The sequence below is a fragment of the Sander lucioperca genome, chromosome 13, assembly GCF_008315115.2.
Source record: "Sander lucioperca isolate FBNREF2018 chromosome 13, SLUC_FBN_1.2, whole genome shotgun sequence".
Classification (NCBI taxonomy): domain Eukaryota; kingdom Metazoa; phylum Chordata; class Actinopteri; order Perciformes; family Percidae; genus Sander; species Sander lucioperca.
The window spans coordinates 28,291,726-28,363,814 of record NC_050185.1 but is presented as its reverse complement, the minus strand read 5'-3'; the positions used below and the strand labels follow the sequence as shown (position 1 = coordinate 28,363,814).

The window sequence follows — 72,089 nt, the reverse complement described above, 5'->3', positions numbered from 1 at the left end:
AGGTTTATTCAGACTAAACGCAAAGTAGAAATTAGAAGCATAATGTATGTGTATAAAATGAGTGGATGCCATGAAAAGAATTATCTGCAAATGCACTCTGGGAAGAGAAACATTTTTCAGAAAACAGTATGCATAATTGTAGACTGCATAACAAAGAATGCAGGATGAGGAAGTAGAAAACGTTGGCACCACACAAACCATTGCACAACAAATATAAAGATTAATACTGTTAAAATGCCTACAGGGTACTTGATATATATTAAAATGCCATGAACTTTAAGGCCATGGATCATCTGGTGAAAAAAGATTGAAGTGCAATGTGTTCCATATTTGGACGTCTAAAGTGCAACATACACCGACCACAATGGGGATCATCACCTGAAGCATAGTTACCTGATGCATCATGTAGTCTCAGTGAGTAGGCAGGGCAAAGTAGCCGTGATGTGCCGATCCCAGGAGCGAAGATGATGAAACTGATGGTTTTCTGGAGAGTCGACAACCGTCAATGCTTAGAAATAGGACAGGGACGTATCCCATCAAGTTCACACGCATCAACCTGTGATGGTGTGTCTCAAGATGTTGCAGGTGTGCGCTTGCACAAAAAACAATGGGTGCAAGTGTATTAATCTGTGTTTTGCCCTTAAAGCTTAAAGTTTCTGTCTTCCCCGTGAGGAAGTAATGACAACAAAACTGTTGGCGCATCCACATGATACAAGCCTTCTGTGATCGTGCACCGCCCTCACCCCTCCTCCATGCAGTTGCTAGTAACCAAAGAGGTAGTCTATATCCTTCGCCTTCCACTTCCGGGATTGCTAGGATGCTGCAGAAAATTCCACCAGATGCATGCATTTTTCGTTTCCTTCTGCTTTCTTTGTGTTGGAATTTTAAATGTGGTGGATTTATGAGGACTAGTGTTGACTGCTCCTCAGATCTCTGTATGGTAAATTGAGACAGCTAGCTAGACTATCTGTCCAATCTAAGTTTTCGCTCGCACAACTATTTTGCAGTGGCTCTGTGTGGAGTTTAGCACCGCCCATGACGATTGTGATTGCTTTAAAGAAATGCCATTAAACCAGAGCACGTTTTCCTTCCATCCCCGAATACTATGTGGAGTAGCCAGACCCTCCTTCAGCGCGCTTTGGAGGAGGCTCTGGCAAAACAAGACTACCAAGGAGGACACAGATGATTTAAAAAACATGATGGACTTTTCAGAAGAAGTAATTATCTTCACTCGATTTTCTGCGTGGGAAAGTCACCGGACGACACCAGTTTTTGAACACAGCCATACTGAGAAATACAGAGAGTTGTGTGGAGCTGATGGTCTTAATTAGCTTTGTATCAACTAATTTGGCAATGGCTTGAATGTAACAGACGTTCATTAATATAAAAAAGTTACGCACTGTGTCAGAAACCTTCTGCAACTGGAAGATTTTGGTTTTGATGTTCATATTTAAGTTTGTGTCCCGTGTAAGACCAACAGTCACTTTTTTGAATGAATAGCCTTTTACGGACATAGTCAGTGACGTAGTAAAGTCCGTATTAGTAGTATTATACTGCACTTAAAATGGCGGCGGTGGGCGTGGCCGGAAGTGTGTGTGTCTGGAAACCGGAACCGAAAATCAGAAACCGAAAGCAGAAACCAAAATGTTTCGGCCTCCAACCGGAAACGAAACCAAAATTCCCCGCCCAGCCCTTCTATGATGTAATCCACAGGGTGGTGGGGTTAAACCAGTCTAGTGGGGTGGTATCTTGATTTGAATGGTATAAAAAACTAGTTAAACTTGGTGTTTTCAAGACAGTGGGTGGGTCACCCCTGAAGGCAGAAGGTTTCTGACACTTGGTGGAAAGAACATCAACAACGTTTATTATCTGGTGATAAAATTGCTATAGAACCACAATAGTTGGGGGTGAACAAAATACAACATTAAAACGCAATCAATCCTAATAAAAAAGGAGCTTTGACTTATTTTGGAATTAGAGTCACTCATTCTAGGTCTGTGGTTTTACAGCCTCAGTTTTTTAATGCAAAGACACGCCTTTAATTTAATTTGCCCCTCAGGCATGTAATTATGTTGTCATTCCCAGCGATGTAGATGCACACCATATATGACAGCTGATGTCAACGGTCATTACCATTAGATGTTCCTAATAAAGGCTTATGGAGCTGTCGACACACTTGCTGACCAACAGATGATAAAACTCATATGAAAATAAATCCAAACATTGGAATGTGGATTGTACAAGTTATTTGTACAATTACACGTTGGTTCATAAAATCTGTCACCACATTATTACCTCAGGCCTCCAAAGATATGTGTACAGTAGTCCGGCGTCTAAGCTTTCTCCTTCTCCTGTGCTTCTTCCTCCTAAAGAAGAAGCTAAAATGCATCATTGTTTTAGTTGTGTGTGCCCACTTAAGTGGTGTTTTAATTTAAAAATGTCACTCATCCACCCATAAAGCTCAGATAATATCATGCAGAAGGGGCATTAAGTTTCTGGAGTTGGTTCTCCAGAAACTTTTGTCAATCAAAATCAGTGGATCAGAACTATAAACAAAATATGGCAAGTCTTAAAATAATAATATATTATAATAATAATAAAATATTAAAATAAAATAAGCTCCTACAGTACTGTTTCTCCCCATTTTCAGTCAGAAACTAATAAATGATGGAGTACAGACCTTTTTTATGTATTTGGTCTAAAGTTGCATCAAACAACATTATTATCAGGCTATAATAACTCAATTGTTGAGGGTGTGGACAGACCTTTTTTAATGTATTTGGTCTAAAGTTACATCAAACTATTATCAGACTATATTGGAGAAAGTATTACGTGTCTGTGGCCCCACATAACATAATTTAGATAGGTGGGGCATTCTCCCAAGCTTTGTCTGAGGGGTGACCCACCCACTGTCTTGAAAACACCTAGTTTAACTAGTTTTTTATACCATTCAAATCAAGATACCACCCACTAGACTGGTTTAACCCCATCACCCTGTGGATTACATCATAGAAGGGATGGGCGGGGAATTTTGGTTTTGTTTCCGGTTGGAGGCCGAACAATTTCAGCTTCCGGTTTCATAGACACACCCACTTCCGGCCACGCCCATTTTAAGTGCAGTATAATACTACTCGTATTTTAGTAGTTTTACGTGACTCATTTCAAACCATCTCTGATGTTTTCCTAACCCTAACTAAGTATTTTATTGCCTGAACTTAACTAGTTCTGTTTCACAACGTTGAGAATTGTTTAAAAACTGCAGCCTTTACGTAAATAGAGAGTCACGTGTTTAAAATTGCAACCCTGCGGCCGTATCACTAGGACATTCATACGTTTTTTTGGGAGTCATTGGCAATCAACCTATTATGTTGTGTAGGTATGAGGACGCATTGACAATATGACTTGAATTTGGCATTATGAAGCTTAGTGACTTGCATCACCCAGATACCAAACTGCTCAGAGAACTGATGCACCTGAGGTCAGTCCTTCAGTGGAATTATCAGCAGGTGCAAAAGTCCAAGTAAGCTACACACCAGACTCAGAAGAGACAAGTAAAACCTCTTCGAGGCCTTTATTGACCCTTGCTTTGTTTCCTACAAAAGACATTCAATAAAGGCCTTACAGAGATTATGTTTTCTGCTTCCTCTCAGTCTTTAGGGCAGTAAGCAGTGTGCAGAGTCTCTGTTTTTCCTTTCTTTTCATGCTAGGACATTACCTACTGTGTCGAGGGCCATCACAAGTTAACCAACTCTACACAACACATCAATGGTTGCCATGAAAGCAAACAAAAATCCTTTTACACGCAGTCAAAAAAATCATATTTTCTTGTTGTCACTAAACAAAAATCCAAGCTGATTCCTTGCTGTTGATTTTTCACCAATCAAAAGGTTTCAACACTTCAGCTGTCAACAATATAATAAAATACTGTATGTGCACGAACCTCCAACAATGTTGGTCACAGGACAAACTTAGATACTCAAACATCTGGTCTGTTTCTCAACATGCAACAATTTCGACTAAATTCAATCAGAATTAAGCTGATTCAAATTGAGCAGCAAAAGTGACTGCAAAAGATTTGAAAACTTATTTTTTTTCTCTTTTCCCACTTTAATTATGAATGTGTCTACTCTCTTCTGATATTGCCTGCCACATGTCAAGCTTTTGTCCATGTATTTTTAGCTTTTACTGTGAAATCCTGGGTGATAAGGCATGCAGGTACTATAAGACCTTAGCCAGAAACTCCATGGCCAAAAAAAAGGAGCTGAGATGTCTTCTGCTTGGACAGTGAGTGCCTAAAGGCTCCTACACCAACCTGAAGAAACCTGAGCAGGAAAGGAATCAGTAATGCTTTTCCCTCCTTAGCGACAATCTTGGAGGTTCCTTAAACTGGCCATCAAAGTTTGATCAGCTTCCTGTGCTGGAACTCCAGGTGTGGCTCCATGTATTCCAATGAATGGATAACAGAAGTGTGCTTAAGAAAAGAGCTAAAATATGTGCAACAAAATCACAAGTTGTATTATCCACACGGGATAAAATGGGTGAAACTGTTTAGATTTGGGTTGCAAATTAGCTCGGAAGCTGCTTCAACAGCTCAGGGAGTCTCGAAAGAGTAGAGCAAGCAAGCTGTGTTTCTGTTTTATGCACTGTGAACCCACTGTGTGTGCGTTTGCATGTGTGCATGTGCCAGTTTTCTTTTTACAGAATTTGTTGATCTTTTTTTCACGGCCAACTCACACCCTGCCCTATAATTAATGGAGCACTGGCAGCTACTCCTCATATGCACCGACTGAGTGCTCGGCTTCTTCCGATGTCAAGAGCCAAGAATGGGATTCAAAAATAACAGGGGAGTGAAGTTTGAAAAAAGCAATAAATATGGTTGGGGGTGGATTCTAACTTCAGAAAAAAAAGACAGAAATAGGACACTTATGTACATTTCTGACACATGCACATTTACAGCACATATAAACTTAAAACTCAAACTTATACACGTTTGTTGTAGCTAATTAGTTTTTTGCACTTTAATCTCTGTGGGCGGAAACATTTAGTCATGCAAATAGCAAAGTCTTTATTTACGTTTACGTGTGTAGAATAAAAAACAGTTGGCTGTGAAGAACCCAGACTGTTGATCACTTGTTCGTGAAAGAAGTTTCGGTCCTCAGACCTTCACCTCACATTATGAATTTTACCTGAGTTAGTTCAGCGGACCAAAACCTTGTTTATTAAGTAAGTTCATGTGACATGACTCCAAGGTTGTCAGTATGAATTTTCCTGCTGTTCCTCGGAGCACCAGTGATTCATACAGTGGAACTATTCATCTATTCATTCATTGCTTTAATTTATATTTAATCACTTTTATTAGGGTTATTTTTCCTTGTGTCATTAATTATGCTGTTTGCAGGTCCTCGTGTGCGTTAATTTAATTATTCCTGTAGTTTTTTAATTTTTACAATCACCCATGTTCCTCTGTGCATTCCTCATGACTAGGGTTGGGTATCGTTTGGATTTTTTCCAATACCGGTGCTAAAACGATACTTTCAAAACAGTGCTGGTGTCTATACTTTATAAAAAATCAAAATCAAAAAAATAGTTAAATAAAGGCAATAAAAGCCCCAATTTCACCATTAAATTGCTGGTTAACGACAAAACAACCACTAGATGGGAAATGGGTATTTTACAATAACTTTGAATGCACCACGAGGCTTACCAGTTTCGAGTAAACACACTGTTTAGTCTGTGTTGTTTTTCTGACAACGGCAGGCAGTGGCCATAGCGCAGCTAGTTTGTGTCTTTAGCTGCAGACTGTTGTACAGCCCAGTGATGGAATCCTCTCTATCTGCGTTGCTATTCTGTCCAGTAGATATCGGTCGTTAAGGCACCGGTGCCGTATTATCACTGGGTCTCGGTACCCAACCTACTCATGGTACCCAACCCTTCTCATGACAATGATACTTGTTCATTCTTTGGAGCATAGGGTTACAGCATCAACTAATTAAAGCCAGTAAAATTTGACAGGTCACTGTAATTAGCTAACCAGTAGAATAATTATTATTTATTGTCTGTGCTCTTTGCTTTGATTTGCCTTCTCGTTCTTGTCTGTATCAGTTTGGAAACCCATAACAAATTATCTGGAGATGTGCATCAGTCCAGCCTGCCTCAGTTCAGTTTGTTTATTAGGAGCTGTTGGCAGTCAGATGTCAGCATTTGTCTCCTTTTACGGATAAATCCTTATGTTTTGGCATTGTTTCCTCATTATATTCTCGCTCCTAACAAACCCCACCAGTGTTTGGTTGTCAGAGGACTAAGACCTCCGTTTTCAGAAGTTTTCTTACTTTTTGAAGTTTTTTTCCTTATGTGGGTTAAGCCCAGGGGTTAACTTGGGCCGGCTCAGCCCCAGCACATATGGCCTACGCCATTTATTTTTATTTTTTAACAAAATACAAAACATAGAACTCGCAACATCCAAAATTCCTGGACCTAGTCACAGGACCATTGGACATGAATTAATTGGTCGTCCTCAGTCTTTCATTTCCAACTGGCCTACACTTTTCTATGTCATCAGAGCACGCTTAACTTTGCACATCTTCAAGAATATATATATTTTTTTATTTTACACTTTTCTCACTTAAATTATTCAAAAAACGACTAAAACACATTTTCTACGGAGCTGTAGAGAACATAGTCCTAAATGAGGTGATGTTAGAACTTACTAACATCGTTAACTTTCACTAGGTTTTCACTTTTTTCTGTTAATGGGTTTCCTTAAAAGCTTCAGAGCAGATCAGGGACCTCTGTCTCGCTGGCGGTAATAATGCTTGTTGCTAGCCGCCAGTCAGACAGACAGCAGAGATAGAAGAGCGTGATATGTGGATGGCAAGGTAGGGAGAAAAATAGGTCAGAAACTGACAAGTTAAATAACAGAATGCAGCCTAAGTTGCTCTGATATTCTGCTAAAACAATGTTTGGCTTTTACAAAATGATGCTATAACTTCAACGCAAGATATTTACAAACTACAGAGGGTCCCCCCTCATAAGAAATCCCAATTTGACCCCTGATTAGGCCCCCTGACACATTTGATGTTGGGCTATATGCTTCTGTCATGGTTGTCATCTTTCATCTGGGATAGCCTTAAATGTCATATATGTACTGTATGGGGGTGTTTGTTGGATCAAGGATCCTGTCGAAATAAAACTTTATCTCTGATACTTCCCATATGTTGAAATTAAAGCTAGAGTGCAGAACCTCTATGGATAAATTAATATTATATTCAAATCCTTTCTAAACGAGTTCACACAATGCTGATAAACCTATCACTGCCAGGGAAAGCTTTCTGCATTTCTCAGTAAACTGGAGATGTGGTGTCTATCACGCACACAGAGAATGGACCCATAAATGCACGACTCAGGTATGTAAAATACAATGGTTTATTAGCAAGCTAATAAAACACAAGCAACAGTGTCCAGTAAATGGCAGGCAAAGAGAAATCTGGGAAAACAGGCAATGGTCAAAATTCAAGGGAAAACAGGAACTCAGGAATACAGGACACAGGGAAAACCGCTCAAAGGCTAAACACATGGAAGCAGACGATTTTCGCACTGGGGTAAGGGGAAGGCTGAACTTAAATACACAAGACAGGGGAGACAATGAGACACAGGTGCAACACATAAGGGGGGGACAAGTAATCACACAGGCGGGAATGTAGAAGACAGGAAATAAATGCCACACATGGGATAACAGAGAGACTACCAAAATAAAACAGGAAATGGAAAACTAACAGAAAACACAAAACAAACTAAAAACAGAAATTTGACACAGGAACAAGACATGACAGTGTCTGGTTTCCAGAAGGATGCGGGAAACAGCTTATTAGTTCTTAGATCGGGTAGTTTATTAACTTCACAACACTGTCTTTACATGAGCAGTACACAAAGTGTCATCAACCAACCTTGCTTACTCACTTTCAGTTCTTTACTTAGCAAAGCTGCTTATTCTGGCTCTCTGACTGGTTATAGATGGTATGTCTTCCTGTATTACCCAAAACCTTGAAATGCAGGAAGGGGGGAGAGACCACAGCGATGCAATGTTATTATGAATCCCACAGCTTGTCTTAAGCACATCGACAGAGTTTACAATTACTCTCACAACTAGAGGAGGGAGACAAAATGTCCGCCCCCCCAGCTTTAATGCAAAAAAAAAACCTGCACACTCAAAACAAATCAAGTCTTCCATGTAAAATGTGTTCTGAACATTTTTTGTGCTGAAAAGTTGCCAATAAACATTTTATTTGTGCTTTGGTAGAGTTTAATTATAAAAGATCTAATAAAAGATTTTTGCAATGTGTAGGTTTAAGCTGTCCTATTTAACTCCTTTGAACGTGGCTTCCTGTTTACTCCACGTATGTCAGCCAATAACAGTGCCACCTTTGTGTTTTCCACTTTGTTTCAGGTCAGAAGCATTAACCACAGGTGGCCGGATCAATGTGAAACATTTAATTATTGTTGTGACAAATGGCAGAGGCGTTTAGCAGGGTTTCCTGAGCCAAATGATCTTAGTGATTGCAGTGGGGGAGTGTGCCATGCTTCACAATGACAAGTCATGAATTATTATGTTTCTCTTTGTAGACGGAAGCCCAGCAGGTGCAAACAAAGGGGACACACAAATGGGATTTCGAGCCACCCACAAAGCTGAGGCTGAGGGAAGTTTAGGTTGGTGAAAATACAAGAAATGCTAGTTAAAAAATATGCAATTAGGGAAGTCAATGCCTACATACCATCACAGGAATATAACATTTGATTTAAATATTGGTATTTAATGACATGACCCAATTTTACTCCATTCCATTTCATTTGAAGAGCTTGAATCTGATGAAAAGTATAACCGAATCACTGTGACATCATTTTTTCTATTTTCAGAGAATAGTTCGTCATTTTTTTTCAGATGAAATACATTTTGATATTAACTATTCTTTCAGAAACTCAGTGTCTTTATATTGCCATTTTCCTCTATCATACCAACCAATAAGAAACAGTATCTTCAAGAGAATTGTCATTTATGTAATTTATAAAGCAATTGTTTTGAGATCTTTTTCAAACCAAAATGGTTTATTTTGTTTTATGGTCCATGATTATTCATTGCAAACCAAAGCCTTAAATTAGATGAAAGTTTAGCTGGGCAGAAATCCCACAGAGCATCCAATATGAAAAAGGTTAATCCTCTGTGGAGCATAAACGCCAATCTTCACATTACATTTTGATATTTTATTGTGCACAAGTAGACATTTTGGGGAGGACTGTGATTGTCCTTCTCAAATTCCATGGCATTGTGACCAAAACTTGGCATGCCAGTGTGACAAAAACAACAAATACAGCAGAAAATAAATATCCCATAATGTGATTAAAAGAAAACAGGAAGTAAGACTGTTTTGGAGCCAGTGGGCAAACTATTTCACCTGCATATCATCTTTGAGCGATGGATGCTGCACAAAACCAGGGTTATTATGGAGAGTCAAAATCATCCATTTTTTCCCTCAAGAAAATGGCTTGCAACAGATACAAGTTATTATCAAGCATATTGTTAAATCATTGTTTCTGTTATGTTTATACAATTTAGTATTTACATATTTGCATACTGAATGTTTTCTGTAGGACTTTATGAATTATTATTATTATTATTTGGCTTCTGTAAGGAAAGTTTCCCTTGAAGGGAGGTGAGCAGAACTGCACTTGAGAAAGGAATGCAATCTGAATTACTCAGGCTTAATGTGGAGCTAGTGGGGCTATAGTAATGCCCACAGTGTTAAAAGTGCCCTGTATTATTCAAATAGATTCAACTTACAAAACTGTGAAGTCATTGTTATGATGCTAAAACCATCATAAAAAAAACCCCACCTAAAAACACTTTACATAGCAAAACATGCTAATTATATGCAGCACATTTGTAACCTGATGCTAATAAGGACTAAATAGGATTCTACTGAGAGAAAAGCCATAGTTAGGGACTCATACATTACTAATACATGCCAACTAATAACCGGCAAATATAATTTTCTTAATTGAAAGTGTTACCCACCAGGGTAATGGGGTTTTGTGTAGTCAAGTCATTTTAAAAATGGAGAGCTAAGTGCTGAAGAAGCCAGGAGGAGTGACAGATGTATTAGCTGCAGCCAACATTTATTTGGTTTAAGTAACATTTACAAGACAAAATCCTTACACATGATGAGCTCCGTCTTATTTCCTTGATACTTTTTTTGCAGCTCTGCCAATAATGAGTCATGGAGGGGAAATTTCCCCAGCAGGGTCGCTGAGGACTGTGATTCCCCCTCAGCACGCCACTGCCTCCTCCTGACCTAATTACCACAAATAATTTCTCATAATGCCCCCCAAGAAGAAACACTCAAAATGGCATAATCTGGGGAGTTTTGGGACCGATTGGTAACAGCAAATGAGGTTTAACCATGTATCCAGCTAATTTAATTAGCTCACGTTACTGTATTGTGTGAGCAGTTAACTTTATTTAATATTGTACTGTGTGGGAATTATGTCCAAAATAAGGCCCTAAAGCCAGTCTAATCTGACTCCAATTAATTAATTCCCGCGCCTTCTTTCTATCGGACTTAAGTTTATCAAAACACAAGGACCAATCTGAGACGAAGAATTCAGTTAAGCAAAGTTTACTGAGTCCAGCATAAGAGTTGCAACACAGCTGTGGGTTCACAAACAGAGACTAAGTTTCCCTAGTGACAGACATAAAGTCAGAGCTCGGTCCACCAAGGCTATGTTCAGACTGCAGGCAAAAGTGGCAATTTTTTTGGGGTCAAGTGACCAGGTCAGACTTCTTCAGAAGTAGTGTGAACACTCAAATCTAGCCCAGATCTGATTTTTTCAAATCAGATTCAGGCCACTTCCATATGTGGTCCTGAATCAGACCCAGATCAGATTTTTTTCAACGTGGCCGCAGTGTGAACAACCAAGGCGGATTTTATGCGACTCGCCCTCTCTCCCTGCTGGGAGGGGCGGGGCCCCCTGCTCCCAGTGCAGCTGTCAACCTGGGCGGACTGTCCTCATCATGTTGCCAGGGCGGGGATCAGCTCACGTAAAAAAGGCGATGTCGGCAACCCACCCGAGCCGTCTTGAAACACGGACCAAGGAGTTTAACGCGCGCGCGAGTCAGAGGGTCGCCCCGTGGCGCAATGAAAGTGAGGGCCGGCGCGCGCCGGCTGAGGTGGGATCCCGGTCCCTCGGGGTCAGGCGCACCACCGGCCCGTCTCGCCCGCACCGTCGGGGAGGTGGAGGGTGAGCACGTGCGACGGCGAAGCCAGAGGAAACTCTGGTGGTGGCCTGTAGCGGTCCTGACGTGCAAATCGGTCATCCGGTCACACAGACCTCTATAGTGAATTTGCAGCCATAACCCCACAAAAGGCCAAAATAGCCAATTTGGCTCTCTTTCTCTTCATTCTTCTCCTCTTCAGCACCTGCTCATTAATGTTATGGCTGCCATTACACAAACATTTTGAAATAAAAGCGAAAATGCTTACTTCCTCCATAACCTCCATAACCTCCCTAACTTTAGTGCAACAACGTGCTGCGTCTGATGTCATTGTTCTTTTGAATTAGGCATTAAGACTTGCGGTGTAAACGTAGCCCAAGTTGTCCTCCGAATTGAGCCCCGATCTATTCTCTCCCTTAAGCTTTTATCCTATCCTCACAGGGGGGGTGTCTTCTTGTTTCTAGACAGAAACTGTTACACACACACACACGCCAAGGTCGGGGCCTCTGTGGGGTGCAACTTCCTCTTCTGTTCTCGTAACTTTAAACAATGCACTTTTATTCCATATGAGGCCTAAACTATTTTTATGACTTAAGCTTAACATTCTGTGCATCAGAGGTTACCCGGAGTACTTTTAACCACTTCCTCAATGACTGCACACAGCTCTTTTGCAACAAGCACATACACACATTTTGTTAATAAAATATTTCTACAACGTGGCGTTTTCTTTTGCGGGGTGCAAATGTTTCACCAAAACAAATCCATCCCGAGTCGCAGAGTCTGGAGTTTAGCGCCGCCAAAGAAGATTCTGATTGGTTTAAAGAAATGCAAACAACCCAAAGTTTTTTTTTTCCATCCCAGATTGTATCTGTGGTGTAGCCAGACCGTACTCCACAGCGCTGTGGAGATAGAGCTGACAATGCAAGACTGCCCAATATATGACAGGGAGATTGGCACTGATGTCATCTCTGTGTGTTGTTCTGTACGGCGTGCATCCCACCCATCTGGCGCTCTGAGTAGGTCAATACAGATTAAAATACTTATATGCAAATTGCTCAATTGGCTCCTGGCAGTCTGGTTCTTATGATCATAGTCTCTGGGACTTGGTGCCGGATGAAAAGTGGTGGATGAGATTACTTTTAGGATGACTTTAACCACAGTTTTTACCCTCTGTCTCACACCAGAAACACACACACATACACACACACTCACACTCCGACACACGGATACTTGAGGTTTAATTGATTTTTCTGTTGCTCTAGATAAATCCATGTTCCGCATCTCATGTCACTGGCTGCAGCCCTTGTCTTATAGCCTTCAGTCATCACATGCAGCCTCCTCATTTCTGCATTGATGCTGCATACAATTTGTGGTTCAACATTATACAGTAGAATTCAATAGGGTACTTTTAAACTAAGCTCAAACAATAAACCTGTTCTCAGAACACTATTTGTAACTTTCAATATTTCTTTAAAGGCAGGTCTGTCTCGTAAACTTTGGACGTCGCCTCCAGAGGGACCACTTAATTATTTTTTGAACAAGACAAGGCCAAGTCTTGTGACTTTAGATTATTGCCCTCCTTGCTTGCTGACCTTTGGTTTGGTTTTGTTCTTATGATAGTTAGTGCACTTTATTGCTATTATTGTAAATAGATGAAGATCAAGCCATTTTCCCACAAAACTGTGTTTTCTGTTCTCTGCCCTGGCATATGAGCTGGTGTGAAACTTCAACTTTTTCTATAGTCTTCAGGCTTTCTTTGGGATGAAAAATTGTCGTTAACATTAAAACTTGCACAGGGCGGGGCTCCCCTTTCACATCTTTAGCTGTCCTATATAATAAGGGCCTAAAACGGCCAAAAAATAAAAATAAATACAGGGTGGGAGTCTTCCTACAGAAAGCAATGTATATGTAGCTTACCTCTTGTGTTGTCTTCATGGTCAAATTTGACCCATTTTTTAAAATTTCTATATCAGAAATATGAGTTTCTTTTTAACTACCTAATTTTGATTACCCAAAAATAACATGTATGATTCCGTACAATGTCTTCGCAAGTACAACAAAAGATCGGATCTCTACTTTCATTGACTTTTAGGGTGTTTTATTAAAAAAAAAAATTGCCATTGAATTTTTTTTTTAAATGTTTCGAATCAGTATCCTGACCGAACATTGACACATACCCTTCTGTGATTATCCTCCCTTTAATAACAATCTAAATAATTCATAATGTCTGCTTTTTTTAACTCAAGAATTAGCTAGATTTCCTATATATTATGTTTATTGACCATGAATACCAAAAATAAGTGTAAAACTAGTGGTAATAAGTTGGTGATAGTCGTGTTAATACATGGTAGTGAAAAGAAGCGATAAATGCCAAAGAATGTGCCAAAAACATTGAAAAAAGTGCCAAAAGTGTCGGAAAAAGAGACAAATGTCAGAAAAAGTGTTGATTTTCAGTTTGGTCCTGTGAGGACGACAAGTGCATGGTCGAATGGAAGACAACACAAGGGTTACATGCTGAATTAATTGATGTTTTTTTTTTATACTGAGAGCGCAAAGTCACAACAGGGTTATCTCTGTATAGTTTATTCATCTACCTGTGGAGGGTTCAGCACTTCCTGCTGAGGCTCTTGTGATAAATGACAGAGCTGTCATTTCGACTCACGCCGGGTGAGCAACACGTGCCACAATTCCTTTCCCTCCAGCTCTCAAAGTGCTGACTGCTGCACGGAGAAATGAGATGTGCCATCAAAGCTAACCTAAGCCTTTATTCCTGCGTGAACCCAGCTATGTTTAACCAGCCGAGGTCCTGCATGGCTGCCGGCTGGAGAGACAAATCAAGAGAAGCTTCGATCCACACACGGAGCGAAGGTCGGGCGTTCCATCGAGCGCTTAATTCAACATGAAAAAAATCCAAAACACTAGGCCGACCACGGCCCGCCGTTTGATTCCTGACACTTGAAAGTGTAGTTCTGAAATCCTTGTGAATCCAAAAACAGTCTCTCCTGTCTGGGGGGGTATGCAATTTGGCTAAAAAAAGGGAGAGTGAGCATGAAATCTGCATTTCCATGGAAAAATTATTGCAGGTATTTTCATTATTCCTTGTCAAATCATAGAGTATTTTCTCAATAACATTTCTTCAATGAATCATCTCATTACAGACATTTTTAACATTACCCACAAAGAGCAAGCTTATATGTTTGTTTTGGTGTACAATTAATTAAGTACTACTTTTGTTTTCTTAGTCATTTCTACACATAACATACATATTCAAATGTCTTTTCTTTTTTTTATTGAATTTAGTCCAACAGACCATTAAAAATATTATTGCTGCTCTGAGCAGAACAGAAAGCGATCGAAAGGGAAAGAAGGAGAAGTGTGCTGTCATATGAATCATCCTGCAGCCACTCTTCATCTCTTCCTTTAACCACACTTCATGTTAGGAGTGACTCCGGCCTTGTGTTACTTGCTCCTGACATGTCATTTTGTCAAACGAGGAGACTTCCCGGATACGATGCACGCCAAATTAAAAACCTTCGCTGACAGGAACTCAGAGACACATAGTTTGAGTTTCAGTGAGTCAAAGTCTTGCAGGTAGAGCTGTTCTCGAGGAAGAAATACTCTTATTAGCTGTGGTTAACTCAGAGGGAGGAGCCAAAGAAGCTGCCAAGGAAGAACATTGGCTCACTGACTGACATTTAGGAAATTATATATACACATGTGTGTGTAAAGTCTGAATATATGGAATGAAAGTCTGCATATATGGAATAAACCTTGAATATACTGAAGAAAGTCTGAATATATTGAATAAACCTTAATAAATGGAATGAAAGCTTTAATTCCATATATTCAGACTTTCATTCAATACATTCAAACTTCACATATATATATATAATAATTTCATAATCGGCATGCAATAATATATTATATATATATATGTATATAAGCCCACTGGCGTGCAATGCAAGCGGGACGATCCCTGCCGTGAAAGGCAACATAAGTGAAAACACCTCTTACAGTTTAGTATGGGTGTGTAGTGACTTTAACAGCAAGTGTATTTGTGGAAATATATGCATGTGGAACATCCTTGAGGTCCCTATTTGCAGTTAAAGTTTTACAGGTTAAACTTGGCCAGTGAGATAAATTTTTCCCAGCAGAGCTGCTGCTCTTCCTCTGAGAACCAATAGTACAGTCAGATTTTCAAGTTAGGCTGGCCTGTTTTTTTAAGCTGTTAAGATGAATCCAGGTAAAATCAGTTGGTCCTCATTGACTCCTCAAAAAAAAATAAAATGTTGAGGATGATAAAGGGGGGTCTTGACAGTTTTGCTCACATGGTGAATGACAAAACTAGAAGGGTCTTTTTTTATGGGAGAGTCTAGATACTATAAATAAAATTGAATTGAATGCAGGGCTTAAAGTATTCCGGCACCGTGCTGGATCTCTGGCGTGCGGCCTTGAGGAAAAAAGAACTTGCATGCGGTTTAATATTTTCAAGTCAATTGATTTCACCTACCAATCATATGAGAGGAACGCAGCTCTAACTAACGTTACAAGCCTGTCAGAAGCAGACCAGGGCGGGTTCTGGCGACACAGTGTGATTGAGATCCATACGTCACGTTAGCGTTGTCGGTGAAAGCATGGAGCACAAGTTCATGAAGCCTGGGGATGATGTCCTACCCATAGATAAAGGACTCAAAAATAAATGCCGCTGGGTGTGGATAGAAGAAGTAGGTAGAGACGGCGAGCCTTTTGGCAGTTGGTGCGAGAGAGCCTGGTGCTTGTTTCTGCACGTTTTGCTCGAGGAAGCTACTATATGCCAGCAGCGGTAAGAAAGTGCTTGCTCGTCATGAGTTAGACGCTGGTCGCGAAGTTACGAATCCCACTATGGCCACACCAAGACCCGACCGCACTCAAACTTACCACGACATTGCCGGGAGCAACTGTTGCAGCTGACACACCGTTGTCTATGACTGACCGTGTCTCACCCCTGCAACAATCAGAGGCTGTTTGTATGTGGTGATTCAGCACTGCCACTTTCAAAGAACTTTGTTTGCTCATACATCTGTTTCATTTTTGTAAAAATTGTGACAGTTGCTTACATTGATTCAGTGCGCGAAACTGAAGCGAGTGATTGCGCACTCTTAAAAGCCATCAGTTTTGTGATTTTTGTGTTCATGAAATATTGCCACGTTGACATAGAGAAACACTCAGTTAAGTCAAACTAATGATTTCCAACAGAAAAAGCAGTTAGGAATGAAAATGAACTCTCGCTGAGCCAAATGGGTTAAAATGAATGTCATAACTAAAGTTTTCCTTAGTTTTAATGTCAGCAGAGTCGTCACTGGATATAAAGATGAACCTTCCTTCGTCTAAAACCCCTGTACTGTACTGTAGGTAAGGATGTTGAATGATGCAGTTTGGGTAATGAGTTTGGTCCAAAATGGATGCACGGCGTGGTGCACAATATAAATCTCCATGTACTCCGTGGCAGCTCTCTTTCTGCTCTCGCTGTAATATATAACACAATTCGGAATTCATTTTTGGGTTGTGGAATTACTTACAGACAAACACATTTCCTCATAATGGTGACTGACATGAAAGAAATTCTGCCGCAGTAATGACTTGGAATTCTAATCTGCAGATTGGCTGTGATGGATCTGAGGCAGCTGCTCACAGTCGAACGATGCGCACACACACACACACACACACACACACACACACACACACACACACACACACACACACACACACACATTCATACATGTTCAGACATATGAACTGTAAATATGTGTGCCCACGTTATGTGTCCATAACCGAGGAAATTACACATCATGTTTTTTTCGCTTTAAACACAACCAGAACATCTTTCCTGGGGGTGGGGAGGTGTAACATAAAGGACAACTACACAGGGAGTGTGTTCAACCAGAGCAGGGGTGTCAAACTAGAAAATGAGAATCGCATCAAGGGCCAGACATGTACAGTTTATTGACATGCTTTTATTAATTGAAAAAGTCAAATATAATTTTGACTGTCTTATTGCATATTTCACACACATTTGGCTCATATAAAGCCCTAAAAAAGTCAGCAAAAATGTTCCTTAGCCGTCATAGAATTTAGCAAATCAAGCAAAACAAAGCATTCTGATTACATTTTTAAAAGTAGGCTACCCGACTCAAAACAACCTGTTTCCCAGGCCTGAATATGTTTGGGAATTTCTCAGAGAGCCTCAAAGTAGGCAAAATCTGTCGAATACTGCGTTGAGTGTGGCGGAACTGCGATTTGAAAAAAAGTTTTCCATGTTTTTGGTTTGGCGCCAAAATTGATCGTGAACCTAAGTTGTTAAGCAGGCTGGATCCAAAATTGCAAGTGGCCGGATTTGGCCCGAAGGCCTTGAGTTTGACACGCAAAGTTAAGTGATCATTAAAAAGGAGGGACATCAGAAATCAGGAATCACAATCACAAAGAAGTTTATTGCCACAGTAGTTACCCTAGGTGGAATTTGCCTTGGTGATTGGCGCAAACATACATACAATCAAACATCTTAAACCTTAATAGCAGAAACAGAGACAAATATATACAAAATAGCTGTTTAACATTTTGACATAATAATGATGGATGGTGAGTGCATGGATTAAGCATTATCTGGCGATGCCGCTAGAGCGGAGGTCGGCAGGGGTTACCATGGTTACGCGTCTTTAACGGCAAGGAGGCTCTCAGGAAGTGACATTGAAAATTACAGCTCAGTGCGTCCGAAAAGATACACAGTATATAGGCCTACATATTGAGTATGTAGTGCAGAGTATGCAATTTCGGATGCAACCCAATTCTACAGTTCAGGAAACCACGAATACTGTGGAGTTCTCACATTTCAGACTTAAACTTTAAAAGCCATAAAGCCTAAAGCCATTTCAAAAACGTTGCTATCTTTAGAGGTTTATAAAACATAGCTAAGGTTCTTGGTCTCTTTAGGAATAGATCAAGTTAAACTGAAATATGTAACTGGAAATATGTGTGCCCACGTTATGTGCCCACAACCTAGGAAATTGCACATCATGTCTGCTAATGACGTGTGTGGCTGAAGACCCTGGACGAGGCCTACATACATACAGTATATAACGGGAGTGTGAGGTGGTGAAAGCAGGAGAGCATGTGTGCTATCTCATAATGAAAAGGCGAGTAAGGGACTCGGAACTTGTTAAGTGGATTTTTTAATACCAAAGCAGATATGATAAGGAAGAGCCCTGTACGAGGAAATTCAAATTAATGTTAAGCACAGCAAAAGTGACATCAAATCTAATCTGGGGATGATCATCAGCTGCTGTGATGAAGACCTCTGCACAGAGGGAAATAACTTAAATAAGTGCTACATGACTCACTCTGACATCGGATACATTAACATGCATGAAGACACCCTACAGCTGGCTACTGGTTAGGGTCTTTTTCATACGGGCCTTTTAGGGTATGAAATTCAGCTGTTTATGTTGTCATAAATAAACCAGGAAAAGTTTCAGCTTCCAGATGAATGTTGAACAGGGGTGGAGTGAGGGTGTGGCTTGTGGGATAAAAAAAATAATGTGGGATGAGCAGCAGTGCTGAGTATATGGGTTGCGTCCATGAAACATTTGCCAAATCTTCTCTGCCAATGCCAAACAGCTTATTCTGCCATTGACTCGTTTGGTGTTTGGTGTTTCTGCTGCTGATGTCTGTGAACATTTGAATGCATTCACATTCACAGCCACCGAATGTTTGCATGGTTTCGCGTCGACTGTCCTCTACAGTCCATGTCCATTCTTCAATACTTGATGGCTCTTCGAAGTGACCGACATCAGGTGGCGGAGCCAGACATTGTAAACATTCGGCAGCTATATGTACTATTTTTCATGCCATTTGATTAAAAAGAATGCCATTAATCTGTACATCATTTGGGAAAAACATGATAGTTGCCAAGAAAAAGAATCATTCTGTAGAGGCTACATCCTGTTTTATATGTAAGTGTTCTCCAACTGTCTTCTTCATTCTGAAATCAGAACACAGCAGATGCTGAGGATGACTCATTTTCACTTCAGCCACCTAAAAAGAAGCAAAACTTTGTGTGATGTTACTATTTTTAAGTTACATAACATAGGTAAGGTAGTGATTTGGCACAAACAGCATTTAGTAGAGTTGACAGAATGAATGGTGATATTTCCCCAGTAATAGTGTAGTGATGGAAACAGGTAACATACCCAGAACAAACCAGGACGAGAGGCCAGTTACAAAATATAAATTAAGTTTATTCACAAAGTCTGCGTAAATTAAAAACACTAATAGAAAAAAGGCCAACAGCGCCAGCGTGGAAATACACAGTAGCGACTTTAGGGGGGAAAGTGCAATGGCACCGACACAATCACTTGATATAAATAGCAAAAATGCACAGGAATAATTTAGAGGCTATTAATACGCTTTAGGACCCAATACACACAATAAAAGAGCAATGAGCTCCAATAGAACAAAATACCACTGCACACTTTAAAACCCACACATGCATTGTTCACTACATGCAGGGAATGATAGAAGACTTAACACCTCAATCCACACTAGCAGGCAATAAGGGGTCTCTAAAGCTATAGCTGAGCCTGTAACCAGCCCTAGAATTGCACAGCGCCCGTCAGAGATATTGCACTTTACCCTTTAATAATAATATTTAAAATAAAAGAAGACAAACAAACCCAACTAAGAAAGAAAACAAATTGTACAAATAAATGCCTGTTACTCTAAATTAAGGTGGGAAAAAACAATGAAAATATTGCACTCGAAGACAGTCCTTTAAGTCATTTATGTTTCATTCAGACCAGCAGCATGTTTTAATGTCGTGATGACCGATAAATCATTATCTCTGCTCCAAGTTTGAGCTTATCTAAACAGCTGACTGGAATTGTTTTACAGCGCACCTATACGGCAATCTGTCTTCCTTTACTGCAGTCTTCTTCACTCGCAAGGCAAAATGTTTGGCCTACGCACACGTACACCCCGCTGCACTTCCTGATTCTGCGGACCGATAGAGAGAGAGAGAGGGAGCGCAAATTACCGGTGTCCCTAAATAACCTCCGCCCTTCAGAGGGCCATGACGTCACACCCATTACAACAGGACTTTTGCATGATTGTGGGAAAATGACACAAAGTTGAGATATATATATATATATATAAATAACTTAAACTTAGTACAAACAGTAAGAAAATTTGTGTTTGGTAGATTATTTCTAACAATGCTTTTTGGCAATAAATCTTATACCGTTGGAAAACCTGTTTAGTTCCCTCTCAAATGGTGCCCCATTTGTAAGGAACATGCATTGGTGGGATGAGCAGCAGTGCTGAGTATATGGGTTGCGCCCATGAAAAATTTGCCAAATCTTCTCTGCCAATGCCAAACAGCTTATTCTGCCATTGACTCGTTTGGTGTTTGGTGGATTGGATGATTGGAGTTTGAAGAAACAAGACATATTGGCAATTGAACAATTTATTCATTTCAGAAACAGGAGCCTCAGTAGCACGTGGAAGAACCATACACAGCCACAACAGCCTGGCACCTCCTCCTCATGCTGGTCACACACTGCTGTGGGATGGTATCCCATCCCAGCTATATGAAAAATAGTACATATAGCTGCTGAATGTTTACAATGTCTGGCTCCGCCCCTGATGTCAGTCACTTCGAAGAGCCATCAAGTATTGGAGAATGGACATGGACTGTAGAGGACAGTCCACACAAAACCATGCAAACATTGGTTGGCTGTGAATGTGAATGCATTCAAATGTTCACAGACATCAGCAGCTGAAAAATGTACATCACTTGGCCCAGTGGTGTAGTCTATCTTATTGTAGTGGGTATACTACAATAGTCTCTCTGCATGTTCTAAAACATTTGTTCAGTTTGCCGTAACATTACTCGACCCGTATTTGTGAAAAACAAATGGCTAAAGTGAAAGTTTTGTCCCAAAACAGTGTTGTTATTGTGTCATTGCACATTTTTAACTGGGTGAATGTAAATTCTGGAGCTCTCTTAGTGGGTATACGGCGTATATCTGTATATCACGTAGACTACACCACTAACGTGGCCCCTCATGGCTTTTGAAAGTGTCAACCCGTTCTCACTCCCATCTCGACAAATACTGACTAACCCTAACCTTAGGGGGTTATAAAACAGGCGAATTATCACCAGAACTGTTATAAACATCCATCACAGTTTACGGAGTTACTTCCTTCTTGTGTGCACTCAGTTTTCCAGTTCTCCAGATGAAGTGGTTTTGACGATTTGGATAAACTGTAGGCTTGTTTACTACCCAGATTCCGCAGGGTCTCAAAAAGTCTGTGCTGTTTTCTCAGATCTCAGCTAGAGATCGAAACATAAATTGAATTTTCCTTAAGGGGAAATTCTATCTTGCATACTGCTGCTGCTCATTACATACATTCAGCACATCATCCCAGAACTTCTGTTCAAATGTACCTCTAACATCCCGAAACAGTATGTGAGCTCCGTTCCTACTCTGATAATGAGAGACCTTCTTCACATGCTGTCAGATTAAATGTGTTCCTGATGCTTGGAAACTGCAAACTCAAGACACCCAAGGCATTAAAGGTGATTTTGATGTTGACTACAAAAAATAGAAATAGGGAGAGTCAGTCACAGGGTATCAAAGGTTCATGTAAAGGGCCTAACTTGACTTCAGTGGAGGTTTTACGTAAAGGGCAACTACACAGGGAATTAGAGTGATAATTAAAAAGGAGGGACATAATGATGATGGGGAAAATAACATGGCTGCCAGTGGATGAGAGGAAGAGATAAGAAGGATGAGAGAGCCTCTCTACAGTTCAGGAAACCACGACCACTGTGGAGTTCTCACATTTCAAACTAAAACTTAAGCCATTTTAAAAACTTTGCTATCTTTAGAGGTTTATAAAACATAGCTAAGGTCCCTGTTTTTTTTTTGTTTGTTTTTTTGCCACAACATAGCCAACACTGATTTTCTTTAGGAAAAGATTATGTTAAACTGATTTTCATCTGGATCGAATTCCTTACTCAGGCTGTTCTCATGAACCATTCGTACATATAGCTATGAAAAGTAATGCACTGTAAATCATATGAATTCCACGTATTTTTTACGGTATATGCACCACAATGACTGCTGCTGTATAAGAGCGCTGTGGGCCGCATAGGGAGGGGGTCGGGGTGGATGGGGCCGGGAATCGGAGTTCGCTTCCAAGGGAAAACAAAAGATTTTCACACAGGAAACGTGTGTTTGTTCTTCGGAAGAGTTTTAATCCAAACCACATCCATTTTCCTAAACTTAACTGGTGGTTTTGTTGCCTAAACATAACTATCGTCGCTGCGTGATGCTCACTTTTTGTGGGCTAAACTCAACTGTAATGTTCGCTGAAAGGACCGTCATCTGGCAGTGCTCTGTACCCAGCTCACAGTTACCTTTTGTCTGCTAAACTCAACTACCAACAGCCGCTGAAATGACTGACTGTAACCGGCTTAATGTGACCAACTGGCGGTCGCCTAATTTCGTAGAATATCATATCGTATCGTAGAATTGGTGTGCATTAATTTCCGTACGATATCGTTCAAACTTGTTCATGAGAATGCGTTGCCCTACCACATCCAAACATTGTTTCCCGCTGTAAGAAGACACTTTACAGTTAAAACATGTCCTCTACTGACATGCACCGCTCAAGTTTTTTCACCTGGCTAACTCATTTTTAAATATTCAAAATAAACACAGATTCACACACTTTATGTACAGTATAGGCCTTGCAATTGGACAATGGAACATTTTTGTGTGGATTCTGCACATGTCCACATGTTTCCAAAGGTCTGGACAAAGCTTTGGGAAACCAAACACTCAGCTACCAGCGGGTGACAGATTTAACTACAGAGGAAAAATGAGCGGTTGTTTCTATCTGGCCGCTGAGGTGTGGTTATTGTTTTTGGAGTGTTCTATTTCGAATTCCTCAGAAGGCAGAGTCTCTGTGTGGAACACGTAGCAGAAGCTATGAGAAGAATTGAACACTACCAATCCTCGACAACCACCGCTGGTTTTGTTTTCCTCTCTTGTGATTGATTGGACGGAGGTATTGATCGGCTGGAGAGAGTTGGTTGTGTGTGTGTGTGTGCAAGCAGTGCATGTATGCAAACATGTGCACTTGCTGTAAATTATCCCTCATTCATTAATTGTTTGTCCTGTTTCATTTGAAATCCTTAGCAGGAGAGGCATTTTCCTGTTTAATCCATCTCTGTGATGCCTGATCGCTTTTGCTTTCACATGGCTCATAATAATGACTCTCCCTGTAACGCTGACAATCTGGAAACTGTTTACTCTTCACTAAGGAGGTGATACGGCTCAGTGGGGCTTCTTTTACTTGATGCATTGCATACTGATGCAACACCTTCCTTAACAAATGTAATTAAATGTTTATGGATTGAGTGTTGTTGGGTACTCGTAGGTGTACAGATTCAATTATTGGCATATTATCAAAGATGTTTATCAATATTAATAAAGTTATGAATATGGTTATGAATAACTTTATCAAATCAACAAACAATCAAAACGGGGCACCACCCTGAAACTTCAGGGGCCAATATTGAACTGTGGAGTAGTCTCATTTGTCAGTGGAAGGGTGAAATCCGAGCACTGACCTGTGTTTAACCAGCAATTAATACAATAATACACAAATAATCACAAACAACTGCTAATTAAAGTATAGTAGAATTTATTAACTTCAAAATTATCAATGGCCAATCAATAATCCTTTGATCAATTAAAACCAATATACGTTTCTTTTAAGTACAATCCAACAAACCAAACTAGCATGTCTCTGTGAGACACTGTGTGTGTGTGTGTGTGTGTGTGTGTGAGTGAGTGAGTGAGTGAGTGTGAAAGAGGAGGGGGTGACGAGGTGTAGTCTAGCCAAAGACTACAAAAATGGCTACTCCTGTGAGCTGCACAAAACTGTTTCACCCCAAGAGGGCGATATTTATAGGCTAGGCCCAAGGTTAGCCGTTAGCTCATTCAGACTAAGCTATGTGCTACCAACAATAGGCTAGCTGCTAAGCTAACGTGTCTGCACACGTGTGGCTGACCAGAGGGACACCCACAGGAGCGCAGAACTGTGGAGCGCTCTGCAGTTTATGTGATTCGCTGTTTGGCCAGCTGTTCACCTTAGCGCGTGTGTGTAGCTATATGTTCATATATAGCCTACGTGTGTGAGAGGGAGATTAGAGAAAGAGGAAAGAAAGAGATATACACTTAGAAAAACCTGATTTTCTCACTCAGTACAATAACTAAAAACTCCGTGAAAGGGGAGTTAGCAATGTAGCATTACGGTTACCCTAGCTACATTAATCAACACAACATATCAACAATGCACCGTGATCAGAGTACATTCACAGAATAGATTTGACTCAGCGGTCACAATCATAGATTAATAAATCAAAACGTGCAGCAATAGCACTGTATTAATCAGATCACATTAATGGTAACACAAAATAGCAGCAATAGCTCATTACTCAGGCCACCAGACCTGGCTCCCTGCTGTTTTTAGGGTCCCTCTAAACGAATGGGAAGGCACCCAGTTCTTGGAGGTGAGAAAACCTTCCTGTAGCCCCTCCCTCTGGCCATTTTGTGATTTTCTTATCTCCTTTTCTTCATTTGGGAGTTTGGAGCAAGGGATGTGGACTTTACCGTAGGCCAAGATCGTTTGTCTGAAAGACCACATGGTCTCTGGGTCTTCTGTCTCTGAGTCACATGTTGGCTGAAAACCCTTTGCTTGAAAAAGATAATGTTTAACCTCCTCGATGGTCCCAACAGTGTGTTGTGTACAAGTAATGCTGACGTTACACTAAACGACTTTTCAAGCGATTCTGCTGTCTTGACTGTCTGTCTTGTATTGACTATTTTCCAATATTTAGTGAAATCATGAGTCTTGCTAGAGTTGTGGCGCTCCTGTTGTCTCAGTCATTTGGTGTAAGGTGGTCATAAAACTCAGTCCCAGTCAGTTTTTTTTTCCATCTTGATGTTCCAACTCACGAAACGGGTTTGATATTATTGTAAGTTTTAAGTATTGGTAGTGAAGTTAAATCATGTGAACATTGTCAACAACCAATGGGTGTGCTCCCTCCTGCACCAAACAGGAAGCTGCAACAGCTAGAGCCAGTGGTGTTTATAGTTGCTATGGCTAAGCTAATTGCTAAAGAGGAAAGTAGCAGATTTTCAACCCTTCTGAAGGGCGTCAGTCACTACCCGATGTGAGTCGATTGCAGATGTGAGTTGCGCATGGTCAGATTTAAACGGTTTACGGCATAACACCAAGGGATCCAGATCCGGCAAACGTTTTAGCTATCTATAATTGTTTGATTGCTAACGTTAACTCAAAACGCCATTCAAGTGACAGCCTTTGTTGTGTTTCATTGCTAACTTGTAGCCAGCAGTGAACAAACTTTGTTATGTAGGTCCATTTTTATTGTATTGACATTACAGAAGTCTCTCGTTAGCAGGTTTTTGTAGGCTACTTCAGCCTCTAATCTAGAACTGACATCAGGGATCATGCTGTGAAAATGTGATGCCTTACGCTAAATAATAAATGACTGCTATGTAATGTACCTATCTCATTATTCTGTGGCTAACAGCAAAACATATCTATGTGAAATCTGGTCTTTGTCGCAAAGTGACGCATGCACAACTCACATCTGCACTCGACTCACATCGGGTAGTGACAGCATCATCCAAAGGGAGTTTTACCGGCAGATAAACACAAACCTCCGGGTAGACATTCATCTGCATATACGGCAGAACAGGAAATCGGCAAACTTTCCCTTAAGTTACCAGCTAACGCTAGCGGTAGCTAGCTAGCTTGGTTACATTTTTCAAAACGAATCTAGTTGTAGTCTTGCCATTTGTGACCCTGCAGGATCCCCAGTCTTTACATATTATGTCTTTAACGTTAGATGTGAGATGATTGTCTTTAGATGTGAGATGGTGTCAGACTTTAATCTCAAAGTCTGTACTAAGTCTTCTAGTGTCTGGTAGGCATAAGTGATTTATCTGTTTGTGGATGTAAAGGTGTATCCAAGCACCAACATTTGTATTAATAGTTGGTGGCCAGATCCAGCATGAATAGACTTTCGGCGAATTTCTTTAATTTTCTGGTCTTTTATTTTTAGTTTTTCCATTCACCACACGTCATGATGGTATTACCGAGACTGTAACCCTAACCATAACCCTTCCCCGAAAAATACCCCCATAGCTCATTTGTTCAAGCAGGAATTTCGACTCATATTTACATTTCTAGTGGTAATTATGACGGGTCAAACAAACCGATTACAGGTTTGTGTCCCATTTAATAATGAAAGTGATTAATGTGTTCATTAAGTGTTAATAAAAAAACTGACTCTACTCAACTCTACGGAACTATGCCTCGTTCTGGGTCAGGACATTACGTTCTCTGGACAATCTACATGGAGATTATGTCTAAATACAGAGAATGTTGCTATAGGTGAAATGAAGATTATTTCCAAATCCCTGTTCAGTGCCAAAGCTTTTCAGTCTCTATGCTAGGCTAAGCTAATGACCCTCTGGCAGTAGCTTCATATTTGGTGTCTGGGAGTAGTATCGATCTTCTCATCTACCTCTCGAAGAGAATGATGTGTTTAAAAAATCATTTGAAAATAAATAAATGAATAAGCGTGCAGGCCATTGAGTATAGATGAACATCAAAAAGCATTGGTGTCCGTTCAAGCAGCCAGTCTTCTCTTTACTGTCCAACAGCATCTAGCAGCCTCATAATCATTTATACAAGCGTCTGTGAATACCAATCAGGGCCGGCTGATGTGTTCCTGCTGTCTGTTTGGCAGCGGAAATAAAGGGCAGAGCGGGAGCTGAATGTTCATCATTTGATATTAACACCAGACAAAGCAGGCCTCTTTGATCAAGGCTCGAAGGTCAACTGCAACAGCTGTGGCGATGCGCGGACAGGAGGCAAACCTTTTCTTCTTCACCCCGGGGGATAGCAGCCTCCCGCCAGGCAGGAGCTGTTCCACGTGTGTTTTTGGAAAACTCTTAACAGAGTGGAGTTTTGGAGTATTTCTGAATTCCCCTAGGGAGGAAAGAAACAAGAACAGTGCTTTGCAGTAGCATCCTGCACACACACACACACACACACACACACACACACACACACACACTTACCTTCACGAATCTTCAACAATGTATATTTGTACACCTTTTTCGGTTTTAATAACTCAAACAATCCCAATTTAACTGCCTGTGCAGGTTCTCAAACCTCAGAGTATGTTTTTATCTATTTTTTGAACGGTACTTGTTTGTTGTATGCAAGCAATCCAAAAATACAAGTTAGGTTTAGGGGATAGGGTTAGTCTTATGTCTTGCCTGTTGTCAGATATAGTCAGCTCTGCATGACCTGGGTATGTATAAAAGATTAACTTGTACTTTAACTATTTCACCATCGTATTAACCTGTACTGCGACTTATAATATTGTATCAAGATCTCCGTCCATGTATTTTATTTCATTTCTTTGTGTCATTTCTAGTGCTGTCAGTTAAACACGTTATTAACGACGTTAACGCAAAGCCATTTTAACGGCGTAAATTTTTTTATCGCGAGATTAACGTTCTTTTTGGCCTAGCAAACTTTGTAGTTTTCTTCACATGCTGTTGCAACAACTAGAAACGTTTGAAAAACTACAACACCACACCGGATCTAGCTAGAGTGGATGGCGAACACAGTTTTAGGACTGTGTTGTTTGTATAATTTTTGACTGTTTTTGTCATTTGGGACATTGTCCACCCCCTTTTCTGTCCAGGAGAATTGTTACATTCCTTATTATAAAAACGTCAAGGTTACAAATGTCCTGCTGTGGCATCTGGTTTTTGGATCATTTTGTTTGTACTGTATAAGCAAAGTGTTTAGTGTTACATCTCTGTTAGGTTAGGTACTTGTAGGAATTGTGCAATAATGACAGATTCACACATTTTTCTTTTGTTTACAGTAAATAAATAAACAATTACAAATCTTAAAGTCAAGTTCATAAAGTAACTTTCTTTGCATTCATTTGATTCCCAATTAAGATACACTGGTAAGAATGGCTTTCCATTGTTAATATGTACTTAAAAACTGTTCTGAAATGCAAAATAATAGAATTTTATTCATGTGATAAAACATGCGATTAATTAACTATAGAAATTTGCTTTTGCTGTTTCCTGTTGCTCTGGTCCCAAAACATCTGGCCAAAGGACTACAGTTGGAAATTAGCCGACTGGCTAACACATTTACAGAAATGTTAATTCATGTGCGCTGTCCTTTCATAAATAAAATAAATCAAAAATGAAATGTAATCCATTTATTCTTTTTCAGGCACATGCCGTCCACCAGTGGGCCACTTAAATCCACTGAAGCACCTGGCTGCTCAAAACCAATGCATGGAAGAGGAGGAGACAATTCTCATTCACTTTTTCTAAGATCAAAGGATTCTTTGAGGCCTCTTTTTTTTTTTTTTTTTTTTTTACCTCTTCTCGCCTTTGAGCCACTTTGATGTAGCCCATAGCCTACAGCGACATGCAGCAGTTATGAGATTGTTATATTGTTGAGAAGGCCCAGCTTTTAAGGGAAAACCTACCATGAAACATTGCAGCATTGTTAAAAGAAAGCTTTACAGTTTGGGGGTTTAGAAGAGGACATACACTGACTGAACGTTAGCTGCAGGGAAATCCTCTCACCCTTTCATTGTGGAAGCTTACCTTAGGAGAAAAGACAGCATTGGTTTTGTTCAAGAGGGTAAAAATGACCTTTGTTTTAGAAGCAGTATTTAGTGGACATACAAATAGGTAGGGGAAAATGCTGCGACACCATTTCTCATAACGACACTTCCCACACCTGACATTGGTTTGTTTTAACCATTAAGCCAATCTTTCTTGGGCCTTGTAGACCAAGTAGATTTAATCACCTAAACTCAACCAGACCTATTTCTTCACAAGGCATTTTGTTTCCTATTAGCATGCCATCATTTGCAAATTAACACTAAACACAAAGTGCAGCTGACGCTGATGGTAAATGTCATTAGTTCTGGTACAAGAATTGGATTTTAATTGTTGACCTGAAGATTTTGCTAGATAAAAAGTCAGGGTATTTTAGAGGTATTTAAATCCATCCACACAGGGACATTAATTTGAATGTGTGTACTGAATTTCAAATTAATAATCGAGACACTTCACTGGTAATTAAAAATGTCAACCTCATGGTGGCTCAGGAAAAGTTTGGGGACTACCAAAGTCACTAGCCTACAAGGTGCCAATTCATCTTGTAGATGTTGAGAAATTTCACAGGATTAGGCTGTGTGGCGTGAGCGTGTCAGCTGCGTGGCGTGTCCGTTTTTATTTTGGCTCCCATGTTAACAGGTTAGAGCTTGCACACTGCCTGCGTGACAACGCGTGCATGCTAGAAATAGGACCGATGCCTATTCTGTAGCCTATTTTGCCGTCAATACTGCTGATGTTTCTTTGCTGTAATCAAATCAGTATATATTTCTGTTTAACATGAAGTATACTACTGCTTGAGTGCAGTAATCAATGGGAAACATACATGTGTACAGACATGGCTAGCAGCAGCAGCGCCGCGTCAGACATGTTTCTGGTGTGCAAAGACAGAAAAATCCACGCAGCCGCCACGCAACTGACACGCAACAGAAACACCACGCCACGCAGCCAGTGTGTAACCAGCCTTACTGAAGATTTTGATCCACTAGTTCAGATCACCTAGGTTATTTGGATTCATCTTCTAGGCACCATGAATGGCTAAATCGGTGGACCGACCAACAGAAAAACTGACATTGCCATCCCTAAAGCCACTCCGCTGATTTTGTTTGGCCACTTGGGGGCATCGGAAACAAGTTGTGAACACAATATTACATTATTACATTACATTACATTACATGTCATTTAGCTGACACTTTTATCCAAAGCGACTTACAATTGCTATATATGTCAGATGTCACACACCTCTGGAGCAACTATGGGTCAAGTGCCTTGCTCAGGGACACATTGGTTGATGTATCGCAGTGGGATTCGAACCCAGGACTCCCACACCACAAGCATGTGTCATATGCACTGCACCATCACATATCATCACTTTTACAAATTGATATGCAAACTTGTTAGCAAACAGTTGCGTATTTCCACATCCAGCAGTTACGGAGCAACATGGTCATTCATTTGTAGTCATGTTTCTGTGTCTGTTTGCTGTTTTTTAAGAACTTTTTCAATAAAAACAGCTGCCCGCTCCGACCAAAACCAACGCTATGAGCGAGTCCAAAACAATAAAGTTGCAAGCTGGACAGCTAAATAATGAGCTAAAACTCACTATAAAGCTCTTTAAAGTCGAGGGGAGCTGCTGATCGGGTGATAATTCTCTGTATACATCACTATGAGCAACCCCTTTCACATAGCCATTTGGTACATCCTTTTTATGAAAATATTGATTGTAGTCGCTTTAATGTTTCAGTTCTGGGGGACCAACATTTTAAAGACATTTAAAGCATAGATAATCAGCTTTTGCTGCTGTACGGGATAAGATCAAGCCTGATTTGCTTAGCTCTTACATTCCCCCCTGTAGTCCCAATATAAAAGTAATCTTTATATAATTAGTTTCACTTTTTATTAATCTTTTTTTACTCAAGCAGTGTTGATGTCTTATGTTTGGGCACTGACTCATCAATGCTATCCATTTACTCTTATTTTCCCCTCTTTATATTTAATCTGTGCCCAGACTGTCAGAGTGGATCTGCTTTTAACTGCCGAGCCACAAGGTTGTTGCCTGCTGCTCTCGTACGTGTGACATTGATTTTCCTTTACATTCTGCCCTGTAACAGCGCGGTAACACAAGTTTACTTGTCACTGCAAATGTCAAGCAATCAGGTGCTCTTAAAAAGGTCAGCATTTCATGGGATGTTTAGCATGTCGAAGCAGCAGCATTTTCCCAGCGGAACGCAGCAAGGACTGCAGTGAAACTTAACACATTATCGAAATGGCTGTTTGACAACCGGACAACCTCAAGCTGTGTGACCTATGGAAGGTGAGAGAAACTCCTCTACCCGCCCCTAATCCATTTCATCCATGGATGTAGATGTCATATTTTTTAAATGGCAAGATATCGCTAATTTGAATAATTGCTTTTCATAACTATGAAGTTCCCATGCAGAATATGAAACACTGAATAGATATTCATGAGCGGTCACTCGAAGCGAGCATGACTGTCCTCTCTGTTGGGTCGTCTACTTTTTGGGGCTTCAGATGGCTGTAGAGGCCGATCCGCGATCCACATACATACGCTAAATGAATATGAATCACTCATGCACTCATGGTCAGGATCCTATCTGTCTTTACACCTTTTTTTTTTATCCCAATAAAAATTTGAATCAGTTTTAAATGCCAGCAGTAACAGCTGTATTCTTTTTTTCCTATGAACTCAAAGGTAGACTTTATACTGTTTTTACTGAAGTTGCCTCCCGAGCAGTTTATTTCAATCTATAGAGGTTAAATAGGGTGCACAGAGGTGAATAGAATGAGATTGTTAATCTTAGTCTGGTAATTGGTTGTGATGATACCCGGTCACCCACAGGAATAAATATGATTTTACGATAACAAGGCACATTTCTCACTCGTAAATTCCTCCAGACGCGTCTGCGCTGCATTCCGGCAGCCATTGTGGCACACAGCACATCTGCGCCTGAACACAGCGCATCTGTGCCAGATGTAATTACATTTATCGGTGTTTTAAGCCCCCAACGTCTCCTTCCAGGCAGCGCTGCCTGGAAGGCACTAGGATTAGGCAATGGTTATGGTTATGGTTAGGTTAGGGTTAGCGCTGCCTGGAAGGAGACGTTGGGGGCTTAAAATACCATTGAGCTGGAATTACCGAGGACAGAGTGTGCCAGAGTCTGCTCTGGAGCACGCCCATGGAGTCAGCAACACAGATAGTGCTGGTGACAATACATTTTACATTATGCCATCCGAAAGGAATGCAAACTAAGCTTTTTTTGCACAATGCTGCTTGTTTATTTAAGCACTAGAAAGTAAAGATCTCATGAGCTTCTAACAGTGTTGAACATGTAAACCTGCAGTGGTCTGGATGACAATGTTTTTCTGTTAAAACAGGATTTTTACTATGCTGGACTGCCAAGAGTAGCTTCTCTGTTTCGCCACACAGGGTACAAGAGCTTGGTATCTCCTTACCTGTTTGCTTATTTGATTTTCCAAGACACCTACAGGTTGTTCACAGTTAAATGGAGGAGACACTGGCACAAATTGACATACCAAGAGCTTTTTAAATATTTACTCACAATATGTTCCTGCGTGCAGTTGGCAGGCAGTATTAAATATGCTAGTCAATGCGGCTGTGATTAATAGATGAGATGTCTGACTTGGCCTAACTGTTGCCACAGATGGTGACCTCTTTCTTTGCTGTGATGAGGGAGGAGAAGGAGCAAGCAAAGCAAAGATAACAAGGAGGACGGAGAGGAGCCAGGAGAAAACGGGGGAGTCTTTTACTGAAATTAAGACTCACCGATCCTACACCAAACACAGAATCAACGGGGTCTGGCTGGGTTTTAAAAGGCTTGATATTTGGGTGTAAAAAGTTTGTTACTTGCCCTTTCTTGGGAGGACGGCAGCTGTCAGTTGATTCACAGATTGTAACAGTGAATACCAATGGAGACAACCATGTGCTCGTTAGGTTCCATTCTTCACTTTGCCAATAAATAGCTTAACACACTGCTTTCTGTGGAGCTTTGTAGCTACAAGGAGGTAATACATGAGTCTATTTCACTTCGTTTTCAAAATTATGAAATGAAAATTTTTTTTAAAGCGTTACCGAAGGACAGTTCCAGTAGAAGCAGTTCCAGTAGCTCTGTGAGCTGTTAAGCCTAGGCTGACAGCAGCTAGCAGTGGTCCATGTACCCATGGTGCGATTTGTGAAAAAAAGCAGAGAGAGGAATGTTTTTTGATAATGCACAACAAAACAAAACATGCAAGAATTAAAACCCCCCTTTCCAATACCATGGAAATAGTGCCACTCGGCCAGCCATGTTAGGTGAAGTGAGGAATAGTGGACCCAAAAGCAGGGAGAGGCAGGCAGGCAGGAGATGGCTTGAGTTCAGGGATTTATTGGATAACAAAAAACGGCAGCTCAGAGGCTGGAAAACCCACACGAAGAAACTCAGAGAAAAATACAAAAGCAACAGGAAAAACACAGGATGACGGCAACACGGGCAGGAAACAACAGGAGAAAACTTACAGGGACAGGACACAACGGAATACAAAACGATCTGACACCAGACAAAGGAAACACAGGGGCTAAATAAACTAGGTAACGAGAAGACGCAAGACAGGTGACACCAGGGCTGGGGAACAGTTGGAGCACATCAGACAATCACACAGGCGGGAAAACACAAAGTAAAGCTAGACAAGACAGAAAACAGACTATCAAAATAAAACAGGAAACAGGAACAACAGACAGAAAACATGAAATAAACTAAACAGAGACTTGACACAACAAGATACAACGACACAACAGGGAACAGAAATATACAGAATAAATATACAAAAAACAGAAAATGTACAAAACCATAACAAGCCATGCCAAAACACTTAGTTATCAACTTCAATATTCCATGGAAAATAATCTCAAAATGAAATAGCACAATGTGGTGTCAACATAAAACACAGCGCTTTCAAGCCGGAGAGCGGAGTTCACTTTGCGGCGAAAACTAAATATTTTCACTCAGGAAACGCTCATTCGTTCCTCTGGAGTGTTTCAATCCAAACCACGATCAATTTCCTACACATAACTACTTGTTTTGGTGCCTAAACTTAACTGTCATCGCCGCAATACGCTCACTTTTTCTGGCTAAACTCAACTACCATGGCTCCTGAAACGACCATCATCTGGAGGTGCCTGTAGCCGGGAAATCCCACGCATCCCCTCCGGCAAATCGCATCCTGCGTGTACCCCTCTGTCCAAAGCTGTGCTCAAATTGTTTGATAACAGGATAAATAGATAGATAGATAGATAGATAGATAGATAGCTCTGCTCAGGTTAAATGTTGGCCAAGTAAATTATGGTTTGTGAAGTGACAACACTGTGTCTGAAATCCTTATTCAATACTCAATACTCACTATATAGTCGACAATATTGTGATTACTGAATGGTTTCGGAAACAGCTAGTCGGGCTATCAGCAGACCAAGCTCAATCTTTTAAGATTGAACATTAGTCTGGGGAGTCTGCTCTGTATTTTCTACTGCACAAGAGGCGTGATCAACGGGCATAGTTTAAATGACTCTGTACGCAATTGGATAGTCCTTCAACCAATCAGACCAACGATCCGGGTGACGTAGCAGCGCTGTGCCCGCTATGTTGAATGTAAACAAGAAGCTGCTTGGTCGCTTCTCTATCGTCATCGTGTTATACCCGCTAATAGCGCGCCAGGTGGATAAGCCAGTTTGTGATTGGTCCCCGCAAAATTGTAACGGAAGCAGGATAGATAAATGTACAGGTTTCCTGCCTGAGCTGCAGGGAGAAATCAAATCGCCAGCAGATTGGGCTGGGTTTACCCAGTCTAGGAAACAGCCTTAATGTACTAAAAACAGTGATAAAGGTGGAGTTTGTCCCACCCAAACAGCTGCAACAAAGCTAAGAGGAAAGTCAGGGAGATATCAATCAAACGCAGTCTGTACACGTCCACACAGCTCTGAGAAGACTTCCTAATGAACTAAAACAATTAATTAAAAGCACCTGTGTGGGTTTACCATTGGCATGCAGACTATTGCTGCTTCCCAAGTCTCTTATTTGATATGTCCTCGCGCCTCACTTGAACCAGAAGTTGTTCTGGCCCTCCGCCTCAAAGCTCTTATTCCTGCCCCGAGGAGCTAGGATGGAGGATCGAGGAGGGCTCTCGGAGCTACGAGCGAGATACACGAGAGCAGCCTTCCCGAAAGTCATGCAGCTCAAAAGCTGTTGCTAACTCCGCCCATACAGCTGACCGATTCACGTGACGCTTCAGAGGTATAGAATGTCTGAAAACACATTTCCTTGTTCCCTTTCTCCTCGCGTCTCTCTCATGCTTCCTCAGTGGGACGGACTAAGACTTGAGGAAGGGAAGCAAGTGAAGGAAACGTGGATGCAATTTAGGGACCTGGGATGTACCCCATGTAGTTTGGGACATGAGTATTTTTGGAGCTTTAAACAGTATGCATTTACTCATTTCTAACATTCATACTTACTTACACAGTACACAACAATTTTGTGTTGGTTACTGTGCTCCAACATTCTCCGTCTACCTCTCCCAGTACTCGGTATGATGCTCTGAATAAATGAACAGGAGCTCTGGTAACCCTCTGAATTCATGAGGAGCCGGTTTTATTGTTGATGTGCTGATACTCCGAGTGCCAATTCATGAGCATGCACACACACACACTGGTGCCAGCAGTGTCAGAAAAACACAATGCATGTCATCTGTTCCACTGTGACTGCACCCTTGAGTGAAGAATATACAAAAGCTGGGAGTCAGGAAGAGACATAGAAGCAAAGAAATGGAGACAGGGAAATATGTGTTTGTGTATATGTTCATCTTTAAAAAAAAAAAAAAAAAACACACAATAGGGACGTAAGTAGATATACAAAGAAAGGGACAATATTTAATTTACTTCTTTGCTGTCAGACTTAGAGTGTACCACCTGCGTTTTCAGTTCAGTTTTTAGTGACACAGCTCCATTTTGTTGCTTTGACAAAAACCTTTGAAAAGATTACTGGAAATCATTTTGCAAGACACATTGAAAACATTTTTAATATATCAATACATTTGTTTTAGATGCGAAACTGCGAGGAGTGTCACAATTCTCATTCCTGTGGAGGAAGGCAGGCAGGTAGGTAGACACAGCATGAGCAATCCCAGGACAGAAATAATTGCTCCATCTGTTGTCTGGGAACTGACATGTTGAATCCTGCGCCCCTTGAAAAATAAATTATTTGCTGCAGCATGTTGGTAGTCTAGTAAGCTTATCATATAAGTAGTCCAATAACATATACTTACAGTGTGTACTGAAATTTGTCCAAGCATGCTTTATATAAGTAGGAAAGTGCATTATTGTATTGAGAGACCAGCTTCATTTCCAGGAACCTTCTTTCCTTTAGATGCACAACAGCTATCTAAATAAGCTTCAGTTGGAAGAAGGGTTTAGCTGTTATTTCCTTGCCCTTTCACGTCAAAGTCTGAAAGGCCGTTACAGATTTCAGGCTGGCTGCAAGTTAATGAACAAATAAAGATTCAACCAAAATGTGAGAGGCATTTCTTTCACTGTACCTGTACTGTGTGTTGTATTTTTTATGCCTCCACGGTGGCAACAGCCGTGGCCAGAGGCATTTTATTTTTTGGGTTGTCCGTCCCATTCCGTGACTGTGATATCTCTGGAACGCCTGGAAATTTCTTCAAATTTGGGACAAACGGATGAACTGATTAGATTTTGGTGGTCCCTGAGACTTCACAAAACCCATTTTGGCCATAATTCACGAATTCCTATGCTAATTATGACAAACTCTCACACAAATGTCTAATAGGATAAAATTATTAAGCAATGACATTTCACATCCAAAAGGTCAACTTCACTGTGACGTCAAAATGTTCTGCGAAAACTTTTCTGGCCATTATTCAGCGCCATCACTCAGGAACAGAAGGGGAGATTGTGACAATATTTCAAATATGGTCGGATACTGAATTGGTGACACTAATCTTGAAATTGTGGCGATTGTGTTTTTCTTCTGTGCTGCCGGGTTAAAGATGTGTGTGAAGCATCCACGTTTTAAATGGGAGATAAACCACAACATAATCAAAACAAGTCAAACAAATCGATTGGAGGAATCTGTAAAGTCAGTAGTGTAGGGAGTGGTTGAGTTCAATGTGATGCATGGGTGCTTTTGGTGGAAAAACAAGAGAAATTAACCAACCTGGCTTATACTTATGGGGCACAGCGGGCCCAGGTGTGTCCTATGCCGATGACTAACCTCCAAACAGGTCTGCAGTCATGAAGAAAAAAAGCACAGAAACAGCAAAGCGCACCAAGCAGAGTGGCAGCAGCAACATCCAAATTTAAAGCATTGTCTACTGTCATGGCTACAACTTCAGCTTTATAGACCTTTTTCACAGCAGACATGTTGACATGTCATAGTAGAAAAAGCACAGGTGTATTCCAAACCATTAATGATGGCTGCATTCCACTTAGGAGAGGCCCTGGTGTTGTGCATGCTGACTCACTGAAATAGCTTACTGGGACACTTAACCATCGTTAAGGTTATCAATTTCAGCTGTGCATTTCCTACTATGACAAGTCAAAATGTCTGCTGTGAAAAAGGTCCATTGGCCAAGCATGTGAACGCATTTGACCGTTTTTTGTTTCTCCAAATCAACGTACACACTAATAGACATTCAGCAGAACAAAGTCAAGTTGAATCAATTTTATTTATATATCCATTTATATATCCCTGTATCACAAAAACTTGCCTCAAAAGGCTTCACAATCTGTTTGCTTATTATAAAGCTTATTGAGACTGCTGACCACCAAGCCTTGATGCCACAACACATTCTCAGTCCCACATTGTCAAATACCGATACTTGGCCAGTGGCTCGCAGTGTCAGATACTGATGCCAAAATCACCCTTTAGTGTCTGTATGGTAGTGATGGCCAAAAGAAGCTTCGTGAACCATTTTCTGTTTTTTCTGAGCCCACTAGATGGGGCTCTCTCTTCAACAAAGGGCTAAAAACACACTGAAATGCCATTCCTTTAACCTTTCTTTGAACAGAGAGCGCCATCTAGTGAGCTCAGAAAATAAAGAAAATGGTTCATAAAGCTTCATTTGACCATCAGTACTGTATGGGACATGACAGGCATAGCAACAGCTCGATCGCGGCGCTTTAAGATGACGTAGTATTAAGAGCGATAATAGTAACGAGAAGTATGAAAGACTGAACCCCAACCTGCCCCCACGTTAGGGGGCAGGTTGGGGTTCAGTGGATGGTTGGGATGGTGGATGGGTCAAACAACACAGGACTTTTACCCAGGAGCCTGGGGTTTGTGTCCCGTTTGTCACTGAAACATACATTTTGTAACCCCACCCACCATCTTTTCCTAAACCTAATTGTCCCCTTCTTGTGCCACATGTCAGTTAAATGGATGTCCCGACCCAGAGCGTCATAAAAGTAATGCCAAGAGTCCCAACCAAGCAGGTGTAAATATGACGCCAAAGGGCTAGACGCTAAAGGAGAGTTTTTGCGTTGATAACAAACGCCAAAGGCACCTGACCATGCTTTTTGATGCGATGGGAGCAAGAATGTGTTGGGTGCCACCACCCGAGCACACCACCATGAAGAATAGTGCACTGGCTAGTACAGACTGATAGAAGATCTGCAGGAGCCTGAGCACACACTGAACGATCTGAGTCTCTTCAGAAAGAACTGTCTGATCGGTCCCTTCGTGCAGAAGGCGTCAGTGTTGTGAATCCACTTTCCTATGGTAGTCCACAACAAGCTTTTTGGTTTTGCTGATATTGAGTTTTAGGTGTTTGCCGTTGCACCATGTAACAAAGCTCTCTTAGTAAAGACAGCATGTTTTCACTAGAAATAATTCACTGGAATCATGCACGTTAATGTAGTAAGGGACTGTTAGTTTTTTGTTAAAGGGGCTACCGGAGGAGTTTTGGGATCTTCAGTCAAAATAGACCTGACCCTCCCTTCACCAGCTATACATTTTTCTATGACCCTCCAAAATGATTGGGAAAAAAGTCATGACCCTCCCCAATAATTTATTGATGCCTTCTGTACTGATTTGCGCTTGGCAAAGATGTACAGATAGCCACTGTTGTTTTTACAACCATGACATACACGTAGTAGATTTACTCACTAACATTGTTGTGGAAACACAATAAGCATGGAAACTAAATGCACACGTCCTGCATTACTTCAAATACTAAGTTACTCCTCTAGTAAACTAGTATTCACATGAAATAAAACAATAAAATATTGAGACCATTCAACAAAGCACACTGTTTTCCTCCGTGGGTGCTCACGGGCGCACACCCTTTAAAAAAAAAGTTTTCAAAAAATGTTTGCATTTCAGAACCTTAGGAAATGGACAGTGGCAGACACGAACACACAAACATATTAACTGGATAATAAAGCCGTAAAGTAGGCTATCTTTCAACTCAGGACAGCGCCACTTCTCACAGATACAGATAGGATTGGAGATGAGAAGTTTAACTGACACGTAACCGCAATCAGCGCTCACACGCTCCACTTAGCAACAAGTGCAATGTTTAATTTTGAATGAATGTAGCCTACTGGCAGTCTGGCACACGTGGATGCTCAGTATTTTCCATGGGTGCTCCAGCTCGAGGCAACGTGAAACCTTTCAGCTAGTCAGCTTCATTATATTCCATCTTCATGTCAGTGACGATACTTTGGCAACAGGTGGCGCAGTTAGCTATAGGTTGCATTCTCAAAGAAAGCAACTCCAAACTCATGTTGCTGTCATGTTGCGATTTGTGTTGGGTCAGACCCATCTGCTAGTGATGGGGGGCCGAGACTGAGATCTACATGGAAAAGTATGCACCTAACAAGCCACTTTGAAATTTTGCTGTTTTCATGAATATAAAAGTTGGGTGACCCTCCCCCCTAGACTAAAAAACGTTGGGTGACCATCCCCTATTTTCCTCCGGTGGTCCATTCCATAAATACTGAACGGCCCCTAATAACTTCCTTTTTTGCCATAAATCCACTTAATACATTTTATTAAATTCTTTCAAAGTCTTTGCACTACTCTCACCCCACCACGCACTAATACAACCTCTGTCCCTGTCGTCTCTCCTCGGCTTCTGCCGAGAACCAAGTCAGCTCTGCTGACCAGCTCCACTCCACACCAGCCTGAGCCATGGCGTATAAGCAAGCACCACAGCAGGCGGTCAGGACAACGCTCAGGCCCAGCCCAACCTATACGACTAGAAAATCGCTACACCATTCTGATGAACGATGAGGAGTTCCCTCTGCTCTGCGGAAACCCTTCTCTGCCACGTCCCCACGGCGCTCATCCTGGCCCATCCACACAGTCGGCGCGCCGCCCTTCAGACCCAACAACTTCCACGCTGGTCATCGGAAGCTCCATGGTCAGGGACCTCTACATTCCCCCTACACCTAGCGGTCCGTCCAAGGTCTACTGCTTCCCTGGTGCCAAGGTCCGTGACATCCAGCACAAACTTCCCAGCATCCTCGCCTGCCACGCTAAGGTCGACAACATCATCGTGCATGTGGGCACAAACGACATCAGAGAGAGACGGTCGACAGCACTTCGAAAAGACTTCACTACTCTCATCACCACCCTGATGGGCACAGGAAAACGGATCGTCATTTCTGGGCCTCTACCTACCTACAGAAAGGGTGCTGAAAGATGGTCCAGACTGTTCTGGCTCCACACCTGGCTGAAACCCCACTGCGCTTCCCTGGGCATTCCCTATGTCGACAACTTCAACTTGTTCTGGGAGAGGCCCAGCCTGCTGAAACATGATGGTCTCCACCCAAACCGACATGGAGCCAGGCTGCTATCTGACAACATAACGACCACACTGAAAGTTAAGTATTGACATTCTGTTGAAAATATCACAGATTCATGCCCCCCAGGTATTGATCCTAATGGCACTTTACAAGTGAATGAATCTGAAAATGTTTTCTGCAGGGTAACATGTAGTACTAGTACTATTCCAGTTATAATCAACAATAGACCATACAAAGTGTTGAATCCCCTAAGTAATAAGAAGTTGACTGCAAACATAGTCAATTTAGCATCCAGTTCACGTCAGCCACAACCTGCCCCAAAGAACGAGACAGTGTCTGTAACTCGACTCAGATCAGTTAAATCACAGGTAACCAAAAGAGGGGCAATACTTAACAACCTAATTGGAATTACAACTACCACTGCAATGATAGAACAGGATAGGAAAATTAGATGTGGTCTACTAAATATCAGATCTCTGTCTTCTAAAGCAATACTAGTAAACGAATTGATATCCGATAATCAAATTGATCTATTCTGTCTAACTGAAACATGGCTGGGCCATGAAGAGTATGTCAGTCTAAATGAAGCCACTCCTCCCACTCATATTAATACTCAAATTTCTAGAGGCTCAGGCCGAGGAGGGGGAGTTGCAGCCATATTTGACTCAAACCTGTTAATTAATCCTAAACCTAAACTAAATTATAACTCTTTTGAAAATCTCGTTCTTAATCTTCAGCATCCAACATGGAAAACAGTACAGCCTATTATATTTGTTGTTGTCTACCGAGCACCAGGTCCATATTCTGAATTTTTATCGGAATTCTCAGAGTTTTTATCATGTGTAGTCCTAAAATCAGACAAAGTACTTATTGTAGGTGATTTTAATATCCATGTGGACGTTGACAGCAACAGCCTTAGTACTGCTTTCAACTCACTACTAGATTCAATTGGTTTCAGTCAGAGTGTGCACGAGGCCACGCACTGTTTTAACCACACCCTTGACCTTGTGCTGGCATATGGCATCAAAATTGAAGACGTAATAGTATTCCCGCAAAATCCTTTATTATCAGACCACTTCTTAATAACTTTCGAATTCTTACTACCCGATTATACGAAATTAGATAAAAGCTTCTACGCTAGAAGCCTATCTGACAGTGCTATAGCTAAATTCAAGGAAGATATTCCAACAGCACTAAACTCATTACCGTGCCGTAATATAACAGAGGATCTTTATGTAAACTTTAGTCCCTCTCAAATTGATAATTTCGTAGACGGTGCTACGGCCTGCCTACGGACTACTTTAGACTCTGTTGCTCCCCTTAAAAAGAAGACGATGAAGCAAAGGAAACTAGCACCTTGGTATAACTCCCAAACTCGTAAATTAAAGCAAATCTCGCGCAAACTTGAAAGTAAATGGCGTTCCACCAAACTGGAAGAATCTCGTTTAGACTGGCAAGACAGTCTGAAAACCTATAGGAAGACCCTAAGAAAGGCCAGATCAGACTACTATTCATCACTAATAGAAGAAAATAAGAACAACCCAAGGTTTCTTTTCAGCACTGTAGCCAGGCTGACAGATAGCCACAGCTCTATTGAGCCATCTATTCCTATACCTCTGAGTAGTGATGACTTCATGAGTTTCTTTAACGATAAAATTATAACAATTAGAGATACTATTCATCACCTCTTGCCCCCAAGCTCTAATGGGTCACCTTTAACTGACAGACTGCTAGAAAGAACGACTAGACCTGACATATACTTAGATTGCTTTTATCCTATAAACCCTCAACAATTAATGCTAAAGGTCTCTTCAGCAAAGCCATCTACCTGTCTCTTGGACCCCATCCCTACGAGGCTACTTAAAGAAACGTTACCCGTGGTTAACACTTCATTGCTAGTTATGATAAATATGTCTTTATTGACAGGTTATGTACCGCAGTCATTTAAAGTAGCTGTGATAAAACCTCTACTGAAAAAACCCACCCTCGATCCTGAGGTCTTAGCAAACTATAGACCTATATCTAACCTTCCCTTTCTCTCCAAGATCCTTGAGAAAGTAGTCGCTAATCAGTTATGTGATTTTCTACATAGCAATAGCTTATTTGAGGACTTTCAGTCAGGATTTAGAAAGCATCATAGCACAGAGACGGCACTGGTGAAAATGACTAACGACCTTCTAACTGCATCAGACAAAGGACTTGTCTCCGTACTTGTCTTATTAGATCTTAGTGCTGCATTCGATACTATTGACCATACCATCCTCTTACAGAGACTGGAACATTTAGTTGGCATTAAAGGAATCGCACTAAACTGGTTTAAGTCCTACTTCTCTAATCGATCGCAATTTGTTAATGTTAACAATAAACCCTCCAATTACGCTAAAATTAACCATGGCGTTCCTCAAGGCTCAGTGCTTGGACCAATTCTATTCTCCTTATATATGCTTCCTCTAGGCAATATTATTAGGAAACACTCAATTAACTTTCACTGTTATGCGGATGACACCCAATTATATCTGTCAATCAAGCCAGACGAAACCAGCCAGCTAGCTAAACTTCAAGCTTGCATTAAAGATATAAAATCATGGATGGCCTACAATTTCCTGATGTTAAACTCAAACAAAACCGAAGTTATTGTGCTGGGCCCGAAACACCTACGAACCTCATTAGCTTAAGATATAATTACTCTGGATGGCATTGCCCTGGCCTCCAGTACTACTGTCAGAAATCTAGGAGTTATTTTTGATCAGGATCTATCCTTTAACGCCCATCTAAAACAAACCTCTAGAACAGCCTTTTTTCACCTTCGTAACATTGCTAAAATTAGGAACATCGTATCTCAAAACGATGCAGAAAAACTAGTCCATGCATTCGTTACTTCCCGGCTGGACTACTGTAATTCCTTATTATCAGGATGCTCAAATAAGTCCCTTAAGACTCTCCAGCTGATCCAGAATGCTGCAGCGCGTGTTCTGACAAGAACTAAGAAAAGAGATCATATTTCTCCTGTATTAGCTTCTCTCCATTGGCTTCCTGTAAAATCCAGGATTGAATTTAAAATCCTTCTTCTGACCTATAAAGCTCTAAATGGTCAAGCTCCTTCATATCTTGAGGACCTCTTAGTACCTTATTGTCCCACTAGAGCACTACGCTCCCAGAATGCAGAGCTACTTGTGGTTCCTAGAGTCTCTAAAAGTAGAATGGGAGGCAGAGCCTTCAGCTATCAGGCTCCTCTCCTGTGGAACCAGCTCCCAATCTGGGTTCGGGGGGCAGACACCGTCGCTACATTTAAGACTAAACTGAAAACTCTCCTCTTTGATAAAGCTTATAGTTAGGGAGTGAGGAGTTGCAGTGAACGCCTATACCGGCGGGGCAGGGTGCATAGCTGCAGACACAGCACCCCTGCTTTTCTCTGCTTCTCTTTACAGTCATCAGATTTACCTATCGTATAATCAATAATATAGTGCCTCTCCTAGTTATGCTGTTATAATTCTAGACTGCCGAGGAAGTTCCTTCTTATGACACGCTCTTTTCTTTTGTTTCCTTTTATGCACATCCTGTCTCAGAAGTGCTTGTTACTCACCTAGCTCTGGGGAGTTTACTCCCCGGAGTCCTTATGTTTCTTCTTCGCCCAGAACATCGCCTCAGATTAGGGTGACACCAAGATCTGGGTCTTGGGTGCAGCTGTGGCTATGGACCTGCTACACCCTGCTACGCTCTGCGATTCCCTGCAATGCCCGGCTACGTCCTGCTGCGTCCACCGCGTCCACCCATGCTCTGCTGTGCCACGCTACATCCTGTACCGTCATAACCCCAACCGTCAGACACCGCCCACCAAGAGTCTGGGTCTGCCGAGGTTTCTTCCTAAAAGGGAGTTTTTCCTCGCCACTGTCGCAATAGCCACTGCTAATGCTTGCTCTTGGGGGAACTATTGGAATTGTTGGGGCACTTTACAGATAGAGTGTGGTCTAGACCTACTCTATCTGTAAAGTGTCTCGAGATAACTCTTGTTATGATTTGATACTATAAATAAAATTGAATTGAATTGAATTGAATTTGCTACATATATATTATAAGTCTGGATGGACATGAATGTAAACTGCAACTTGACTGGTTTGCGGAGGCATACAACTGCAAGGTGGTAATTCTAGTTTTTTTTTTTTTTTTTTTTTTTTTTTAAACCAATAAGAGAGACTATTACAAATCACTGAAGCAGGTAATTACTCCAAAACTAATTAGCTGACGAGTCAAGGACAGCTAGAAATGCAACAATAATGGAGGGTGGGGGACATCTTGTCACAAGAAAGAAAATGGGGAAAAAAATGCAATTAGATGGAAAATGTATGGCAATGTAGCGTGTAAACAATTGAGCAGGGCAGTTAGGGAGGAGATCCAGCAAGATGGAGATTAAATGGAATAATAAGACTCACAATACTATCAACACACGGAAACATAATCACTCATGCACATCTGTCTTGTTAACTCTATTTTATTCCCACCCTCATTCCCTCACCCTGTAGATATATTACTCCTCAATCTTTCTCCCTCAAAATGTGGCTGTCCTTGTCTTATTTTATTCATTTTCTCTCTCTCTCTCTCTCTCTCTCTCTCTCTCTCTCTCTCTCTCTCTCTCTTTGTTTCTTTTTTGTTCTCTAATATGCCTAAATGTTTTTTTTCTCTTATCATTTCTTTGCTCTCATTAAATTTTCTTTAGAGTCACTAGCACCCAATTACTGCTTGGCATTATTGCAGAAGAGGACCATATTACACTATTGTACAAACCCGACACACACACACACACACACACACACACACACACTAAACATGATGCATTTAATTAACATCCCTCTCCCATTCACCTGTGCTCTTAAGCCTTATCATCCTTCCTTAGGCTCCTTCTGCCTCTGGCTGTCGATTACGTTTTTTTTTTATTTTAGTTTATTATTTTAAAGTATCTTCCTCAGCATAAGTATGGTTTTCTTATTGACCCTTTATACAAACAAGACAATGTAATCCCACTCAGCCTGACCAAGCACAAGATCTTATTATTATTATTATTTTTTTTTTTTTATCATTGCCAGAAACTTTGAGAAGCCAACTTTCAGTTGAATGTCACATTTCTTAACATTTTATGTTGATCTTGGATTCAACTAAGTGGACATAGTTCAGACATTGGCTGTATTTTCCTGGATAACGGACTGTTCCACTATAAAATCTTTGATGATACTGCGGATCTCGCAGAGTTTGTACATACACGACTTCAGGGTTCTGGAGAGCTCCATAAATGTCTTCTTCGTCATCCTCTTCGAACTCTCATGAAAGGCTGTGTGGATTTACACAGTCTCCAGTAATTCTGGTTTATTATAACTCCGCTTAAGTTTCTGGAAATTACATGGTCACAAGGTCAACTGTGATAGAATGAGAAGGACAAAGGTTTAAGTCGTCCCACCTTAAAGCTGCATGGGATTAGGGTTAATCTGAGGTAAATTGCTCAATAAAATGTTTTCAAATTAGACTTTTTTTCATTTCTGAAAAACAACGGTTTTCGCCACTTGTCGGTTTCACCCGACAGCAGTGATATTTGTTTTGGCCTCTTGAGGGCGGCAGAACAAGCTGTAAACACAACATTGACATATTATCACCTTATCAAGTCCCCACAAACAGCGTTCCGCTGATTTTGTCCAGTGGCCACTGCCGGTATTATTGCATAGAAAAATCCCCCTGCGGCCCAGAAAGCACTCTCCCCATAGGCCACCACTGTAAAAGAGACACCTGTAAAACTGCTGCCTGGACACCTCGAAACCGCAAACAAGGTCGGTTATGACTCTTCCTATTCTGAATTTTTAATCTGTGGACTTTTTATATTTGAAAACCTTCCCTCTGGCCGAGAAAAGCAATTTAAAAACCTGTGACGTCACCAAAATGTAAAGTCTATGGGCTGAGCGGTAACTCTATGAGCTCTACGGGACTACTGCGCATAGTAAGCGGTCACAAAGTCTCGCATTGCCAGACCTTCCTCCATAGTGCTGGGGACGAGGGTCTGGCTAGTCCACACAGTATTCCGGAATGGGAAAAAAAAATTTGCTCTGGTTTATTTTTTTAAACAAATCACAATCGTCTTGGGTAGCCACACAATGATGGTGCCTCTGCAAAATAGCCTTGGGAAGGAAGTTGTTTTGGTAGTGCAACAGAAAATTCAGACAAGACAGATCTGTCTGGATTTACCCTGCAGAGATCTGAGGAGCAGTTAATCATAGACCTCATAAATCGACCGGCGGAATTTCTGGCGGCACCTGAACACTCCCGGAAGTGGAAGGTTGTCGATGTAGACTAGCGGTCACTTATCACGGAAGTAAACCTGGAAGCTTAGAAACTTTTTTGGTGGACGGCAACTGAGCAACTCTCATAGGAATGAACGGGGCTCCGCCATTAAAGCTTCACTAAAGAACTTTTCCCGCTTCGGTCCCCCTACAGTTTGGAAGCGGAATTGTCCATTACATTACATTGTCCAGTTCATTCAAACTACAGATCTGCTACCCAATCTGGCAAACTTGCATAATGTAATGTAATTGACAATTCCGCTTCCAACCTGTAGGGGGACCGATGCGGGAAAAGTTCTTTAGTGTTGCTTTAAAGGGGAACTATGCAGGTTTTTTTTAGCTTAATTTACCTTAACTGAACAGCTTCGGAGTCATTGGAATGGTTATATGACTTTTTTCGAGTTGAATGGTGGTCGTCTCGCTCCCCCTGAGCGCCTGTGAGCGGAAAAACCACCCTTGCAAATTTCAGCCGGCGAGCCGCCGGCCTCAGCACCAGGAAGTATGGCGTGATATCAGGTCTCGCGATGTCACGAATTGCTTTCATGGCACTGCACACATACGCCCATTCAGGAACCGGCTAACAAGGTAGCGATGGAGTTTTTCACACTATCGTCATGGCTGAGCCGGCTAAAAAGAAGCAGAAAGCTAGGAAAGCATTGTCGGAGGAACAGAGAAAGAGGAAACGGCAGACTGACCGAGAGAGGAGTCAGACACGAGTAAACATAGGAGCTGCCAAATATCTATTCTGAAGCTGTAGGGGGAGCTCTATACAGAAACCTGCCAGCAAAAAAACAGAAAACAACGAAGAAATGGCCAAAACTGCATAGCGCCCCTTTAACGTTGCATCCAGGTCTTTTATAATACATCCATGCATCTTTTTACAGTTGGCAAACATGTTAGCAAACAGTTGTCAATTTAGACATCTAGTATAGAGCAACATTAGCATTTATATTGGGTTTTTGTTTAAAAAAAAAAAAAAAATGGACATCATGGGTGTGTGACAGAAAAAAGAAAGAAAAAAAGCATGAAACAAGACAGGATAGTGTGTGAAAAATAGGAAATGGTCAAATGAAAGAGTCAATCAAGTCAGAAAGAGAGAGAGAGAGAGCGAGCGAGAGAGAGAGAAAACAGAGACAGACTGAGTGGTGTCACTCTTCCCTCTTTCTTTCCCTCGACAGTCCCTCTGTTGTGTCACAGCGTTTCTGATGTACGACGCCACGTCACATTTACTTACGGAGGTCCTCTGGCATCCTCCCACCGACTCCCCCGTGGCCGTGTCAGTTTTCTGAACCTGCCACTTTTGTGTCAACATCTATTCTGTAACAGTTTAGCCGGAACATTAAGCTTCAGGCCCAGACAGGAGTGACAAATCTGTGCCGCGCCCACTACGATCACGGTCAGCCGCCTGGCAGAGAGTCACACAGGAGGCGGAGGGCCCGAGGCCGGTTGCCGTGTGAATACAGATGATGTCACGTCCGACTGGTTTGTATTCAGTGACGAATCTGAACGTATATCACAGAGTAGGGAACAGACAGATGTTGAGGTCCTGTGGGAGGGGAGCTTGTAGAAGATGGATGAAGGGATGGAGACGGACCAAGAGGTGGAAGAATGCAGGGATAAGAAGATGAAGGGATCTTTCTGTCTCCTCATCCCTATCCAGTTGTCCATCTCCACATTCCTCCATCCATCTATCAGCTCATTCCTCTCCATCTCTCGGGTCAACTCTTCACCTTTGCATCCTTGAGTTATTCTATCCCTCCATCTCTTATCATCTCTCCATCCGTGTGCTCCTCCGCCCTATTATTCCATCATTGTATCTGTCTTTCCTTGCATTCCTCCACCCATCCCACCAACATCATTAAACACCATCTTCCCATCCCCCTGCAGCTGTCCATCTCTTCATCTCATCTCTACATCCATCCATTAATTGTGCCTTCTGTCTTTGATCCTTCCCTTTCTGTTTATTCCTTCATCCTTTATTCATCTCCTCACCTTTACATTCCGCCATTCTTCTATATCTCTCCCTCATTCTCTCATCTTTCTCTCTCTCCTTCTCTCTGTCCTTACACCTCTCCATCCTTACATTCCTCCATTAATCGGGCATGCGATTGGCAAAGGTCTAAAAAGCAGGAAAATATACAGAGCATCCGCATCAACACACTTCACGTACAAAATACCACCACGCCCAGATCATACCACCCTCATATTTCCTCAATTGCTTTTTGTTTGTTTAACTCACACGTGTCAAACTCAAGGCCCACGGGCCGTACCCAGCCCCTCGCAGGTTTGAATCCGGCCTGCATATCAAATTAGGTTCACAGTGAATTTTATCTAGGTGTGCGCCAAACCCAAAAAGACAGGAAAGTGTTTTTCAAGAAGAATTTGGTGAATTTTGACACTCAGAAAATCCCACAGAGAGTTTTTATATTCAGGCTGAGAAACCGGTTGCTGTGAGTCTGCTGTGTGGTTGCTTACTTTAAAAAATGTAATCTTTGTTTTGCTCGATTTGCTAAACTCTATGATGGCTAAGGAACTTTTGGTTACACTTTACTTGAAGGTATCTACGTAAGAGTGACATGTCATGAACGTGTCAAACATTATAAACAAGTCATAAACGTTTATAACGCTTCTTTTAGTAAGTGTCATTCGATTTTTGTCATGACCAGTTAGGGCCATTTCATGAACTGCCATGACATTGGGCTGCTCTGGGGGAAATTAAACACCACAATGGGGAAATTAAACGCCATACACCAGCGACAACAACAGGACGGACTGCCACATGTGGCCACAACGGGGGAAATTAAACACCACAGGCCAATCCCCGGGCGCAGGGACACGATCCGCAGTCTCTGTGGCACGCAACAACGGGGACATGAAACGCCACAACAACGGGACAGTTGTGGTTAGGAAAAGAAGAACTGGGAAAGGAACCGTCACACGCAGGACACGCCGACAACAACAGGACAGTTGTGGTTAGGAAGAGAATAACGCGGAAAGGAACTGCAACACGCCAGACGCGGTCCCCGTTCTCCTGGGTGAAAGTCCTGTATTGTTTGACCCATCCTCCCCCCCCCCGACCAATCTCCCTACGCGGATTTTCTGCTTTTCATACTACTCCCTACCGTTGTCGTGCTGTGATCACGAAAATGCTTCCCATAGAAATACATTAAATTAAAATTCGTTATCACCACACGGAAAAAAACGACATAATCGTGTCCTGTTCACGAATCAATAGATTCAATAACGTAACAATTTCACGAACTGCCATGAGACTGGGCTGGTCACTCTTATGTAGATACCTTCAAGTAAAGTGTTACCGAACTTTTTTGCTGACTTTTGTAGGACTTTATGTCAACAAAAATGCAACAAAAGTTAAAAAAAAAGCGACAAAAGTGTTGGAGAAAGCAACAAAAAATTACAAAAGAATGTGACAAACGTCAAAAAAGTGACATGCCGTAATACAGTCAAAGATATTTGACTTCTCTGGCCCGTCATTTTCCAGAGTTGCCCTTAGTGAAAGTGATTGACTTCTGGGTCCTCCCTTAAGAAATGAGCTGTAGGTTTTTGACTTAATGGTATGCATCTCACATAATTATGGACCATTACTGTTACTACAGATAATGCCCAAAAAGCTTCAAGACAAAACTTGCCAAGGTTAAATAATTGGGCCTATTTTATTATTTACACATTTCACAGCCTTCGACTGAACATTTAATTCTTCTGGCAATGTTTGCCATGTAAAATCATATTCTGTAAATCAATAGAGCAGATTCATTATTTTATGTTTTACAAAAAGGAGCCTGCTAATAATAATAATAATAATATTGTTCTCTCTACTATTCTCTCTATGTTCCTCCATCCATCTCTCAGTTCAGCCTTCCATCTTAGATCCATCCCTGTCTGGTCATACCTTTATTCCTCCATCCCTCATTGTCCATCAGTCCACCTCTCTTTCTCTGTTGTTCTCCATTCTTCCATCTCTCATCATTCCATCTCTTCCCCCTTTCCTCTTGCTAGATTCTATTTTTATCTTCTGTCTGTTTTGCTGAGAGGTCACTGTCAGACAACAGAGGACACAGTTGTACCTTTTGTCACTCTCTCTCAGTGTATTTGTCACCTCAATATTTCAAACCTCCCATGTGACGGCAGCTCTTCGGCTCGCCCTGTCAGCCCATGCAGATGTCACCCTGATCTCACCTTTTACCTTGTCACTACCTGTGATGTATTTATTTCGCTGCTGGGTTTGTGTGTGTGTGTGTGTTTGAATAGTGAGCGTGGTAATAAAGTGGCACAAACATTCATAATTTTATTTGTTTTCTCTTTTTCGCGGTCAAGAACTCAACAACCTTTCTGTTCAAATCTGACACCCCTACAGGGTGTCACCTCCATGGAGCCTAAAACACATATGCACGAAAACATGGACACGCACACACGCACGCACGCACGCACGCACACACGCTGACATTAACCTCCAGTTATTTATGCTTGCATACACAACAATGACAAGAAGAGACAGCTACATACTACAGCAGACCTCTCCAGGTAGGCTTAACATAAAATGATTTAAGGTGTGATGTGCATAACGTGTACACACACACACACACACACACACACACACAGACACAGACGCGCACGCACACTAATAGTAATTGCTGCTTGAACAAACGACCTATAGGAGCGTTTTTCAGTGGAGGACAGTCTCCAACTCTGATAACACTGGGCGTCATTCACCAATACCTTTCTAATTTATTCTTAAGAAACGTTCTAAGAAAAGTCTACTTCAGATTCTTGACTTGTTCATAAACCGCAGACTTGTTGCCACCTGTGTTCTGGGAATCTGAATGTCCTTGTAAATTGAAATTGTATGCCACGAATTCTTTTAGTGATCCAAGGAGATACAAAAGATGATTTGGATTTGGATCAACATGTTTGCAAGCAAATCTAAGGATGCAACAGACTTCAAAAATTAAGAAAATCTTGAAGCTAGTGTCATTAAAGATGTGTGAGCAAATGTCCCGCTTATGAGGAATCCTGTTCACATAAATACACAGATAAAAAAAAAATAATATATATATATATATATACTGTGGAAGTCTACAGCTCTGATTGTCACTTATCTAACTTAAAGGACTTCACTATAATACTTTCGTTAATCAATTGACTACCAAGGACACTGAATCATATTCAGGAGAAAAGGCTCTTATATTAAGTGTGACTGCATTTCCCACATTTCCCATCATTTCCGTGGATAATTTCCTGGCTGGCTGCACAGAGAGAAAGATCAGCCCTGCATACATCACGACAAAAAAAAAAAAGAGTCGGAGAATAACTCCCCTGTGATCCGAACATATGCACCCGTCAGCTACTTCCTTGTGCTGCTGGGAAGCGCAGACTCCTGCGTTTGAGAGTTTTATATGTACAATATATACTGTATATGCCACCATAATTAACCAAAGCCATACAGGGTATCTGTGCTGGGCTTCCCATCCGTCATCGCAGAAAGAAACATTGCTACGGCTCCTCGCAAAGTCTTTATTCGCCAAGTTTATATTCGCCAGGTTTTTATTTGGCAGGCAGAGTAAAGTTAGAGGATTCTTTTAGGAGCTTTGGGTGGGAACAGGGGGTATTGATTATCCTGCAAGGTGTTGTTCAGGCACGCGGGGCATGCTGTGCAGAATATTGATCATAATATTTGCATGCCACTCCAGATGTTACGGGGAGTTTATTTGATTTACAGGCAGTAAGAGGTTGGCAGTATCACTTCTTCAGCAGTTTTGTCTGTGCAGGGGCGCTCATGGCAGACATCAGCACCCGGAAACAACTACATTATCCCTCTGTTCACATATTTTGACTCAAACATTGTAGATGCAACAAGATGCCATTAATTGTAAATGGAAGTTAAAAAAAAATATTATTATTCAAATGCCTGGAGGGACAACTTGAATACAATCAATCGCACTCGTTTATTTTGCTCGATAAAACAGAAGCAGATTGGCTAGTTTAAACCATCGAGCTGGACCGCATTTTGTGGGAAAACCATGTGACCCCAGGCTTAAATTATTGGATTTATTATTATTTAAAAAAAAAAAACACTCAACACAGAGCACTGTACCTCAATCATTTCTACATTAACGCGCCGGCTACAGGGGATCAAGAGTTAGTGTTTAAAGTGACTCAAAAAATAGATTTTGGGGAGTATCATATAATTTTTAGATACTTTAGGAAAACAACAACTTTGGAATATAGTTGTCTGACTATGTCGTTTTGTAGCTGCTGATGACCTGCTTCATCATCTTCAGTACGCCCCCTGTTTATAGGGCTGTAACATGGCAGATAAATTACTCAGTTTATGTTTACAGACATTTATCTTTATGACTTTTTTTTAATTGTCATTTTGGTCTGCAAGATTGTTAATAGGCGCTGCTTTGCCCAGAATTGTGTTCTGAAGCAGTTCTGATTCATGGTAATTAATGTCGTGTGAATGTGACTTATGTTTATGAGTGATTGGAACTCATCAAGATTTGCATGGTGAAATGATTGAAAACGGATGCTTCTAAATGTTTTGATTATTTATATTTTTTATTATTATATTATTATACACTCATCACACATCCTATTAATGAGAAACAGTGAGTGTAGTGCTTTGATTTCACAACATTCACACCATTATAAGAGCTTAGCTGGGCCATTATTGTCATCATCATACTTTTCAAAATTTCTATTTATAGTTTTTGTCTCCCCACAGGTCATTAATATAGTTAGGCTAATCTCTACCCAGAGCACTGGGTCTGAAACCAAAATCCTGGAGAGAGGCTGGACTATAGATATATAAAACAGTAGATGTGACTTGTAATTCTGACTTGCCATTCCAGGATGGTATCCCGCCCCCACCGGAGGGGAAAAGAACTCTCCGCTCTCCATTGACTTGTATTGCGTGAAGGTTTCCTCCTCATCAATTTCGTCTGGTAGCAAACAACAGAAAAATGCCTAAAGGCTGCTGTGTGGTGATATTCACTACCAACAACGTCAAGAAAAAGAGTTTTTATAAGCTTCACACCTGAAAAAACTGAGCTTTTATGTAGCCAAAAGCGAATACACACGTAAGTAATCAGCAGAGAGAAAAGAGAGACTGTGGGATCCTGACACTAACCTAACGGAGAGTTGTTTGGTTGTTGGTTTTTTGAGTAGTGGGGTCACTCTTGCCTCTTTGAGGGCGTCGGGGGAAACAGCCAGTTGACAAGGAGATGTTGATGAGATGGGTGAGGAAAGGAAGGAGGTCAGGAGCAATGGACTGGAGAAGGTGAGAAGAGATAGGATCCAGGGGGCAGGTGGTTGGGCGGGCAGAGCTAATCAGGGTAAGAATTTGATTTGGAGATAGAGGGGTGAAAGAGGAAAGAGTACTGGATGTGATGGATACAAAGACAATTTCAGGAAGTGTGCTGGAGAATAAAGAGCGTATGTAATCTATCTTTTTTACGAAGTAGTTGACAAAGTGGGTTGGTAGGAGGGATGAGGGAGGAGGTGGACTGGGGGAATCTAGGAGGTTAGTTTTTTTGGGGTTGGAGAAAGAGGATTCAATTTTGGTTTGACAGAAAGAGCTTTTTGCTGCAGAAATGGAGGCGAAGGAGGAAAGAAGAGACTGATGGGTAAGCAGATCATCTAGGTGTTTAGATTTCCGCCATTTCCTTTCCGTTGACCGTATAGTTGATCTTTCAGCACGCACTGCGTCAGACAACCACAGAGCTGGGGAGGACTTATGAGCCTGCTGTGAAGTAAGAGGACAGAGAGAGTCAAGAGAGGAGGATAGAGTAGAGAGGAGAGTGTCTGTGGCAGCATTGGGAGACATGAGTAAGAAAGAGTCAGATGTAGGGAGGGTTAATAAAGTACATGCCGCCAGAGAAGAAGGAGAGAGTGAACGAATGTTACGGCGGACAGGTATGGTGTCTCTTGAGATATGGTTGTGAGCTTGGGAGAGTAAGAGATGAAGAAGTGGTCTGAAGTATGGAGTGTAACAGTGAGGCTGGATGTAGAGCAGTTTCTGGTGAAAATGAGATCTAGGTGGTTGCCAGCTTTGTGAGTGGGTGGGGAAGGCAAGAGTGAGAGGGCAAAAGAGAGAAGATGGTCTTAGAATTGTTTGAGTTGTTTTAGAATTGCTTTAATTGGAATGTATGGTGAAAGAAGCTCATGTTGTCTTTATAACCTTTGTATTTCTCTACCAACACATCAACACTGGGTTTTTTTTTCCAAAGTAATGAACCATCAAAAACAAAGATCTTTTTATTAGAATAAAAAATATAATATTTTTGTTTGTTTTAGTTGACCTATGTTAAAAACAAAATTAAAACATATCTCATCTACTCTACACTGACATGTGGGAGGTGATGCCAGCCTCCCTAGTCATTTTGGTCCTTTTGGTAAAGCATCAGGTGCTGCACAGCTGATTATAAAGTTTCTGCCCATAGGTGGCGATTGTAAACAGTACCCAGGTAAGATGGCGGACGGTTATCCTGTTAGTTATGACTTTATGTCACATCTATTGTTTTATATCTATGGGCTGAATTCTCTCTCGCGTTGCTGTGCTGGAGTTCTCCTTAGGGAACGAGAGGGTCGCTTCTATGTAGTCTATATCGACAACATTTGATTTCTGAGATTGTTCAGGTGCCGCCATAAATTCTGGCGGATGACCCCCATTTTCGGCCGGATGTCCATTACCTTCCTCTTTCTTTCGGTGGATTTCTGAGGACTATGGTTAACTGCTCCTCAGATCTCTGCAGGGTAAATCCAGACAGCTAGCTAGACTATCTGTCCAATCTGAGTTTTCTATTGCACAATAAAACAACTTTTGAACGTACACATGTTCCACCAAAACAAGTTCCTTCCTGAGGATATTTCGTAGAGGCACCTGGGCTACGTCCGCCGCTTTGCGCCGCCCAAGACGATTGTGATTGGTTTAAAGAAATGCCAATAAACCAGAGCACGTTTTTCTCCCATCCCAGAATGCTGTGTGGACTAGCCAGACCCTCCTTCACAGCGCTGTGGAGGAAGGTGTGGCAATGTGAGACTACTTCTATGTGACTATGAGCCGTCCTACCTTATATAACCGCAGTGAGAGCTGTGTCCGTATTCTCGGCAGTGGGTGTTGGTGCTCCGTCAGGGTTGCCCCCTTGTCACCGATTCTGATTGTGATTTTCATGGATAGGATCTCAAGGCACAACATGGGGGGAAAGGGAGTTCAGGTTGGGGACTTCAGGTTTGCCTCCCTGCTCTTTGCAGATGGTAGGGTTCTATTTGCTTCATCAGACTGTGACTGTCAGCACGCAGTGGTTTTGTGCCTAAACATAACCAAACTGTGATCGTTTTACAACGTTAGTGTGTGTAAAATGCAAATGTTACCTTCTCTGGTTTAGATATGAGAATGGAAAACACTCTGCTAGGGGCACTAATTTTAGGTTGTGTTAGAGGTAAGGAATAAATTACCTGTATTGTCGTATGGTTTGGAGGACTTGTTGGTTAGGAACTAGGAAAACTTCCATGTAATAAACCTCATAAAATGCCCAATATATCACTTCACATTTGTGTATTTTTTATTTTTACATCTGGCTCTTTGTGTTGAGCAAAGGTTTGGCTCATTCCAGAACTGATTTTAAGTTATTAACTTGAACAACACACAGTCATCAGTAACCATACTGCTTGTGTTTACCCTCTACAGTACACAAAAAACGACAGAAAAACATAAACCGCATATAGAGTATCTCTACCTTTCTTGCTGAAAACGTCGTTTCGTTGCATCATTGCCAAAAAATGTAAATTGCCTTGCTATACTGAAATGAAAGCGATAGACGCAGCAGGAGAGGAACCAAAGGAGGCAAAAGAGGACTGAAGAAGTATACCAACAGAGTGACGGAGAAAAAAAAACAAATTTGAAATAGAATGAAAAATAACCCCAAGCAGGGTGCCTATCTGGGCTCTTCCACTGGCTCCCGCTCGCTCTAATTTATACACTAGCTGCTGAGGCACTGTTTCTGGGGACACTCTACACACTCCTGGCTGTGGGAATAAATAGTGCTGACATAATGCTATGCCCATTACACCAAAGTAAACTTTAAGCAGCCTGCCTGGTGGTTGGGTTCCAAGGCAAAGTCATGTATTGTGTCTGAAGTCTGAGATTGGTCCCTCTTTTCTTTCCTCTCTCATGTGATTTCTCCTCAGTGAAAGCGAGAAACTGCTACGGGGTGTTTGGTTTCCTCATATCATATTTTTACTTCTCTCATTTACAGTTTCCAGGCAAATATGGACTCAAAATATTTCAGACACAGCTGCTGCTGGATGTGAGAACAAAGTATGCAGTTAATACGGTAGCTATATGGTGAGATGCTCGTCTGTGTCTAGATGCTTGTGTCTCTTGTTTTAAAGATCTGTGTCTCTTTTCTCCTTTCTCTCCTCCTTTCTTCTGTGATCGTTTTTCATGTTTCATATTCAAGTTCAGCACAGAAAGTGTTTATCCTTTGCTGACATTCAATACATCCTAGAAAACAGCTGCATCAGAAGTGAGACAAGTGAATAAAGCAGAGGAAAGAGGTGTAGTGCTGTTACAACATGAATCGTGTTGTATAGTTTTTGCAAATGATAAAATAAACTACTTGTTATTATTCAGTAAATGCAGATTTAGCAGATCTAGAAGTTCAGTCAGTCAACCGGAGGAAAGAGTTGGGACATTTTGAAGAAATTGATTTTGGCATCAACGTTCTGGAAAGTGTCATTTAAAGCAAGCTATCACAAGAGCAGTGAGAGAATAATGAGCCAGACGCCAACTACAGTTTGTGTTCCTCCAAACACACATTCCAATTTGTCCATCTCAACTAAGACATCACGACAAAACGCTAAAGAAGTTACAGAGAGCAAAAAATCCCACTCGCTTTCTTCGCTAGCCAGTGATTCGCAAGCATCTCCAAGTCTTTGAAATCCCAACAACAAATAGCACAAGTCTACTTGTATAGCATGAGCATGAGTCTAACTGTCGCTAATTTGGCTACTAATTGAGAGTAACAGTCCACATGGTATGCAACAGTAAGCAGCTAATTACAGCAGCTAAATATTTAGCAGCTTCAGCCAAGCAGCAATCCTCTACCTCCACTAGTGTATATGGGATAGTGTATAACAGAATCTGAATACTTTACTGATCCCCTCAGGGAAATTGTTAAGTTGCAATTGCTCACAGTCAAATTTAAGGCAAAAAATAAGAGTTTTGGAGAGGATGGAGGAAGGATCTCCAGGAGCTATGAGCGAGGATATGAGAGCAGCCTTCCCAGAAGCAGTGCAGCTAAAATGTAGGGGTGGGGGAAAAGAAATCGGAAATCATGTATCGGGATTTGTTCTGCGGCGATTTTTTTTCTTTCTTTTTTTTCCCAATGATTCACCTAAATATGTTCTGTTTATACGGTACCGCTGACGGCGACTACATCATATCCTTTTTCTGACCAAAAGCAGATTTACAAATGAAATAAATGTCATACTGACTGACTGAAAAACAATTAGTTTTTAGAAAAGAAGTGTATTATTCAACTTTTGTTTTTGTTAAAGAAGTAAAGAAAATCGCAAAACAAATTGACACTCATGTATTGTGAAAGAATAAAAATCTGGACAAAAGCATATTGTCCCATCCATACTTCACTGCAAATTTCCTCTCTCCTCGCATGATTTCCTCACGTCTCCTGTGCTTCCTCGGTGGGACGAACTAAGATGCGAGGAAGGGAAGCAAGTGGATGCAATTTAAGAGAACTGAGATTCAGCCTAGGGGGCCAAGAGAGGGGCGACAAGGATAGCAGAGGAAATGAAAAGAAAGGAGAGGAGAAGGGCCGCTGAGATGAGGACAGATGATGGGACACGAGGAGAGGAAATTAGAGAAGAGTAGATAAGGAAAGGAGAGGACATGAGCTGTGGTTTGAGGAGGTGAGAACAGACAAGAGGTGAATTAAATGTCAGTCTTTCTGCTGATTTTCTAACGACAGAGCTACCAGGTATTTTGCATGACTTTACTGAACAACCAAATTGTTTTATTGACCAAATAAAGTCAATGTATGAAGAGTATCTATTTGTCTCAGTTGCACTGGTTCATTAACATGTTGACAAATGTTTGGTATTGGCAACAGGACAGGACCTCATCAACACTATTATTATACTATTAATGAACATCCGTTACATTCAAGCCATTGCCAAATGAGTTGCTACAAAGCTAATTAAGACTATCAGCTCCACACAACTCGCTCTGTATTTCTCAGTATGGCTATGTTCAGAAGAGGCCGATGACTTTCACGCACAGAAACTTGAGTGAACATAATGACCTCTTCTGAAGAGTCCATCATGACAGTTTTGTTGTCATTACTTAGAATTCCTCATGGGGGCGACAGAAACTACGCGCTATGGCTTTAATTTTGAATTTATACATTTCTCAACCCTATTTTTGTACATGTTTGGTAGATATAAATTTAAATTAATATAAAGTGGTTTGGTTAGATGTGAGACAGACAGGTTGGGTATGGATTTGGAGTGGTTAAATCCAGGCAAGGAACTGCAAGGTTGAGATTTTGTATTCAGACGTTGACATAGGCTGAACATTTTTAATATGCAATTAAGAATGTCTGGAGTCGATTTTTGCAAAATGGGTATTAACACAATGTTCTATAGCTATACCAGCTGCCAAAAATCTGTTAAAATACTATACTGGAACTCATTCTTAACATACAGTACTGCAAGCCAGTGATTTCCACCACCAAATGCTTTAGAAAAGTTATGCAGTTGCATATCTTACCTAGTCTAGATCAACGGCAGTTCATTCCAGGAAAATTGTCGCCGGATGTTCCACCGGATGTCCCTCGTCATTCACTCTCTGTGTGTTGCCGCTGTCTAACTCCGTTGTCTTCGGGAAACAACAACAAATTTCAAGCTAGCAAGTTACATGCTGAAAATGGGTTTTGTTGAAAATTTGGATTGTGCAACAAGGCAGTCCTGCTTTGGTTTTAAGTGAATAATTGTAAAGATTTACAAAGAATATGTTTACGTCATTTCCTCTCTAACTGGGACGTTTTGGGATCAATTGGTGGGAATGCTGTTAATGAAGTGCACACGGGGATACGCTGGTAAGAGCAAATGAGGTTTAACCATGTATCAGCTAATTTAAATAGCTTAAGTTACTGTATTGTGTGAACAGTTAACTCATTTAATATCGTATGTGGCATTTTCTTTTGCGGGGTGCAAATGTTCCACCAAAACAAGTTCCTTCATGAGACTATTTAGCAGAGCCACCATTGCTGCGTCCGGAGTTTGGCGCCACCCCAAACGACTGTGATTGGTTTAAAGAATTGCAAACAACCCAGAGTGTTTTTATCTCCTATCCTAGAATGTATGTGTTGTGTAGCCAGACCTTACTCAACAGTGCTGGAACGCCACACTGGCCATGTTTATTGTCATAAAAGAATACAGTATGTCTCCCAATGCAACAATATTAATTTTAAAATATTTATTTATGTTTTATTTTAAATATTACTGTACAACTATGGCTTGGTGGAACACTTCAATTCAGGCTGTGGCTATAAAAAATAATACTTGTGAGCAGGATACATTAATTGTTGGTTTAGGTGTTGATATTACTGAGATACAATAACACTAGGCCTATTCTTCATAAAATATACTTGAGACAGCAGTTGTAAGACACCTTTGCAGAGATGCGGCACAGGGAAGGGACATGGTTAATAACCGGCGGCAGAGACCTGGGGAGATGAGATGGACGAGGCAATGAAGGGGTTAGACAAATACTGAGAGGTGAGACGGGGGACCGAAGTAGAAAGTGATGAAGGAATGGGACTGTTAACAAGCAAGACTCGAGCCGTGAGAGGGCAGAAGGTGAGGACAAGAAAAGATGAGAGGGAACGGAGAAGACAAAAAAGGACAGCCAAGGCAGAGCGAGCAAGGGAGAGGAATACAGTGCGAGTGAAGAAGATGAAACTTGACGGACAGGAGGTGAAAATGAGATGGCGGTATAGAGAGATGGGAACAAGGCAGAGGAAGAATAAGAGCATGCACCCCGTGTGTGTGGCCCTGACCGAGCAAGGCCATCCGTAATCCAACCGGGATGTCAATGAGCAGGTCAGGCGGAGGGGTGAGAGGGAGAGGGAGGGTGATGAATTAGACCAGACCACTATCCCTGATCTTTTATCTTTTGGATTGTCAGAGGCAGCGTCAGAGGCTAGCACGCAGTCCTCAAGGCCCCACGATCCATTACAGCCCCACCTACGTTATGATCAATCCACGAGAAACAACTTTATTGCGGGACGTGGTTGGGACCTTACATGGCGTCATCATGCTGCCCATTTTCTTTTTCGGTTTTAAAGATTATTTTTTGGGCTTTTGGCCTTTATTTGATAGAGCAGATGAAGACAGGAAAGAAGGAATGACATGCAGCAAAGGGACTGAGGTTCAGTCCCGAACCCGGGGCTGCTGCGGCAAGGACTGAGCCCTAGCACATGGGGCGCACGCTCAACCAGGTGAGCTTTCAGGGCGCCCCATGCTGCCCATTTTCAATTATACTTCTGCTTCAATAGTTAAAGATACAGTAGGTAAGACTTATAAAACTAACTTTCTGCCATATTTGCTGAAACTGACCCTATGTTCCAGTAGAACTACATGAAGCAGGTCATTAAAAAATAAAATCCGGCTCCTCTGGCTCCACCTACAGCCTGTAGTGCGATTTGCAAAAATCCACAGCTCCCTGTTCAGATGCACCATTGAAGGCCGGGGGGAGGGTGTCTAACTGCGTGTCAATCACTGCTCAGGCACACGCATTCATTCTCCCTTGTGGGGGGAGGGGCTTAGGAGACCGTTTTGGGCTTTAGCGGAAAGGGGGGAGGGACTGAGAAGTTGTTGATGTTCAAATTCTTTGGCTAAGTCCTGGATCTTCACACTCCTACCTACAGCACCTTTAAGCATCAGCTTTCCCTGTTAACTGTAACTGTAAACAGAACTCAATGGGTATTAAGTCCATAGGCTAGTCCAGTGGTTCCTAAACCTTTTCTGCAGGGCCCCGCTTTTTGAAATATTTTTATGACACAACCGCCCACCCCCCCCCCCCCAACAACTTGTGAGGTTCACCACAATCAGCTAGCACAACAGAAAAATGCCTAAAAGCTGCTGTGTGGTGATATTCACTACCAACAATGTAAAGAACCCTTGACTTAAGTTTGAATTTGGAAAAGTGGATACAGATGTAAGGAATCAGCAGGGAGAATGGAAAGACTGTGGGATCCTGAAACTAACCTAACGACACTAACCTGTTACGTTTGCAGCAAACAGTTTTTTACCAAGTCAAATGTCCAAATGTTTGTTTTAGGCTAACTATGTTTCTCCTTAGATCCTTAGATCGAATTGTGGTCACCACTATTTTCTTGCCTGTGTTTTGGTAGGTGTGGCTATATCATCTGCTTTACCTGGCAGTAGTGATGGCCAAATTAAGCTTCGTGAAGCATTGTCTTTATTTTCTGAGCCTACTAGATGGCGCTCTCTGTTCAACAAAGGGTTGAGAATACACTGAATTGCAATGCCGTAGGCCTTTCTCTTAAAACCAAGAGTGACATCTAGTGGGCTCAGAAAATAAAGAAAATGGTTAACAAAGCTTCATTAGGCCATCACTACCTGGCAGTCCTTTCACAGACTGGTACATGTTTTGCTAGCAATGCTGCTTTGGGGTTGACTAGCCAACAGATCTTCTGGTTTGGACTTGGCTCAGATATAATTGGAAGCTCCCTAGATTCACTGCCAGAATGATGCATCACATCCATACAGCCCAACAGTGTGTGGTGGAACAAGAGCTGGTTGAAATATTTGCCATCACTGGCGGCGTCACTGACAGATGTTCACGCTAGTTTTTGTTGGGTTATTATTCTTTGGTTGTCACTACTTATTTTGATCTCTTCTTCTTACTTTGTTTTCACTTCATCTGTCTTTCCGTGTCTGCTTTCTCTATTCCCTTTAAATATCAGTTGTTTTGTTTTCACAATTTCTCTCCTTACCTCTGCGTCCACCCCGGTGTGTTTTAAGTCTGACTGCCATGGAATCATTGAAGACGTTAGAGGTTGCTCAGGGAGGTTTATGGAGTATTTAGTATGAGCGAGGGGCTCTCGCATTTCATTTTCTTTTGTTTATCTGTTGTCTTAGTAGCTTTAGCTTTGCCTGGACTTAATGCCTGAGCCTAAATGAGAGTGTTTATGTCTTGGAGTAGGGAGTTTTGTGGGCTAAAGCCCCCATGGTGGCTTTCATTCTGTCAAGAGAGTGAATGTCTGAGATGTTCCAGTCTGTGCGTGTGTGAGTGGGTGAACGCCTCGGCTGATGCAGTTCTTGTGTAATTTAAATAGCTTTGCTGCACACTGGGAGGCCACAGTGGGGTCAGACTTTCTGCTGAAGGAATGTGTTTACCCCATTGAAAACACATCTTCAAAAGGGTTATTTATTTTCATATACATCCAATTTCAGCGCTGCTCGTCTGGGTACAATCTGTATAAATGGTGAAGTTACAAACTGTATGTGAAGAGCTCTTTAACTCAGAAGATTTGTCTCAACTCCTTTCATCTATTTAAAGGAAACCAGGCAGGAGATGCTGGCTCAAGTGATAGAAGACTGTTTCCAAATGATCATGGAAGGAAAATCGTGTGCCTGTGGTAAATGTTTCGGAGGTAATGTCTTGAGTCTGTTGCCATTCTTGTTTGGTGATTTTGTGTTTTTCAATTTAACTGAATTTACACAGCTCTTTGGGTGCTTGATGATTTCTTGAGATAAAAACAGAGGCAACGCAAACCATATTTCAGCACAAATGTAAACCTATTAGTTACTTAAATTTGTTTTTTAGTCCCCCAGAAGAGGTCAGCCCAATGGTCCCACAGCCCTATGGTCCCACAGCCCTATGTTCCCACATTTGTAAGATTTTTCTTAAAATTAGGCCCTATGTTAGGGTTAGGGTTACATTCCATCTGTAGTCCATTGCTACTGGATAATAGGTTGGGAGTAATTGGCTACCAAATTGGGAGGAAGGGGGATAAAGTCTGATACAAATTTATGAAAAGGAAAAGTGAGAACATAGGGCCTAATTTTGGAAAAAAATCTTAGAAATCTGGGAACATAGGGCTGTGGGAACATAGGGCCTAATTTTCAGTGAGAAAAAAAAATCTTAGAAATGTGGGAACATAGGGCTGTGGGAACATAGGGCCTAATTTTCAGTGAGAAAAAAAATTCTTAGAAACGTGGGAACATAGGGCTGTGGGAACATAGAGCTGTGGGAACATAGGGCTTAATTTTCAGTGAAAAAAAAATCTTAGAAATGTGGGAACATAGGGCTGTGGGAACATAGGCTCGCTCCCCCTCAGAAACATTCCAAGCAACTGTTGTGAAGCCAACGGGTTCAAATCCCAGCAACAGTTCAACAAGTACATGGTAATAATGTTAAAGCGGATTTATGCTTCTCTGTTGAGGTGTTTCAGTCCCACCGGTGCATTTTAGTTTACCACCACTTCTGTTTTAATCACTCAAAGCTGCCTACATTGGCCACGTATTGCCTCGTGTGTTCACTCTCGCGTAAACGCGACCCCAAGTTGGCAGACAGCTCACACAGGGTAATGGACTCACAAAGTTTATTCTCAAACTGTCAACAAACACAGGTGAAATAACCGAAACACAGAGGCAGGGATCCAAAACTAGAAGATGAAGCATGGTCTTAAAACTCACAAGAAGCATCAGGGGGAAAACAAACGTACAAGAAGCTGGAAACGGTGATACAAACGGTACAAGACGAATTGGCACAGGACTGAGGAAAGGGGCAGGTATATATATATATAACACATTCTCACTCCCAGCGCGTCAAAAAACAATGCTAATCCAGGTGCCTTTGGCGTTAGTTACTGACGTAAAGAGTCTCCTTTAGAATCTCAGTCAGATGCAGCCCTTTGCCATCACTTTTTGACACTCTAGGTCAGCCCCGATTTGGCATCAGTTTTCAACGTGCAGGGTAAAACCACTTAGTCTTAGGGAAAGATCGTGGTTTGGATTTAACCCTCATGTTGTCCTCGGGTCAAATATTTTGACCCGTTTTCAAAGTTATTTTATAACAGAAAATATGGGACGTCGAAATAAGCACTGAAAATGTAAAAAAAAACACCTAAAAACAAACTTCTAAAAAAAGCAGCAAAAACGTCAAAACATTGAAAAAGTTCAGTTTCATGGTGGACGGGAAGACAACACAAGGGTTAAACATGTATGTTTGAATGAAATGTGAGACAAGAACGACACAGGTAGGTTTAGGTAAAGATGGTGGGTGGGGTTAAAAGATGTACGTTTCATTGACATGTGGAACAAGAACGGGACATGAACCCCGGTCTCCTGGGTGAAAATCCTGTGTTTGGATTTTAGGTCTTTCAAACTACTCGCTACCGTTGTCGCTCTTCATACTACGTCATCCTACAGCACTGGGGGCGAGCTGCTGCTCGGCCCGGTGTGTTCCATACAGATGCTAAAGGGTGATGTTTTTCGCCGCTATCTGATGCTGAAAGCCACTGACCAAGCGTCAGTATTTGACGAGTTGGGAATGAGAACAGGTTGATAGATACACAGGGAAGATAACTGGACACAGGTGCAGCACATCAGGGGAGGGGCAGTAAAAATCACACATGGCAGGAAGGCAGACAAAGATCAGGAAGTGAAGTAACTTGAAACGAGACATGACGGTGACTATCAAAATAAAACAGGAAGTGGCACAAATAAACATGACCTTATTTGTGCGGAAGCTACACATGACAAAAGCGTATTTATACACCACACATCTAGGGCTGAGCTACACTCAGTGCTGTGCCTGAACACATCCTGTGAAGACACAAAGCCTGCAGGCATGGCAGACTAAACGTTGGACCAATCATAGATTGCCGGTTTTCACAATATGCGTCACGCACCGAGGTGATCAATGTTCCACCTCAGCACCAAGAATGGGTGTTTATGGTATGTGTGAAAAGGGTACTGTTTCCCCTTCTCACTGGTTTATCCAGTAAATTGGGAGTTAGGTTATATAAATAACACAAGCTTATTTAATTTGTTTTGTTGATGTTTCACAGGATTATGATGTGTTGAAAGGGGTTCACCTTATTGTGTGTGATTGAGTTTTTGTTGTTGTTGTTCTGCCTGGATGTTGGGGTAGATCAACTGCTCAATCAGGGATAGTGAAAACAGGTTTGCATCATTATGTCCTCTTAGCAAGGAGGGGGATGGGTACTGTCAACATGGTCTCACGCCAGTTCATGAAATGGTCAGGTAATTTGATTTATTGATTTGTGTACAGGTCACGATTTTCTTGTTTATTTCGTGTACAGGTCCCGATTTTCGAACGTGACCATTTCACAAACTGCCACGACACTGGGCTGCTCTGGGGGACGCAACAACGGGGAGATGAAACGTCACAACGGGGAAATTAAACACCACACGCCGGGACGGACCGTCACACGCAGGACGAGATCCCCGTTCTCCGGGGTGAAAGTCCTGTGTTGTTTGACCCATCCACCACCCCGACCAACCTCCCTGCACGGATTTTCGCCTTATCCATACTACTCACTACCGTAATCGTTCTGTGATTACGAAATATGCTTCCCATTGAAATACATTACTTTTAAATCCGCGCTCACCACACGAAAATAACGCCATTAACGTGTTCAGTACACAAATCAATAGATTCAATAACGTGACCATTTCACGAACTGCCAAGAGACTGGGCTGGTACTGTTTAGATGTAGGAGGATATGTGAACTAGTTCTGCAGTAAATGACGTTCTATTCAATTTGGTGCGCTCATCAGTATGTACGTTTAGGTACATTGTGATGTCAGGAGTAGCTTTTTTTTGTTCCAGCTGAATTTCGTTGAATTCCTGTCCATTTATGCCTCTGTTTCAGTAATCGTATTGTTAATAAATGCCACCTTTTTATTCATTTATTTATTTTTATTTATTTTATTACAGGGACAGTGCATATTAATAAACATTTCTGTCAATATGCCAGAGTTAGCCAGAAGGCTATTTTTCATCTGCAGTCCCTAGACAGATGGTAAAAAAGTCACCCTAAAAGAAGGTAAAATTACACATTTACATAACAATATAACATTTAAAATACATTTGGTAAAAAGTATTATTAAGCTAAAATGTACAACAATCAGACAAACATCAGACAAATACATTAACACATGCACACACACAAGGCAAGAAGCCAGCAGGGGGCAGCGAGAGCAGGTCAAGAAGTTAATGGTAATGTTGACAGTTCTGATTATCAATGAGCCATTACTTTAACTGGATCTTGAATGTACTGTAAGTATTTATATTTCTGATGGTTATGGGGGTGAGGTTCCACTCAGTAGCAGCACTTAACTCCTGCCTATCGACCTGCTGTGTGCCAAGCAACATCATTTGCCCTTTACTGCCCTCTTTATATGGGGTGACGGCGTGATGTAAACAAGGTTTTATAAATCTAAGTGTGCAGAAGGTGTTGTCACGCCCATAGGTGTGTTTAATTTGGTATAACGCACCTAAACCAAAAGTTAGGTTCACTGAAATTATTAAAACATTCGTCTTTGATTCGCCATGTTTGCAGATGCGAGAGCTCCTCTTGTATAACAGAACACATCATATAAGTTGTCATCTAGGGTGAGATAGGGGGGTAAATAAATTGCTAGTCATTTTGTTGGGCCGTCTCAAACGTCATCCACTTCCACACACTAACAAGGGATAAAACAAGCCACTGTTGTAAACACATTTTTGTACCTAATGTCCCCACACATCGTTAGTAGTTTGAATTAACTACGATCAAACATGTTGTAAAAATCGCACTAAGCACAAGGCTGACTCATCACTGTTCTTGGCAACTCGGTGGTATCTCCGTAGCCGTGTAGCCAAACTCAGCTGAGCTACAAAGCCACTCTTAACACCCTGACACAAAAGTATCAAATTTGAATTTAGATTCGCTAAAATCTAGATTTAATTGTTTCTTCTTCTTCTTCTTCTTCTTCTTCTTCTTCTTCTTCTTCTTCGGTGGCCATATCTATTCACAGTCAAAGAGAACTCACCATGGGTCAGCAATGCAGTTTCTTATACCTGCTTTCATTTCTGTGCTTGAACAAATCAAATAGAAGAGTAAACACACTCCCACAGGCCTTTCCCCTGCCAGCCAAACCTGGATGAAATCCTCAAAAGACGCTGCCAAATTAATCAAATCTCCTCCTTTCAGGAGAAGGGGGAGAAACCTGATGTAATCACTTATGCACAGTGTGTGAGTCCACTTTGCACCGTGAGATTCGAAGGAGAAGCTGCCGGAAACCTGAGGTTCAGAGAGGTGAGGGGGGGGGGGGGCGGACGGGACTGTTGGGAAAAAGGTTGGAAGCAGCAACTGTTTATCATATCACACACACATGCACACGCACAATGTTACTGACACATATCCCCCGAGAGCTATGATGAGCCAAGCCGATTCATGCAGAAAATTGTTAGCTTCCTCCCAAGCCCATTTCAAGCTCAAACAGATTTTTATCTTGGTTACATCCTCCTCATACCCCTGATATATGCCTGCCTCGCATTCTTCCATCCTCCATGTCTACATCTCTTTGGTGTTCCTCTCCCCTCCTTCCTCCATCCCTCTCTTTGCTTTTATCACCTAATGGTGGGTGTTCTCTCCCCATGAACGGACAGAGCAAACGATAGAAGGAGGGAAAATGAGACACAGGACAAGAAGCAGTTTGGAGCCACGTCTGGTACCCCTTTTCGCTGGTGATATTATACCTAAATATATTTTCCCTCAAAATGGAGGAGCTTGGTGGGGAAGAAGGAAGAAGGCTGCAGGGACAGTACTGACAAAGTGGATTATAATCACCAGGAGCGATGAGTGAATTGCTTCTCAAGGCATTGTGGGATAGCAGGCCTACAATGTGAGAAAGACGGAGGCGTCAACAGTTAAATTGATTCAGAAGTGAAGTTAAGTTTAGAAAAAGATTTGGGTAAAAATCTATACATCCGCTGCGTTTCAGTATCAGAATCAGCTTTATTGGCCTTACTTCTCTCTTGCATACTTAACATATTAAGAATAAAAAAATAGAGTTGACGGTAAGAATATAAAAAATAGTGTACAGTATAACAATACAATAGAATTTACAATTTTACAAAAAATATACAAAAGAGAGGGAAGGAATAGTGCAATATAGTGCAATTATAGACTGAGATTTTAGGATTTAAATATGAGTACAGTGCAAGGCAGATCAGTGCAATGGTAATATATTAATAACAATATTGTAATTGTAGGATTGAAATAGACATGAGGTAGATGAGCAGAACAGTGATGGTTGACTTTGTTCAGTGTAAGGGTGGGGGCTATTTCTGAGCGTTCAACAGAGTGACTGCTTGGGGAAGCAGTGTCCTGTATCGCCTACCAGAGGGAAGTAGGTTGAACAGTTTGTGACCAGGATGTGAGGGTCTTCAGAGATTTTTGCTGCCCTTTTCTTGACCCTGGACCGGTACAGGTCCTGGATGGAGGAAAGGTCAGTTCCAATGATCCTCTCTGCAGCCCTAATTGTCCGTTGCAGTCTGGCCCTATCCCGTTTGGTGGCTGACCCAAACCAGACAGTGATGGAGGTGCAGATGATAGACTGAATGATGGCTGAGTAGAAAGTGCTCAGCAGCTCCTTAGGCTTCTTCTCTTCCGTATACGCACGTGACGCAGATAGTTCCCTTTGTTGTGTAAAGTTATAATAAACTTGCCTTTTACGCGTATATTCAAATGGGACAGGAACCCCGGTCTCCTGGGTGAAAGTTCTTTGTTTTTGTTACCCATCAACCACCCCATACCTCCCTCATCCGCGCTCTAATATTTCGTCACCTTACTTCCTGCTTTGCTTCTGTCATAACTACTACGGCTTTTCCAAAAATCAAAAAAAAAAAATAAAGAAATGACCTATTGGTGGGTAAGTCTTAGGAGTTTCTGTGATTTCTCTTTTGTACAACCCTCACATCCAAGACTGTAAAGATAAACCACAATTGGCAACTGCTTGGCAAAAACCATACAAATAGTTACAGGGTTGCTTGTTTATACAGCGCTTGCTGACGTAACAAGGAAAACTTGCTAATGTTTGCCAGCATTGAAAAGCCTTAAAGGTTGGTGGTGTGCTTTCACCTGTCAAAATGGCATGACAATGACCACCAAATTGCTCCCTATGACTGAGTCATAGCTCTGCTGGTAAGCTCTGTCGATGTTAGACTCTACTGGACTGTAGCAAGTTCAGTCAATTTCCATGTTGGCTTACAAGGAATAACAGGGGTGTGTTGGCAGTCTGGCTGTAGGTAAAGGCAAGGGTATTTGCAGACTACATGAAACAGCAACTATCTGGTGTATAGTTGAGCTCAGCTCTACGCGCAGCTCAGGAACAAAATTCCTTTGTGGGCTGGAGTCACATAGTGTGAGGTACAGTGCAGTCCATGACGATGTGGACCGTTTTGGTTTGGCTCTGTACTCCAGCACTTGGATTTTAAATGAAACAATGACAATGACTATGTCAATCAATCAATCAATCAATCAATCATATGAGGTACATTTCCAGTGAAATGTTATCCCATCAGCTCCTTCAACTTGTGCATGATTCATAATGTAATGTAATGTAATGTATACTTTTATTATAAGTATATTATATAAGGAAATTACAATCCCCTCCGTATCTGGAACTCACTCCCACATCTAATCCGTGACACCGACTGTCTCCTCACATTCAAATCCCATCTAAAATCCGACCTCTTCAAAACTGGCATACTCAGTTTTCACGCATTTGTCTGTTGTTGTTCCTTGCTTTGTTATTCTGTATGATCTTTGTTGGGCATCTGTTTTTATCTTTTACTATCTATTCATGTAAGGTGTCCTTGAGTATCAAGAAAGGCGCCCATAAACAAAATTACTATTATTATTACTCGGTTAAATGGCACCAGCACTCCAGGATCCAGCCAAGTCTCATTGAAAAGGACACCACAGCTACACACATTGTGCTGGAAACCGACAGAGGCACAGAGGACACCCAGCTCACCGTCTGATGCGTGCACACTGGCCAGCAGGAGGCCCAGCAGAGATGTGTGCTGTCAGTGTTTAGTTCCTCCACGCTTGTCTCAGTGCCCCCTCTGATGTAGAGATGGAGATGGACGCAGAGATGGTCTTGCTTGTCCACGTAGTCGGGATCTTAGTTAGCTTCACCTTTTCCTCTGTTTCCTCTGATGTTTACGTTTGAAAACCCTAACCGGGCAGCCTAGCAGAGTCAGCAGGAGACTGGTGAGTTGATTTTTCTGATCCTGATGAGAGACTCATAGTCATGAGATGGCCGCAGAGATTGTCTTGCTAGCTGGAGCTCATATTCAATTCAATTTAATTCAATTTAATTTTTAGTGTCATATAACAACAGGAGTTTTCTCAGGAAACTTTACAGATCAGATCAGATCAGAGCAGGTCTAGACCATACTCTATAATTTACAAAGACCCAACAATTTCCCACGAGCAAGAATTTGGTGCGACAGTGGCGAGGAAAAACAGGCAGAAACCTCGGACAGACCCAGACTCTTGTCGGGCGGCAATCTGCCGCTGCCAGTTGGGACACAAAGACACTGATACAGATATAAAGATATGAAGAAATATTATTCATAAGAATTATAGCAGTTGGTATTATGAACAGTGGCAATTATAGTACCAATAAAGATAATAAAACAATGACTAGAAATAGTAGTAGCATATGTGGCGGAGGGAAATATGCCACCGCCTTGTGGGGGAAATATCCAGCACTTTACT

At 41.5% G+C, this 72,089-nt stretch overlaps 1 long non-coding RNA gene across 1 annotated transcript; it reads left to right on the top strand.

Annotated features, from left to right (window-relative positions):
* Positions 1-33,157: 33,157 nt before the first annotated feature.
* On the top strand, positions 33,158-38,325 carry LOC116055891. Its single transcript, XR_004106432.1, has 3 exons — positions 33,158-33,170; positions 34,700-34,706; positions 38,249-38,325. It is a non-coding gene; the product is annotated as an uncharacterized LOC116055891 (long non-coding RNA).
* Positions 38,326-72,089: the final 33,764 nt, after the last annotated feature.